Raw genomic sequence first — 72,089 nt, forward strand, 5'->3', positions numbered from 1 at the left:
TGCCATAAATGAATGATGTGTTTCATCTATGCTACATTTTATATTGGTTAATAGAATACATTAATTTCCATTTACAGTTCTTTTTATACTCTTATGTAAGAGTATAAACTAACTTTTAAATAATATTTTGGCTAATGAGAAATGGTACAGATTTTGGGACATTGGGTTTGATGGGACATTGGGTTTGATGCATGTCAAAATATTATTCTTGCAAAACAAGGAAACCAGATAAATTCAACAGATATTCATCTTGGTAGAAGACAAATGTTTTTTAGGGATGGATCAAGTATAAAATTTAAAAAAAAAAAAGCAGAAATATTTAATGTAATGGGGTTTTCAAAGGTTTTGTGTCACTTAAAATTAAGTATACTGAAGTATATGAAGACTTTACACACTACTGAAACAGTGGTTCATTAAAATTACCTTTGTATTTGCAACTGAGAAAATAGCTGTGAAAAACTGGAAGCAGCAAGGGAAATTTCTGAATGTATTTCAGCTCTTCTTTTGCGTGTGAGTTTCCACTTTTTAGCCTTATGAATCAAATAAAGAAAAAACAACAAATTTTTTTTAGTTTGTTTCCCTTTTAGAAGGTTCTTGTAGGCTTTTATAAAACTAGCTATGTAAGCTTCATTGCTCCTATAAATTACCTTAGTTGTACACAATGGTATAAAGTCTCGTTTATCCAGCAGAATAATTTTGGATTGTCACAAGTGGACAGAATGCAGGCTTCAAACTGTTGCTAAAATGTAACATACTTTATGACACTGTTCAGTACTGTCTGGCTGGAACATGGTTAATTTTCCTCGTAGGGGCCCATGTGGTTCTGTGTTTTGTGTCGGTGCCTGGAACAGTGTTTGTCAAGAAGGAATGAAGGAAGGAAGGAGAGGAAAGAGAGGAAGGAGAGGAAGGAGAGGAAGGAGAGGAAGGAAGGAAGGATTAGGAGCTAATAATGTTTGTCAGCCCAAGCAATTCCTATGCATGATGAGGCCCTGCTGCTTGAGAAGTGGCTGGAAATCTGCCTGATGATGATAAGTTGAGACTAAATTTCCTGGGTTTGCTTTAATTCCATGTGTAGCTTTTGCTTTCACTATTAAATTGCCTTTGTCTCAGCCAATGAGCTTGTCCATCCTAGTGTCTCTTTAGTGTTGAGGAGAGTGAGTGAGAAAGAATCTGGGTCGGGGTCTGAAAGTCACCCAAGATCAACCCACTACAAACAGTTACAACTATAGCCAGCTTTTGGAGAGTTTGAACACATGGTGGGAGTGTACAGTGTATGTATGTATGCACCTCTCATTTTCTGGTTAAAGCTATTGGAGCAAAATTAGGTGCTGCTTAATTCAGCCATAACCTTTATTAAATAAAAAAAAATGGCTTAAAAGAAAGACGTGACCAATAAAATGTTTCATTAACTGCTATAAATTTCTTTGACATATTCAAGGCATGAGGCCAGGGGAGGAAATTCTTAAAATTTTTATTTTGATGTAATTTTTTAATGCAATGTAGGTCTCACTGTATCTTACATTAGAATTCTGTGAAGCTGTGAAATAACAGCAGCAGGGGATGGGGCAGAAATTATTGTAAAACATTCTTGTCTCTCCAGTGTAAGTTTCTGCAGTGGTAAATTAGCATGCTAAAATGAAAGGAATTCAGCAATTTTAGACGATGGTGGAGTTTGTCTGTATGTTGTGGAAGAATTATTTAGTGGAGTTTTGTGCTTTAATGTGTTTAATGGTAGTACAAAAGGTGAAAGGGACCTTGTTTTTCTGCTTATGCTGTAAACAAGGTTTCAGGGGAAATTCTTTGAAGTGCTGAGATCTAAGCTGTCTGGTTTTGAATTCCCCCTGAGGTACTACAGAGGAACAGTAGGTATCTGATAATGTTTTAACTTCAAGTAAATATTTTTGGGCATCAAACAGTACTGACAAAAAAATATAAAAAGTGGATTATTTAAAAGTGCTGCTTAAGATAAATAGGATACTCATATGATTTATGGTGTTGAAGATTTTAGTCTCTCTAGAGTTACAAAAGAGAATGTAAAGCAGTAAAGGAGTGGAATCTGGAGGTGTACTGATGATGTCACCACAGGGACTTAATCCCTAGTGTACTCATCCCTTTGTAGAAACGGAGTGGTTTGTTTTCTCAGAAAATGAGAAGCACAGTGACATTCCCCATATCTTGACTATTTCCAAAGATCTGGTCTAAATGCAAGATTTTCTTTCAACAATCCTGACAGCTGCCTTTGTTGGATTAGGTCTGCCTGTCTATTTAAATGTGCAGAGAAATATATGAGCTACAACAATGTGGTGTGGAGTCAAAATGATATTCAAAGATGTAAGCAGTGCTGACAACAGCCAGCAGGAAGCACCACAGTTTAAATATGGCATCCCAGGACTTCATAAGATGTTACGAATTGTGCCACAAACAGATAGGGATAACTTGCATAATGGTCGTAAGACCATTATCTTTTTTTGTGTACAAATATGATTTTATTTTCTTTCTCTTTACCTCTGAAAAAGAGAACAATAATAAAACATTTCCATAAACAGCTTTGAAGTTTTAAGTTTGGTTTTAGTTATTGTTATACAGCTTATGAATATATCTGAATTCAGTCTATTTTCAGGATCACACTGGTAGCCATATATGATGCAGGAATAAAGTTCCCTTTCTGTAGTGTTTAAAAATTGTCTCCAAAGTTGACCTGCTTGCTGACAGGACTACGAAATTCTCATTAGATTTTCAACAAATTTTTCCTGAGAAGATGCATTTAACCTGTTATACTAGGAGCATTAGTAGTGACCGGAGATGCTGAAAATTGTGGCAATTGAAACTTCAGAAAAATAAAACCCTAACAAAGGTTTACAATATTGTTCAAAAAAATAACTACTGGCTTTATCATAACAACTGACAGAGACAATGGCCAAGCAGTGTGCCCAGCAGAATGCACTGTTTCAGTGAAACAAGATGTCTGGGTTTTTTCAGTTTTGTTTGTTTGTTTGTTTGTGGTTGTTGTTTTTTTTTTTTTAAGTATCAGCGGTGCCACTTTGTCCACAAAATAAGCTTGTGAAACATGGGAATTTTTTCTCAGCTTCCTTTGAATACAGCAAGACACAGGACCCCATGTGCAACGACACAACTGGTGGGTGTGCTAGGACCAAATTTTCATTGTTTTTTTCTGCTAAAGTGTACAGGATCTGGAAGGGGCTGGTGGGTGAGGTCTGGATTTAAGTCTTGCCCCTTCCTTGGAAATGATAGAGAAGCTCCAAAATGGAGGTGGCAGTGGCAAGCTAGGTGGGACACAGCTGCGGATAGTTGGTTGAGTTGGGGATAATTCTCAGCTTTCAAGGATTCACATGAGCTTCCTGAGAAGGAAGAGGATTTCTAAAGAAAGAAGATAATTTTTCTTCAAGTGCATGAGCAATGTCTTGTGTAGCAGGCCTGACCACCCTTTGCAGAAAAATCTTCATAATGCCATGAGCAAAGCCTCAGTTGCATCTATCAGCCACCTAAAAGTAAAGACAGAAGAGTCTTCATGAAATGGTTAGAACCCTGAAGAGCTACTAAGTGCCTACTGTCTTCAGCAGCTCCTGTTCTTCAGACCCTTCAACAAACACAGAGATATTAAGTTACTTTCCAAACGCAAAAAACGCCTAAATGACAGAGATTTGTAACTTCTAATGGTATTTAGAGCCCCATGTGAACTATATTCCCGGGTCTTGGGAAACACAATCTCACAGCACAGTGAACTCATTAAGTTTTCCCACTCCATCACTGGTGTTGGGAAAAAAAGCCCAGATACAAGCAGTGACCAGTGCAGTCCTGGCCTTAGTGATTTGTCCTATCACACCTAGAAAAGAAAGAGAATCTCCGCCTGGACTGGTGATGTATGCTGTCTGTAGTAGTTTGGACTAAACTGTTTCTACACACTTCCCCAGAGATGAAGCTGAAAGAATCATGTTTGCACTCCTTCTACACGATCCAGCTTTACTGAAGTTGTTAATTTACAAATTGTGTATGACTACCCACAGCCTAGCTAACTCTGCTCTGTGGCTTTTATCAGACTGGGAAGACTTTCAGGAAAAAGTGGTCGTGACCTTCTGTTCTGTTCTGCTTGGTATCTGTGAGCACCAGACCACAGAACTTGAGCTGGCCTGTAGGTTGTTCATGTTGTCAAAAGGAATGAAATGTATTTGGACTGCTTTGTTACTTTTTTTCTCTTGTACTTTTTATTTTCTCTTTTTTTTTTTTTTTTTGAGATTTTTCTGCTTGGACCAGTTTATGCTTTGTTGATGTGAACTGAATGTGCGAATGCCCCTCATCAAATACCACATGCTTGATGATGAAGAAAAGTTCTTAGACCGAGGTGTTTTAATACTAACAATAAGATTTGAGTGTAGTCCTGTGTTACCCAAAGTATAATGAGGACATTTTGAATACATCAAGAGTGGTAAAATGTGGTTGTTTTAAAAGCTGGAGAACAAAAATCCCCATAATACTTTCATTTTGGGAAAGGATCATAGCCTTTCTGATTTCATCACATTTTGCAGAATTCTAAGAAAACTTAGATTCTGGGAGGATGGGCATTTTGACCATTTATTTGCAAACCTTGGACCACGTGTACCACAGCTGTTGAACTACACACTACATGTGTTGTAGTTCAGTGGGGTACCATGTCAGAACGGGAGAAAGAGGTAGCCTTTTTGCAATGACAACCAATCTATTATACATATCTGATTCTGGTAGAGTTAGGCTTCTTTATACACCTGAAGATGTGTCCCCCAGAATATAAATCTTACTGTCCAGACAGATATAGTCACAGAAATGAAAAATACTCTATCTTGGAAGAGAGCCTGTGTAAAATGCATCCTTTGAGAAATACAACCTGTTTTTTAAAACAAAGACAAGTGCAATTAACAAATAGGAGTTATCTGCTCTAAATAGTGGGTCAACAGGATGCAGTATACTTGCAGAAAACACACAATTCCCATTTGTGACTGTAAACACTGTGGGGTCCACATCTCTATAGGTAAAAACCAAACTCTGTTAGCATACAGATGTGCAATACCTTTTAAAATCCCTGCAGTATCTTCCTACCTGCTGTGCTTAATTTCAGATTCAACTGCAGTCATTAAAGGAAAAAAAAAACCCAACAAACAAACCACAAAACTGTTTTTGCCTTTGTCTGTGCCCTACATTGCACTGGCTTTTCCTCAGATATTTTCCTGGTGCTCCAGCTCCCCAAACATATTTTAAATACTTAAGATTTTAGAGCCTCAGTTCTCACTTTCCTTTTTCAAGTGTCTCTGTCTTAAAGTGATTTTACATGCCTGTCTAACATGTAAAATCACAACTTTTTGTTTTCTTACAAAAACTTTCTTGCAAGCCTATCTTTGTGACATTCCATAGGAAAAAAGGTTTTGCTTAGAATTGTAAAAAACTCTTATGATCTGGAAGCCGTAAACTCCCTTCAAAGACTGGTTGCACTAAGCCTCATTCTCATTTTGATTTATTTTGCTTTGAATATAAAGGTATTAAATTAGCAAAGACAAGCAACGAACAAAACTCTGGAGAGGAATTAGCCATTGTATCCAGTCCATTAATCTCTTCTTCAGTTCTTGAGAATTGTGGCTCACCCAGACCCAGAGATCAAATAAAATGCCTAATTGGGAAAATCCTAAACAAGAGTATCCTGGGGAGCTTGAATTTATTTGTCAACTGTTCAAACAACTATGTTGTTTATAAGTCTTTAAAACCCTGATACTTTTCTGCCACTATAACTTAATCCAGATACTTTAAACACAGGAGGGTGATTGAGAATTGCTTTCAATTAACTGGAATAGGGAGAAACACTTACTCTGAAAACAGATAGCTTTGTTGTGAACATTCTGCTGAACATGCTGAGAATTTTAGAACTAAACATCAGGTTTGAGGGATGCTCTGAATACTCTTGGAGAGTCATAGTAAACACAGCTAATGGATATTCTCTTGTGATAGCATTTGTTTTAAGCACTGTGACTCAGTAAGAGAAAGAAATACAGTATAAATGAATGATGCTTTCTAAAAAAGAAGCTCAATAACATTTTCCAGATATGTGAAAGGCAACAACTACTTGAGTCTTTTCTGCTTGTGATTACCCTGAATTACATTTTGATTTTCCTGGAGGTCAGGGAAAACGACCAACAAGACTGATCTCTACCCGCTATTTCAGCAAAAATGCAGAGAACAGTTAAAAGCCTATACCTGTTTTTGAGTCTGATAACATCCTATATTCCCATCAGTGCTAAAAAACCAGGTAAAATTTAGTCATCTAACATGAAATAAATTTTCTGACAGCACAGTGACTCACCAATAACCTGACTGCTCTCTCTTTTTGAAAAAAACTAGGCTATGGAAAAATCTCTGGTCAGGAAACACATGATGAGGTGGTTGGTTGCCCCTCCCCACCTTCCCCCTTTAGTTATGTTTTGTGGTCCTAATCACTAGTTTAGATTTGATATGGCATCTTATCACAAGTGCCACATGAACTGATGCCTCCTTCTTGCTATAAGGGATTTCTTGTTCTCAGTTGTAATAACAGTGATCATGAGATTACATTAAATGGCTTACAGGGTGAACAAATTAGCTCCAGCATCACAAATGTTGCTTATTTTCATGGTATCCAGAGGGGTGTCGCTGTCAAACCTAAAGATGCTTTTGTTTATGTTGCTACGGAGGTCAGTGTATGACAACCTTCTTGTTCAAGCCTATAAAGTTTCAGAGAGGTTACTTTGAAAGGATCATGTTAATGACAATGTGTACTGCAGGGCAAAAGAAAGTCTGCCAGGGACTGCTTAAGTGCAAGTGGAGAACAGATCAGATGACTTCTTGAAGCCTCTTCTTCTATGCCTATTCATCTTTGCCTCCTACAAGCATCAGTCAAACAAGGAAACTAATAGGAACGTGCCAGAATGGAAACTAGGACATCTGGACCACATAAGACTGATAAAATACATTTTGTTCACAGATTTATCCTCTTTTTCTTTCAGAGGTCTAAGAAATAACAACTCTTTGAAGGAGATCAGAGGGAGAAAGCCAGATTGATTACGGTTGTAGAAACCTTGCCCTGAAAAGACCGTAGTGTATAAATAAAAATTCTGATTTTGCTCTTATTGCTGTATCTCAACAACAGCTAACTGGCAACAACAAGCACAAGCTGTTTAATATAACAGAATAACTATTTGGGCAGCTAGATACAATAACTGAGATGTCAATGAACAATCATCTTTATTGCTCTCTTCTTTAGCAATCACAGAACTGAGAATTTAAGCCAAACTGTTCTATGATTCTAGGAAAATTAAATGCTAGCCTTTTTTACGAATACAGCTTTTAACCAAACTCCTAAACTCCTCTCAAAACTACTCATCACTGCAACACACCCTGAAGATTGGTGCCTCAGTCATCTGTATCTGTGATCTAATGTCATGGAACACTGTTGTTTTTCATCCCATGTGTCAGAACTTCTTTTCTTCTGAAACCCAGTTGTGTGATCTGGCATTGCTTGTGGAGCCAGGATATGGCAAAGACATATATCCTTGAAGCTTGGCTGTCTCTTTGGGCTGTCCATTTAGGTACCTGGGATTCTTCTCATGAAAATATTTCTTACATGGATTGAAATTTTAGCCTGACATTTATAAATCTAACAAGATCACTAGCTAGCTACACTTGAATGAATGAATTATAACAGTGTTATCTTGAGACAGACTCATGCTTTAGAGGAGAAAAAAAAGAAAATTAACTTATCCTACCTTGCATGCATTTATCCCTTTCCTATTTTAATGGTATTCTTTTGGCTTTTCACACTGTCTAGCTGTTTGTGAAGTTCATAGTAATTATATCTTTTCTGAGAAAATCAGATGGAGGAAGGTCATAGAATGATTATCCATGAAGACAAATCTAAGTTTTACAGATTTCTCGTTGCCTAGCATTTTCTCATTTAAAATTCTATGGAAAGTCACAATTACACATTGAATAATTGTGTTCTTTTCCTTGATGCTGTGTTCACAGCATAGATGCCCTGTAAGAACAACAAGCATGACTAGCACAAGAATACAGAAGCCTGGCTTCAGATCACTCATATGGTATGAACACAGTTCCATTTGACATGGTATCTCACAGACCCAATATTTCTAATACATATTATAAGTGCAACAACATGACTGCGTTGTCTTTCAGATGTCTCCCAGAATAATCTTCTCCGTAACTCCACCAGGCACTGAAGTGAGACTGACACACCTGTAGTTACTGGGGTCCTTCTTCTTGCTCTTCTTGAAAACTGGGACAACGTTTGCCAGCTTCCGGTCATCTGGGACCTCTCCGGATTCCCAAGACTGCTCAAAAATCATTGAGAGGTTTTGCAATGACATCAGCCACCTCTTTGAGGATTCTTGGGTGAATCCCATGAGGCCCTATAGATTTGTAGGGATCCAGTTCTAGCAGCAGATCCCGGACAATTTCAGGTTCAACTGGGAGTTGATCATTCTCGCAGTCATGGTCCTCCAGCTCAGGGCACTGAGACCCCCTTGGTCTGTAGTCTGTGCTGAAGACAAGGGCAAAGAATGCATTGAACACCTCTGCCTTGTCCCTGTCCCTGTTTGTGAGGTGACCGTTCTCATCCTGTAATGGGCCAATGTAATTTTAACACTTCCTATTGCCATTAATATATTTGAAAAAACTGTTTTTACTGTCCCCCACAGTTCTGGCTGGCTTCAACTCCAGCTGAGCTTTGGTTGCCCAAATTTTCTCCCTACAGTGGCAGCAGCATCTCTGTAGTCCCATGTCACCTGACCTTGCTTCCACTGGGCTTACACCTTCTTTTTTCACCTTCCTTATTTCCAAGAGAAGATTCCTGTTCAGCCAATCCAGCCCTCTGCCCCTCCTGCTTGACTTCTGTGCCCTTTGGATGTGATGTTCAAAAAGTGGCCAGAACTGATGGACCCCAGCACCTGCAAAAACATTTTCCCAGGAGACATTGTTTACTTACTCCATGAGCCACCTGAAGTCTGCTCTCCTCACGTCCAGAGTTGAGGTTTTGCTGTCACTTTTCCTTCTTTCAACAGAGATTTTAAACTTGATCACTTCATAATCACTGCGGCCAAGACACTAGTGGCTGTGGCAAATCTCCACTTTGCTCACAACATCCACTCTTACCAGCAGTAGATCAAAGAGGGCACCTTTCTGAGTCGGCTCCCTAAGGATCTGTTGCATAAAGTTGTCATCCAAGTTTTTCAGGAATCTTCTGGCCTGAGTTGTACCAGCTGTGTGATGCTCCCAGTTAACTTCTGGCAAGTTGAAGTCCCCCATAAGGACTTCTTGTCCATAAGGACAAGAGCAGTTGACTTGGAAGCGTCCCTTAGTTCCTCAAGGAGTAATTTGAAAGCTTCATTGTCCTGACCAGGAGGTCTGTATTAGACTTACGTGATGACACCACTTTATTTATTTCATCTAGCAAATACTAATGATGTTTCATGATCTTTCTTCACAAACATTTGTCCCATGTATCTGCTTCACAGACTATAAAAAGGCAAGTAAAAAGTCAGTTGTGGGATATATAAAGAGATGCCTGAAAGTTACATATTTTAAATCTGATAATAAATAAATAAATAAATAAATAAATAAGAATCCTTTTCAGCATACACATATTTTAATGAGAGGAATTGCACTAAGCAGGTCACATTGTAATGAAGGATATTGCATCATTAACTATTATAAGAGGTCTCTATATTTTCTTTCTCTACAAAAGGAAAGGTCTGGATTTCACTAACAGCAATTGCTTCAGTTTAATTTTTTGATCTTGCTTGGAGCATAAGAACCCTGTAAGTACTTTGTCCACTTCTACATCCCATCTAGGCTATTTGAAGTTGTACATTGTCAATTAGAACTTGAATCAACTTTGAAATGAGACAAGCCTAGTAATTACAACTAGACTTATTTTACATAAAGAAAGCAAACTTTAAAATCACATCATTAAGTTTCTAAGACTATTGCTTCCCTAGGAAATTTGTCTGTGCATATTTGAACATGGTGAAATGTGACTCTCAGGACACTGAGAGTGAGGGCCAGGGCAAAGAGCAAGAGGCTTGTTTTAAAAGTGGCACACAGAGCATGAGAAGACAGTCCTTGGCCTTTTGCAAGGTCTATCCCAGCCTCTTCATCTCTGATGCTTTCATCAGCTTTTGTTGAGACATCTGGTGAGGTCCATGTCTGATGATCCAATTGTCTATCCTCAGGAAACACATACGTGGGACTGGTGTTCCCATATTTTTAGACAGAAAAGTCCAATCTTTTTAAAAACCCAAAATATTTAAAGTGTGTTTACTTATACTTTACAAGTTCTGAGGTAGCTTTCATGATGAATTTTGTGTCAGAATTTCACACCCATTTTTTGGAACAGAGATGTACCATACAAAAATCTTCTAGGGCAGGCTCACAGCATTTCACCATAATAGTAACATGCAATACACTTAGCTGCTCCCTTGGCAAGAATCATATTGTTTAATTGGAAACACCAGCCCAAACAGATTCAGAGCAATGTTTTCCAGTGTCTCTAAACAATAGTTAAATAGCTCAACAAATCTGTCTAGATGGCACACCTGTATTACCTTACAGCTCTCTACAGTGCTTTTCACATTAAGTTTTTTAAAACACACTTCCTACTGAATGCTTTTTGCTCACTTCTTGACGTGTACTTTTTCTGATTGCTAAAAGAGATTTTTCTTAATATAGTTTAGTGTAAGTCCTCCATTCAACTCTTGCTTCTTCCATGACTTTCCCAAACAACAAAATCCAGTGATTCACTGTTTTAGATTGTTTATATTCAAGAATTACTTTTTAAGTCAAGAATTAAAAGTTTGTGATAATCTACCTGTTTACTTCCTGAACACATTTGTTTTTAGTACATTGTATTAAGCAGAGCTAATACGGTGGTTATAGACCCAGATAAACCTCAAAACTATAACAAATGAGGAGCTGTCTATCTGATATTCATCAGAGAATCCTCAAGGAGCTAGTTACTGCTGTCATCACAAAGCCTCTCTCATTGATTTTTGAGCAATCTTGGGCTTCTGGAGAGGTCCCAGCTGACTGGAAGCTGTCTAATGTCATCCCAATTTTCACGAAGGTCAAAAATGAGGAACATGTAAACTACAGTCTCACTTCAATGCAATGGCAAAGATTATTCTTGGAAGTCTTGAAAAACACCTGGAGGACACAGTCATCAGTCACAGCCAGCACTTCATGAGGAGGAAGTCCTGCTTGTCCAACCTGATTTCCTTCTTCAAGAGGTGTCGTGGGTAACCCAAAATGTTATTGTATTCCATATCTCTCTGTGCCCAAAATTTTTACTATCACTTTAAGACCCTGCAGCCACAAAATGGAGCTTGGTGTGGGGGACATGGGGGGAGGATGGCATGGTTGCTTTTAAAGTTGGCACTTCCAGGCAGCTCGCTCTCTTCTGCCGTGTCGCTTTTGGCTCTCTGGCTGCTTGGTTTGTTTCTTGTTGTTTTCTTGCCTCTACTCGCAACAGTACCAACTCTAGAAGCTGCATTTCACAACCAAAACTTGTTTCAAGAGAGAATTTTTCAACACTTGTCTGCATCTGCGGGACCACACTGGGAGAAGCGGAGCAGCCCCGGTCAGTGTGGTCACTGCAGCCGCTGGGAGCGGCCGGCCCAGGTGAACGGGAGTGGAGGCTGGACACCCCAGCCGGACACTTGCTCTCTGCTGCCAAGAGGAAAGGCAACATCCTGCCAAGAGTTCCAGCCCCTGACTGAGCACCAGCTGCCACAGTTGCCAGCTGCTTTCTCAGACAGAGCTGCTGCTGCTGGAAACATAAGTAGTAGGGGGAGAGGCTGATCCCATTTTCCTTTTGTCTCCCTACATGAGGTTGCCCATGTCAGCCACCATGTTGGAAAGGGGAGGGCAGGGTTGCCCCACCATTCTGGGTTTCTCTTTGCTCAGGAGGAGTTAATAAGATTTAGCAATTTTTTATCTGCTGTTTGTATTTGCTGTTATTGTTTGCCTGTTACAGTTTCACTTGTTAGTAAACTGTTAGTTTTTCACTTACATTGACTTGTATTTGCTCCTTATGGGTGGAAAGGGATTGGTTAATACCATAAGGAGAGGCAACTCATTTAAGAGTGCCTCTTAAATTATCTTAAACCAAGAAAACAGGGTAAACCACATAGCTGATCTTGGGAAACCAGATGATGTAGTCTTCTTTAGACTTCAGCAAAGCCTTTGATACTGTTTCACACAGGATCCTTCTGGACAAAATGTCCAGGATACAGCTGGATAACCATGTTATGTGATAGGTGAAAAATTGGCTCACAGGTCCTGCAGAAAGCAGGAAAAGTGAATGGAGTGACATCAGTCTGTTGTCTGGTCGTTAGTGGGTTTCTGCAGGGCTCAAAGGAATGCTTGGCAAGTTTGAAGATGATATAAAATTGGGAGGAACTTTTGACTCCCTTGAGTGCAAGAGGCCCTTCAGAGAGACTTTGATGAATTAGAGGGCTAGACGATGGCCAACTGTATGAAGATTAACAAGGGCCCATGACAGATTCTGCACCTGGGACATGGCAACCCTGGTTGTACATACCGACTGGGGAGTGAGACGCTGGAAAGGAGTGCCATGGAAAGGGACCTGGGGGCCATGGTCGATGGCAAGTTGAATATGAGTCGGCAGTGTCCTGGCAGCCAGGAAGGCCAAGCGTGTCCTGGGAGGCATCAGGCACAGCATCGCCAGCCGGAAAGGAGAGGGTTGAGTTGAAAAGGACACCCAAGGATCATTGAGTCTGATTTGTGGCCCTCCACAGGAAAACTCCAAGAATCACACTAAGTGTCTGAGAGCATTGTCCAAATGCTTCTGGAATGTTGACAGACTTGATCCTGTGACTAGCTCTCTGGGGAACCTGTTCTCATGCCTAACTACCCTCTAAGTGAAGAATCTTTTCCTAATGTCTAACCTAAATATCCCCCGACACAACTTCAGGCCATTCCCTTGGGTCCTGTCATTGGCCACCATAGAAGGGATCAGCGCCTGCCCCTCTGCTTCCCCTGATGAGGAAGCTGTAACCATGATCAGTGTCCTCTTCTCCAGGCTGAATAAACCAAGTGACATTAGCCTGAGGCTCAAATGGCTTCCCTTCCAGCCCCTCCACCATCATTATAGTCCTCCTAATAGCTTTATATCTTTCTTATATTGTGGCACCCAAACCACCCCCAGCACTCGAGGTGAGGCCGTCCAGTGCAGAGCAGAGCAGGACAATCCCCTCCCTTGCCCAGCTGGTGATGCTGGGTCTGATGCCCCTCAGGACATGGGTAGCCCTCCTGGCTGCCAGGGCACTGCTGACTCATATTCAACTTGCCACTGACCAGGACTCCCAGGTCCCTTTCTCTGTCCCTGCTTTCCAGCATCTCATTCCCCAGTCTGTCCATGCATCCAGGGTTGCCCCATCCCAGGTACAGAATCCAGAACTTTCCATTGTGGAACTTCATATTGTTGCTGATTGCACATCTGTCTAATTTGTTGAGGTCTCTCTGCTGGGCCTCCCTGCCTCTGAGGAAGTCAATAGCTTCTCCCAGTTTAGTGTTGATAGCAAACTTACTCCATATACCTTTGAGTTCTGCGTCCAAGTTGTTAATGAAGATGCTGAAGAGCACAGGGACAAGGATGGAACCCTGGCAAATCCCACTAATGACCAGTTGCCAGCCTGATGTCACCCCATTCACTGTAATGCTTTGCGCCCAACCCATGACCAGTTTCTTATCCATCCCACAATGTGTATATCCAGCTGTGTGCTGAACATTTTGTCCATAAGGACACTATGAAGGACAGTATCAATACCTTACTGAAATTCAAAAAGAGTACATAACTTCCCTCGATCAGCTGGGTGGGTTACTAGGTTGTAAAAGGAAATTAAGTTTGTAAAGCAGAATATCCCCTCATGAACCTGAAGTCTTTGTAGACCTGCATTTTGCTGTCCTTTTATCTGATGTTTGTGGTTCAAGATGAGCTGCTCCAGAGAGTTTTGTAGTGCTAGCCAGTCGTTCTAGCTAGTTTTAAAGAACCTTTCAATCGGGGGAATGGAAAACTCTCTTTGATCATCCCTACAACCAACATATCCTTTTCCCTCTAAAGCCACAGCAGTAATCGCTGAGCATCTGACTTTACTTACAACAGTGATCATGCTCAATGACTTAGTTTATCATGTATTTCAGCTTTATGTTTTCTTCTATCATAAAAGAAACTATATTAAACCACAATTTTCAGTTACATTACACAAACAAGAAAACCCAACCCAAAAAACTGGGTGGAGGATTATATTTCATCCTTAGCCTTTTCTATCATGTTTGAATATTTATATAGCCTGTTTCTGTACTGTCTAGTATTGGCAACACAACAATTTTATTTAGAGACAAAGTCTTTTTATGGTTGTGTTTACATTGTGCTTTTGGAGTGTCTTCATTATTTAGTGCATGCTCTAAATAATGCTGATTGAGAGGGGTTTTGGAGGCAGAGGGAAGTCTTATCCTATGCACTGGAAATTTATACCATATTCTTGGGACCTTTCATCTTGTTGAATATATTTCGTTAATTTTGTTTACTTCATCTCTTCCACTGTGTGTCCTCAGAAAAAGAAGGAAAGAGGAATCTACAGAGACAGAGCAGATCAGACACTACTGGAGCCGTGATGCAATCCTCTTGTATTTTGAATATCTGCATTTCCTTTCCACCTTGTCCCTCTCACACAAAGAATGCAGAGCAGCTTGAAAGAAACAATCTGGGTTTTATTATCATAGAATTGTAAAATCATAGAATATTCTGAGTTGGAAGTGACCCACAAAGATCATAAAGTTGAGCTCCTGGACCTGCACAGGACAGCTCTCACAAACCTGAGAGTATTGTCCAAACACTTCTGGAGCTCTGGTAGGCTTGATGGTGTGACCCCCTTCCTGGGGAGCCTGTTGCAGTGCCCAACCACCATCTGGGTGAAGAATTTTTTCCCAATATCCAACCTAAGCTTCCTGTCATCCAGTTTCAGGCCACTCCCTCAGGTTCTGATACTGTCACCACAGAGAAGAGATCAGTGCCTGGACCTCTGCTTCCCCTTATGAGGAAGTTGTAGAATCTGAAGAGTAAAATCAGATACTGATATTCCATGGTCAGAATTTTTTGCCATTGCACTGTATTTACATTCAGAAAAATGTCAAAATACAAGGGGAATATAAGTTTTTACTTAAGGGAAAGCTTCTGAAATCTTTCTTGAATAAGGGGGAGTGGCAGAAAATTGGAATGTTGCAGGCAGTGGTTGTTACCCAATCTGGCAGATTTTTAAAAGTTGCATGTATAAAGAGGAAAAATCACATTAAGTCAGATTAACAAGATTCAAAGTTTCTTCTGAAAGGAAACTAGTTAAAATACATTATGTTATATAATGAAGTAATTAAAAAGGCTACCCATTGTAAAGCCAGAAAAACTTGCATGTTCCTGGGATACCGTAGTCTAATTATGCTACACATGTTCTGTGAATCTCATGTAAGTGCAGCCTTCAACTATGGTTGAAACAAAATCTACAGTAAATGTACTGAACTGTGACTGAAGCAGCACTAAGAGGAGAAAGGAACATAGGTACATAAACATTATGTTGCTTGTGCCTTAATTGTAGGGCTGGATGAAGGAATCATTTGTTCATTTCCCTGCCTAGTGTTGGATCAACTACACTAGGCACAGTTCTGAAAGGTATCTGTGTGCTATTCCCTATCCCACAGTTTCTGTTGAAATCATAAAATTTCCTTAGGCTAATTTCTATTTCCCGTTAAGTTTGACTTCAAATACCATGTGGTCATTGCTACCACAAGGGGTTTTTTTTTCATCTAGTCCACCATATCTACAGAGAGATTACTCTCAGTCTGATTTGGTATTTTTACTTGTATGTTGATGCCTACTCAGATGATACTTAACATCCTCAGAGCCTGAGGAAATAAAGGTTAACAATGGATTGGAAATATAACCAATAACTTTTACTCATCTACTGTCCTGAGGACTGGGAATTTGGGCAATGACTCAATTCGCTTTGCAGCTCAGTCCATTCCGGTGCAACCTGTTACTGAAACCACCTCTAGTCCCTTAAAGGGCTGCTTTCAGCAAGTTTTGCCCTAAGCTGGTCCCAGTCTCCTGCATAGCTCTTTCTTATGTGCACAGGTTAAGAGGCCTCAGCCTTTAGAAACCTTCCCTTCTGTTCTATCCAAACATATTTACTAGCATTGATGTTATTAAGGAGCTTTTCTCTGTCTTCACCTGTGTCACACTGTATAAATACAAAGAATTTTTCAGAGTGTCATAGATAGTCAGTAGATACAGGTGCAATGACTGTCATGATGGGCAAAAGAGGTAGAGAGTGAGAAGGTGTTCTGGTTTGGCCAAATCTAGAAATATATCCTCTGAGAGAAGGCAGGCTACAACCATCCCTCCCCCACCAGGTTCAGGAAAAAATAAATTTTCCTCGAAGGAAAGTGAAAGACATAAAAACTATTTATTTAACAAACACACAGGAAAAGGGAAAATGATGCTAAATAATGAAACCTCTAGATCTGCTGAGAGGAACCTGGGAAAATTTCAGAGTCCTTCCATAGATCTCTCTCTCCCCCTCCTTGGAGCTGGGACAGGGTGGTGGGCCCACCTCCAGGGCCAAGGCCTTGGTGGAAATTCCTCCCAATGTATTCTGATGTTGAAACAGTCCAGCAGAGAGATAAGGAAAAAAAATGTAATCCAAGGAAAACAAAAGTTCAACTCTCTGAAGGAAAAAGAGCTGGGGAAATAAAAACTGCCAAAAGCTGGCTGGAAAGAAAAGCAAGCCGGGTGCTTCCCTTCCCTCTTGCTCTCCTGCCGCAGCTGAAAAAAAAGTCTCTATCTCTGTGTGACCTTGAACAAGCTGCAAACTGCTTTGAAAAAGTTTTGCTCAGTTTTTCCTTCCTCCTCTCAGACTCAGTTTAAAAGCATAGAAAGGCACAAATTTAATTTCTGGGCTTAGGGCAGCGATATGGGATACACATCATAAAGTCACCCCAAGACAGAAGGACAGATTTGCTGTGGCAGACAGAGGGAGACTTCTAGAGAGAAAATACTCCACAAACTAAGAGAGAAGCTCAATATTTTCAACTCTAAAATGGTTTCTCTTTTTTTGAATTTGGAGGAAGTACTGTGTCAGTTATCTTGTGTAACACATTTTTATTAAAACTGTTTTTCTTCTTCCTTAATTTTTCTCACTACTTTTATTTTTCTTCTAGTTCTCTCATTTTGCTAACCTTCCATATGTTTTTTCTTTTCCCCCATTTATTTCCAGGTATAACTTAACTTTTTTAGTCTCCTAGTGACCTTTACACATTATTCATGATATTTCCCTGACCTCTTCCCTGTTCTACTTACTTGGATGTTATCTCCCTAGTTCTCCTGATAGCTCCCCTTGGACAATCCTTCCTCCAGCCTTTGCTATTGAACTTAGGGATAAGTGCTGTGGTTTTTTGGTGCTACCTCTCTTTCCAGAAATTTAAGGAAGAGACCAGTTTATCAGCAGCAGGGAAGAAGAATGTATTTTAAATGGAGTCTATGGTCAATTTATTGTTTAGCTTCAGCTCATTAGCAGTGCCTGTACAATCAGAGATGGAAAAAAGCTTGGTTAATCTTAATTATTTTTCTCCTACTACTTATCCCACATCCCACACCCACTTCATGTCTTATACTAAAGGCAGTGGAGACCAAGAGGAAATGGAGACAAAAAAGTTGGTAATATCTATTAATTTAATTAATTTTGAGCAGGATAACTAGGGCAATAACCCCTCTGGAAAGACTTTTTCAGATTTGACTTGGTCTTTGTCACATTACAGGAACATTTAGGGATTCTGATACCTCTACAGCCATGCAAACACATACAAGAAACAGAGACACTTGTATTTCTTTGAAGAAATATATGGAAATATAACTTGTGCTCTACTCTCATTCCACAAATATTTCCTTTTTCTTTTTTTTTTTTCTTTCTCCTATTTTCTTCTGTAATTCTTGAATTAGAAAGTGATTCTTAAAGCCTAGAAGTACAATGTGTTTAGTTGGTCATGATTTATATTAAGGTCTGGACTTAACTTCCCACATGTGCCAAAACAGTGATTTAAAAAATAATGAATCAATTATTATATAAATAAATACTTTTTTCATTTGGTTTTCCTTGGAATATTATGCCAGTCATTATTGATTCTAGTTGGCCTGAGCTTACATTTAAATGTCCCTGTCTTGGAGCCAATATTATGCCATTTGATATAAACTGGTGCAAATAAATTGGAAGGTTCCCAGTAAATGAGTTTAAAATGCCATGCTATTATATAGAATATAATTATTTTCTGTGTTGTTTTAATTATTTCTAATGCCACATGCAGCCAGCATTTTAGTTTACTGAAAGAGATCTGAAAACAAATATTGGTCTCTGACAGATTTGGCTGTAGAGGTGGTTTTATGGGAATCTGGTCTGGAAAATCAGTAATTTTTCTGTACATGATAAAGTGATTAAATAAAACAACTTGGTAAGCTTAATGCAAAGGAATGGATGGAACCAAAGTATTTTTTTGATAAGGTGTGACATGGGGAGAGGAAAAGATAACTAAAGAGAAAGAGGGAATAAGAAAAAGAAAAGAACCTAAAGATTATTGAGGAGATGTAAAATCAAGGTCTGTTAATATGCTGCAAATAATAAAATGAAGTATACAATAAATTACATAATAGTTTATGTTACTTTATTATAGAAAATAACCTTGTTTTCTGTGAATTACTGCTTTCAAAATAACCAGCAGTATATTAAATACATATATTTGTTCAGATGAATATGATGTGAATTTCCAGAATTATGGAAGTTTAGGAGATTTCAGTGGGGTTAATATTTTCTTGCTGGCTTTGGTATATGAGAGATCAGCAGTGCGCAAAGGGGAAGATTTTGTGCATTTATATAGAAGCCTCTTGGATATTCTGGGAAGGGCCAATTCTCAGTGAAGGAAACCAGGCGGGTCCAGGATTTTCATATTTATGTCAGAATCTGCAACATATAATCAGTTTCTAGTGCTAGGCAGACACAGCCACAGAATAGACCAACATTTACCTGAGGGATGCTTTGCTTCTGAGATGGATAAACCATCCAAGTGTATTTGTCTTATAAATTCTGCAATTGGCTTTATTGTCACAGTTGTTCACTGTGGACATACCTTAACCAGTATTAATGATAGTGAATGTAAGCACTGGAATAAATGTTCTGGAGCAGACAAATCCCTTCACGCTGAAGGAAAAGCAACAGTGCAATGTTTCCATGGTGTAATGCAGGATTGCATGACCTATATCCAGTAGGAAGCAAACAGACTGCAGGAGCCCTGAGCTATATCCCCCAAAAGCCAACTAACAAGCTAACACTTGCAGCACAGTACCTCACTCAGTGTTAAATTGGGGATTCTTATATTATGCTGAGTTTTAGAGGTTAGATGTGTCAGCTTAAAGTTTGGCATCTCCATTTAGCTATGGCAGGTCAGAAAGAGGCTGTACAAATCAAACCAAACTCACTCTCAATATTTCTATCAGTGACTGTAATTTCCAAAACCACCACAGAAATCTTGCCACTCACTGGAGAATCTACGAATACTGGAGTTGTGATAAAGTTATTCAGACTCCATATGGCATGAAATCAGACCTTTGTTGCTGTGCCAGCAATGAAAAGAATAGTACTTGCAGCAGCTCCAGAAAGTTGTACAAAGTTGAAGTGTCAATCATGTCTTAAGAGGTCTAGAAGATATCTAATACAAAGTTAGAAATTTTTATAGTTGGTTTGGGGTTTTCGATGGTGGTTTTTTATTGTTGTTGCTTGCTTGTTGGGTTTTTTTCCAGCATTATTAGTCTTCAGGCATAAAATTAAAGTCATCACTCTATGAGGTTGTAGGAAGCCATCAAAGTTGTCAATGCTCTCATAGATGATTTGTGATTTTTAGTTTGCAGAATGATTCTGCTTTTAATAAAGTGCCATCAAACTGATCAATTTGTGTTTTGACATATAATGAAGTTATTACCCCAAGTTTGCTCCCCCCTAGCCCCCTTCTGTTTACATTTCTCGGGGCCTGAGACAGTAAGGTGTCCTTGAGTTTCAGGCCTAGATAGGATGTGTTTTGTCTTACCAAAACGGGAGAAGAGTAGCTGTATGTCAGTTCTAAGCCCGTTCAAAATCAGAGGCATGTATTGAATGGATGGTTAAGAAATTATGTTTGTGGTAACCTTTTCAAAAAGGCACTGTAAGTGCTGAATTGTTTATCTGCTGATTTAAGAGTTAATTTAGTTACTTCAATAGTGTCCTTTTTAGCTTTGGAAGCACCTATTTATTGAAATTACTAAACCCATTATGATGAATAATCACAGCATTACAGAATGGGTCAGGTTGGAAGGGACCACAGTGGGTCATCTGGTCCAACCTCCCTGCTCAACCAGGGTCACCCTAGAGCACACGGCTTGGGATTGTGTGCGTATGGAACTTGGATATCTCCAGTGAAGGATAACCCATAACCTCTCTGGGAAATCTGTTCCACTGCATGGTCACCCACAAAATATAGAAGTTCTTCTTCATATTCGGAGGAGACTTCCTGTGCGCATATGATATAATGCATAATGAAAACATTGAAAGTTTTTAAAATATAAAAACATATATATATATCTCTATATATATATCTATATATATATATCTTTATCCCTTTTTCTTTAAAGGCTTCATCCTTTCAGAAGGAATGCTAAAAACTATCCTGATTTGAACAGTTTGATTTCTTTTGATTGAGAGTATATGAAAGTGAGCTGGACTCTATTTAATAATAAAGTCTATCATTAGTGAAGTACAGTGTAGGAAGTGGGAAAGAAGGAAGGGGAACCCAAAGCAAGGTTATGTTTTGATCATATCTTGAATTTTCTTTGAGAAGAGGTGTGAACTAAATAAACTTTGTATTCATTAAGTGTAGAGTGGTCATTCTGAAAAAATTCCAAATTAATGAACTTTTTTCAGTTTATTCCATTTTGTGAGCATGGTGAGAGTTGTCTCTATTTCAATTATATGATAAAGATTTGTAGGCATGTCTTCCTTTGTTGTTAATTCCTTCTGGTTTCAGATAACTGGTAGGTTATACTGAAGCTTAAACAAAAATACTTCTAAAATATATCTCTGAATATTTCTCTAATGCTTCTAAAATATGTCTCTAAATTCTAAAATTTGTACTTCAGCTAATGGTTTCCTTCTGCTTTGGCTTCCAAAGCTTAAATAAATATACTGCTGGTCAAAATATTTGGTTTTCTCTATGGTTATTCTCACATTAGTTCTGTATCTTTCTCTAACATTTTATCCGAAGTCTGTTTCCCACTACAATTTCCAAATTAAAAAAAATATGTTGTTTCAGTTTAGATACAAAAGAATTCATTCAAAAGACAAAAAACAACAAGCAACTTAATTTTCTTATCTTTAAGAAAAGATAAGAAAGAAAATCTGCTTTATTAAAATCTGTAGGGATCACAACTATGTTGCTAAGAGGAAAGCACAAGATAGAGATGTGTGCATTAGAAGGGATAGAAAATACAGAGTCTGCTTGGACTTTACAGTTGAATGGGTGGATAGGAAGGTATGCAACCCAACAGTTTTAGTTCAGAAAGCAAGAAAGATTTAGATAAACCCTGGATGTGACATCTGGCTGACCAGCTCTAAGAAAAACCTAAAAACTATCAAACCACAAACAAACCAACAAACAACACAAGAAAAAACTTCAAATTTAATTAAATGTGTCCCATTTCCACTGGGAACAGTGAAGACCTTATGGCAACATGTATAATGAGAAATGAGAGAACTAAATGAGCATGAGCTCTTTATATAAGTAAAATTAGTAGATAATTTTTCAGTATTTGCAAGAATAAGGATGAAAAATGATTAAAAGTTTTAATATTATTTCCTAAAATATTTCCTTTACCACTATTTTGATCACCTCAGAATTCTCCGAGGCTGTCCTGTTTAGCTACTAATATGAAAAAGATTCCTGCCTTTCTACTAAATCATGTCTGTTTTTCTATGAAAATGCTGACTGACTGACAAGTTGGTCAGTTTGCATTGCTTCTACATCTCTAAAGCTATACCTACAATGAAATTTGATTAAGGGTTTCATTTTATCATCACTCAGCTTGTTGTCTTTTCCCTTCTTTGCAACATTAGTGAGTTGTTCTGTATAAGTTTTGCAAGGTGATGCAAAGGAAATTTTAGTGTAAAACATGGTGTAATAAGGGAGTTAAAAATATAGTACAGCTAAGTAAATTTATCCTGTCTATAAATACCAGTAAAATCTTGTTATCAATCGGTTAAGAAAGAATAACTTTATTTAATGAGTACGAATCCCTGCCTAAGAGCTCATCAGCTCTAAGTGAATATTTCATTTCTTGTCTAAAATTAACAGGGAATCCTAGTTTCCCTTTTATTCTGTGCTCTCCTACTGCACAAAGGAGTACAAAATGGAGATATATGGTAATTGGAAATTCTCAGATGTGTTTTGAAGAGGTAGTTCTCCTCCATTCCAATTTCAAAATCCCAAGGTTGTTAGAATGTACATAAGCTACCAAAACTACATGGAAGAAACACAAAGCAATGGGTCCCCAAATCATTATTAATGTCTAGATATACTAATTTTATTTGTATGGAGTGGTAAGTAAGAGGTAATCTAGCAGACACTGCTGTACTATATCTTTGCCTAAACTCTACAAATAATTTTTAATTTCCTTGATGATTTGATTAACAATCCCTGGATTTTTAATGCCATTGAAAATCAAACCACAAGAACCACGGAAATCAATTACAGAGTTTTCAGTTCTGCTTGTAATTACCCATGGTCTTGGATCCCATAGTGAATCTTGTATTCTAATTCAGCAAGAACATAAGTGAACATAATGTTGACAACAAAAGATAAACACAGAAAACTGGTATTAAAAGGTTTCAGAACTCTAATGAACTCTGTAATGACTTAGGAAAACTGCCCAGTTTGCTCTGCCCTTTCTTTCCCCATATTCCAAAATGATGTTCAGTTTTCAGCTGGGATAGAGTTAGTTTTCTTCACAGCAGCTAGGATGGGGCTGTGTTTTGGATTTGCGGTGAAAACAGTGTTGATAATTCAGGGATGCTTTCATTATTGCTGAGCAGGGCTTACAAAGAGCCAAGGAATTTTCTGGTTTTTACCCTTATAATAACAGTGATGAGGGGTGGTACAAGGGGTTTGGGAGCAGACAAAGCTGTGACAGGTGACCCCAAATCATCCAAGGGATATTGCATAAGACTGTATGATGTAATGCAAAGAGGGACTGGACTTTTTTACTCCAGTCTCTGCCCTGAGATTGAAGGTCCCAAGAGATACAAGAAGAGCAATTTCCAGTGAAAAATGAAAAAAATGTTGTTGACTACTTCAGCCTTCCCCATGTCAGCTGTCATCAGATCCCCTGTCTTATGGAGGTGCAATTTCTTTTGTCTTCCCTTTCTCACTCATGTACCTGTATGAAACCCTTATTACTTTTCTCATCCCCTGCTAAATTTAGTTATAGCTAAATTTGTCCCTTATCTTTCCCAATCTCATGCCTACACTCCCAACCCATATCCCCATAATCTTCAAAGGAGGTCCCTGCTTCTACTGCCTATCCTTTTTCCTCTTGTGTTTCAGCTCAACCAAAAGATCTTTATTCATCTATGCTGGTCTCCAATCGTCCTTGCCTGATTTCTTGCATAGGTTTGTGCTCTAAGAAAAATGTCATTAAGTATCTGACAGATCTCTTCCGCTCCTTTATTCCTGAGGGCAGTTTTGAAGAAGGTCTGTCCCATCCACCAGTTCCTTAAGCAACTACTTTCCCAAGGCTTAAGGTCTGGACTCTACTTTTTGCTTGGCTTTACCTTGAAATAGTGAATTTCACGAAGGCACAATCACTGCAGCCCAGGCTTCTACCAATATTGACCTCTCCAATAAATACATGACAGCAAACTTCCAGAATAGCTAGAATTGTAAAAATCTTCCTTGCAGGAAACTTTTGTCTGTATCAATTTACACGGATGGAACAATAAAATTAAATTGAACCTGACAAATACCCAAAACGTTTCGGTTAATTTTTTTCAGTCTTTGGAATTTCAGCACCTTAATGCTAGATATTACAAAGAAAAAGCACCTGCTAACTGATTGTGAGTATATGATATTTTCATTATCTTGAAGTAATAGTGGGATAACTGTATACAACATTTTATTGTGAGAAGTGTAATGTAAAACAGAAGAAACATCAATGCATAATGCCCTGCAGGTGCCATCAAGATCTGTGTGTGTAAGGCTCCTGTAAGCCACAGAACTTTCCTACCTCTGTGAGCGTAAGCACAGGCACGTTTGGAACTGTTTGCAGAAGTCATTTCCAAAACATCTTGATTTGATTAACCAAACATCAGTGTTCACAGATGTTGAATGCCATTTCAGGGGAAGTAAGTGGGAGCAGTGTCAGCATCAGGGGTCTTTTACAAATAAGTGGTGGTCTCTTCACAACAGAAAGGGGAGGCAACCTTTGTTTTCAAATCCTACTGTCAAAGGGAAAAGGCAAAGTGAATAATACATGAGGCTATTTTAATGTCTGACTACTACGGTATTTCAAGTAACAATATTTTTCACTTTTGCTTGAAATCAACTCATGAGAAGGAATTTATTCCCTTTGCAGCTCAGCATCACTCCTGAGCATCCAATATGACTTTCAGAAGTAAGTAAGAGATGATATATTATTTGCTACCTTATGCAGTGCATTCATTTCAGGATGGAATTACAAATAACTTTTGGGAAGGCCATTCTTGTCATAACCTGGAAGTAAAACAGTCTCAAATAGAGATTACATTTGAGATAATCTCAAAAGTTTCAAAGTGGTATTTGCTACATTAGAGGTTGGAGAAAGACTAAAATGGATTACAGAATATGCTAAGTTGAAAGAGACCCACACAGATCATCGAGTCCAACACCTAGACCTGCACAGCACCATTCCCAAGAGTCACACTATGTACCTGAGAGCATCATCCAAATGCTTTTTGAACCCTGTCAGGCTTTGTGCTGGGACCACTTCCCTGGGCAGCCTGTTCCAGTGGCCAAACACAAGCAGAACCTTTTCCTCATATCCAGCCTAAATCTCTCCTGACACAACTTCAAGCCATTCCCTTGGGTTCTGTCACTGGTCACCAAAGAGAAGAGATCAGCGTCTGCTCCTCCTCTTCCCCTCACAAGAAAGTTCCAGACTGTAATGAAGTCTCCCGTCAGTCTTCTCTTCTCCAGGCTGAACAAACCAAGTGACCTCAGCCCCTCTTCATATGGCTTCCCCCTAAGGCCCTTCACCATCTTTATGATCCTCTTTTGGACACTCTCTAATAGTTTCATGTCTTCCTTATATTGTGGTACCCAAAACAGGACTTGAGGTGAGGCTGCCCCAGCTCAGAGCACAGCAGGACAATCCCCTCCCTTGCCCAGCTGGTGATGCTGTCCCTGATGTCCCCCAGGACACGCGTGGCCCTCCCGGCTGCCAGGGCACTGCTGACTCGTGTTCAACTTTCCCTCAACCAGGACCCCCAGGTCCCTTTCCACAGCACCATTTTTCAACTTGTCTTTTCCCAGGCTGTACATATACCCATGGTTGGCCCATCCCAGATTCTTAGATATGCTGTCCCATAAAATGGATTGGACTGATGGGTAATTGTATGAATTGGTGTTGTGTATTGAAATTCTTCCTTACTTTGAGGAAGTCACATAGCACTCTCTATACCCAGACTTTTTCCTACTCTTGCAGTACAAGCACTTTTTACTTTACACTGAAGATTTTTATGTGACTTATAAATCTCCTCCAGGGGGTGTGGTTATCATAAGATAATCACACCCTTGGGGGATTAAAACCACTTATCTCTGGATCATGACTTCTAATACCCCAGGGGTGTGATTATCTCAGGAAACCCACACTCTCTGTCATGCCTAATTGCTTAATTATTACAGTGGCAAGTTCACACTACTATGTAGGAGTGAAGGTTGTGTCAGCAGTTCTCTTAGAAATTTCTGTTTTCGGAAATCTGCCATGAAAACTCTGCTTCAGGCTGAAGCAAAAAAATATTCTGCCTGGGAGCAAATACCTCTACCAGATTTCTAAAAAATATCTTGATTATATTTTAGCAGTATCAGTGAGAAATACAAGTTAAATTTATATGCTTATGTTACAATTGACATTCAGCCAAGGTTCTGATGGGGAATTAAATGGAGTCAGAGATAACTACATTTATTTAAAAATATTTATAATTATGTAATTATTCAAATTCACAAAGTCTTTGGGGCAACAGTATACAGGGTTCAAGTATCTCTCTGAAAGTTTACTATGGCTTCAATAAGAGTCAAGAAGGAATCAAACTTACGGAATTATAACACTAATGAATCCAACCCAGCTGGATTGCACTCAGCGAGCACATAAGTACAAACTGAATTTCTTAACCAGGTACCAAGAAACACTGATAACGTGGATCTACAACCAGAAATGCTTGTTTGTACAAGTTTTAATATTTAGACATATCTTCTAATTGTAGTTAAAAAACTTGCCAATTTATATTTGTAGAGCTAGGAATTGCTGTTCTTTTTAATTTTTAATCGAAGTGAAAATGGAAGGTTAGCACAAAATATACTGGTGTTCTTGACCTTCACCTTAAGTATAGCTAAAATAATGGTAGTAATGGTAACTCTGCAATGTATTCCATACCTTCAGCAGTTTAAAATATTCTACCTATTTTGCACAAAAAATTTGATTTTCAAATGTTTAATGTTCAAATAGGCTCGTGTGAGTTTATGGCCACATATCTATTTTTTCCAAATAAAATTTAACAAACACACAATATATATCATTGCCTTTTATTTTTACTTCAAGCGAATGCAAAAATACATGAAAATATCTATATTTTGAAGTATTTTATTAAGACCCTGTGTGGAAAAGGACAGTCTACAGAGAATTTGAAAAGAAATTAATGCTATAATTTCTTTTTTTCTCATAAAATATAAAATATAAAATCGATCACTGGCTTATGCATTTTATGGAAAGTTATTTATGATTCAAAAATGATGCAGAAAACCCATTATACTTCTGTCTTTATATTTCCTAACAGAACAAGACCTGAACTGACTGGAATGGCAAGATAAAACCTGTAATTTAAAGGATTTTTAAATACTATTTGTCCATGTGTTATTTGCTGCTTTTCTTAAATTTAAAGATGAGAGTATGTTATTTTTTTCTCTGAACTGGATATGGCTGGAGTGACCATACCATCCACATGTATGAATAATGTGAGCAGCACAGAATTTCATAACACTTACTTCTGTGTTAAAGAATGTTACTCACAGAACCTGACACAGATAAGGAAAAAGAAAAAGCCTGAGAGTAGCTTATGTGTAACTGTAGTAGCTCATCTGGCCAACCGTATAGCCAGAAAGGAAGATTATTCCTCAGTGGGAAACTTGAGGAAGAGGAAGGTGGATTACATTGAGGGACTACATATTGCCCTGGTCTTCTGTAGGTCATCAGTTCACAGTGAATAGCTAGCAACAGATAAATAGCAAACTTTCTTTGAAACCTAAAAGATACTCTAAAAAGCAGAAAGAAGTAGATGGAGGTCCAAAGAACATTATTACTTAATAAGAAGTTGAATTTTCTTTTTTTTAGATTATTTAAAACATTAATTTCATTAATATAGCTCAGACAAATTCAAAGGGTCTGTGTGCCATAATAAAGAGGACTGTTTAGCTCAGTAGAAAAAATTCTTAATGTCACAAAGTCTTGCAATAAGGCTGGTCCATAGATCTGTGCTGAATTTTCTACTTCAGTTCTGCATTCATTTTCAAATGACAAGTTTTAATCTAACCATGTGAAATACTGGCATACTTTGATTCAAAGAATTAATGCATTTTGTATGGTTTCTACCACATATTAAGACTTTAATCCTGCTTTCCTGCAGATAAGCAGTCCTGGAAAGATGACTGAATGCTGTGGATCACTGACAATGCAATACTCATTTGATACTGTCAGAAAAGGCAGTTTAATCTGATACTTTTTTTTTTTTGTGCTTTATTCCTCTTTTCTGCTCTATTGCTGTCCACATGGCATGCTTTTTTTTTTTACAATGTCTTCCACCTCACAGTATGACAGTAACTACACAGATACATTGACCACCAACAGACAAACAGTGGGTAAAATCAGCTGGTGTTTTCGGTCATGGACTCCAAGATGGTTCATAGGGAAAAAACCCCTTTTTTCAATATGACTAGTTGTGAAGTGATATGATAATGATGCCTTTAGGGCTGCCTAAAAACAGAGGCTAGACAAAATTAAGAGAATAAAAGTGGTTATATTTACTGAAAGACCTTCAGGTACCTTAGGACAGTCAAAGCCCACCAGGGGCTACACCCAAAATGGACAGTGGGGTCACAGGTTTTCACACTTCTATAAATTTGGTTCATTTGCAGATTAGGGGTCAATCCTCCAATTACAGCTTCAGATAATGAAGTTATTACCCCAAGTTTGCTCCCCCCTAGCCCCCTTCTGTTTACATTTCTCGGGGCCTGAGACAGTAAGGTGTCCTTGAGTTTCAGGCCTAGATAGGATGTGTTTTGTCTTACCAAAATGGGAGAAGAGTAGCTAAGAGGCTATATGGAGTTTAGAGTTATACAGTAAAGAATTACAGGATATGAAAAATATAAAAGCTAAAATCCTAAGGCATCAATAGGAGCTGTAAACCCAGGATATAATTTTGCTATAATGAAGGCTTTTTGTTATGTACCGTCATATATACAGAGGAAAAAAAATATATCTTGTATAAATTAAAGCATGGTTCATATACAGATTAGTGAATTACATAATTAGAGATGAATAAAGGGGCTTGGTGTTTCCTACTAGGTACATTAGTGGAGAGAGATATACCATATGATGCCACTGTCGAATAAACAATAAAGATTTCTTGCCCACTGGCTCACAGTTAAGAGTCAAAGCATGTTTGGATTATGTTATTTCAAGAAGAAATTCCTTTTAAAATTACTTACCACGAGTGCTTCCACTCTGGATATAATAAAAGATAACATGACGACTTCTGACAACAATCCAGAAACGTCTATGTGGGTATTTGTGTGTGCATAACAAGGTAGTAAAAACTGTTAGAGGGCAAGGGAAGGGCAGATATGTGAAACAAGAGGAATGCAAAGAGTGAGAGAATCAGTGAAGGGACGAAAGGTATGGAAAGCAAGAGAAAAAGAAGAAATTCTTTCTTTTGAGTAGAAAGAGTAGAGAAAAAGGACAAAACCTCAATTAAATTAATGAGAAATAAGAGTGACAAAGCATGAATGAATGAAATGAAGAGAAATAAGGACAAGTGGTGATGGCTTGCCAATGGCATTTCTGATATAAAAGGTGAAATTCCAGGTTATTCCCTTGCATTGTTGTGATTTTGCTGACTGGTATGTTTCACTGGAGTACTTTTATAAGTACTTATTCAAAGATAAAAATACCATGATACTTCTGGGGATTTTCTGTTCACACTACTTTGAACTACTGCTACCAATCAAAATCAAATAATTTTTCTTACATATTTTATTTTATAGCTTTTACAGCTACAACAGTATTAAAAATGCTTAACAGCAATAAAATAAAACCTGAAATTTTGTTCTCAGTGCAATACTTAGCCTTTCTTTGCATAAATAATAACCTTCAGAGACTAAATTTATGACAACACTGACAATATGGTACCCATTGAGGGCTGTACAACATTAAAGCTAAGCACAAGTTTAACTACCTTATTTTCTCTTAAGTCTTTTGGTTTCAGACAGAAAAGTTTGAGTTGTGCTGTTCCCTTTAATAACTGAAGAAGACAGTATATGCCTCTCTCATACTACTTTTATGTGAGCAAAAAGAAATAGCTTTAAACCTGTCAGTTTAAAAATAGAATATCTTATTAATTTCTGTATTTTTCTCAATTCAAAATGAACTTTTTTAGTTACAGAAAATTATAAATTTTATACAAAAGCAACTGTCCAGGAAAGTAAAGAACACATGTCAGTAGCTCATGTTTTATCACTCATCCATAGCACGTGCTGTACAAAAGAAAGCAATCAACAACTATGGATAACAACTAGAATTATTCTGACCATAATTTTTAGAACAGCTTCCTTTCCTCTAAGTACTGGAAAATTAATTTCTAATTTTATCAAAATTATATATACATATTACATATTATATAATACATAATACATACAATGACTATATATTATATACAAATTTCAGCTAAAATGGTGACATTAATTAAATTGTTTGCAATTTTATATAATTCTGCTGCTGCTGAAAGAGCTTGTGAAGACAAAGCATATTTCAAAGAATATTTTCTACATTATCAATGTAATTTTATTAAACAAGAGCAACAGATAAATCACATTTTATTGAATGCAGATAAGCCATTACAAACTTTTTTGCTTCTCTCTTGTATAACAAGTCTGACCTTTTGTCAGACATCAGCTACGCAGTATCTTATTCTTAATGAATTTGGAAAATTACATTACAGAATGACTGTAATGAATGCTCTGTCACTATGATGTGAACATATGTGACCAGGAGTTGCTATAACAATGTAAAGGTCAGGTAGGAATTTTCAGTTCAGTACAACTCCTAAGAAATCTTACAGAGGTATCAAGTATGCAATTCCTTATTCTTTCTTTAATTAAGATAATATTTAACTGAGAAAATACTAAAGACTGATTAATATTTGTCTGTGTTGTAGTCTTCCTGCAAAATAGAATGGGATGGGGTTGATGGTGGGGTAGGAGGGGAAAATTGGGAATGAGTGAGCTGAAACATTGGTGGATACAGCCTCTGAATTTTGTTCCATTCTTCAAGACTCTGTTAGAAAATACACAATAAATGTGTTGACATTTTTTAAATGTTGCTGAATTCAAGGATTTGTCATCTAGATTATACCATCTCCTTCACTTTTGTCAGTGATGAGAAATGGACCAACATCTTAGTGTTAACCTAGTCCTCTTTATGACATTTTAGTAAGCAGAATGAATCAAATCTTGCCAGGACTTTTCCACTTAACTGTAGAACGGCTTTTCTTTCATGACTTTTGGTGTCAAATGGATGTTCACATCACCAATGGCAAATATGACAAAGAGGATTGGACTCATAGAGAGCCTCAGAACTAATTTCCATTATGCCAAATAGTTCTATGTCTTTTTCATGTATTTTTAGGGAAGTGTTCTTTGTTGATTTGGTGGGTTTTTTTCCCAAATGGCAGCTGCAGTAAGAACTCAAAAAATTTGTAGATGATGTATCGCCTGTGACAGCCTTTATATAATAATTTATCCTTCATGGCAGGAAGGAATTCCACAAGTGCCACCACTTATTACAATTTTCACAGTTCATAGAGCTTATAGTTGGAGGGAGCTTCTGGGTCATTTGGTGCAAGATTCAACCTATGCATTAAGTTTCCTCACGTAACATCTACCATCTCTTTGAACACGGCTGATGGAGCTTTAGTGACTTCCCTGTTGATGACTGCATTAACCCATTGAGACCTAAGGTGAATTTCTTCTGCCAACCTATCATTTCTTGGGATGATTTCAAGTTTAAGCCTCCAGCTTCCTGAGCACACCAACACCCCTCGTCACCACCCTTGTTTCTTTGGGGTATTTTAAATGAACATTTATGGTAAAATTAGTGAGCACCAATCTAAGCTTCCTAAAACAGAAATATTAAGCCTAGCTGAACGTAATTAGATAACTTCATAGTAAATGGGATAGTAGAGCCATTTGATACTATAGCTTCTTGAAAATCAGTATTTTGCCTATTACTTTCATTGGCAGTATCTGTAAAAAAAAAAATGGCAGTTAGCAACAAACCCAAGTTTCATAAAGTTCTTCTACAATTTAAGATAAAAGAGACCAGAAAGTTTTGTTTAATAAACTGGAGTTCATTGTGAGAATTACTTCTACCTTGGAGAACTGGTGCTCAGGAAACCGCTAAGAATTTTGTTTGGAAGAGCCTTTTTTTGGCAATAGGTAAGAAACGGTCTGGTTGTCTGATAGCACCTAAGGATTTTCCAGTTTTAAAATCCATTGTGACAAGATCTTCTAAGGCAAAAAAATGCTCAGTTGACCAGTTCACCATCACATTTCCTTGGCACTTAATTTTGATATATTTTCCTCATATCTCTTTTTCAAGATTTTTCTGCAGTTACATTTTTTGGAGTACACCATGTTAACCTCTCTTAATTTTTGCATGCTTTCTGGCTCATTTGCATCCTTTTGTAGAAGAAAGTCAAATGTGAATATATTCCTGTGTTAATGCTGCATAAAAAAATTATTGCATCCCTTCTTTTACTAAATTTTACTAAGATAGTAGTACTTTCATTGCATGTTTTGAATTTCCTGATATCAGTTCAATGTAATAGTAGTTATTTTGTCAAGCTATTGATGGCTTTAACCACTGCATATGGAGTATTTTGAATTGCTGAGTTACTTTCTACACTTTTTAATATTTATTTATAACAGAATTTCCTGGTATATTAATTGACAGATATTTCAACATTTTGGGATTTTCCTTTACTTAGTGTAAATTGTACCTATACCTTGAGATAAGGCAAGAGATTCCTGAAGAGGGATCCCAGAAAATTTCGTCACCTCATGGAATGTATTTGCAACAGAGAAATACAAGAAATTTTCACTATTACTGGCAACTCTTAAGAATACAATTCGTCAGTGTAAAACCCTATGTTGAAACGGAAAGTGCTACCCACCAGGGAACTGATGAAGACTTTCTCAGTATAACCTACCACCAGCCATGCATGTACTTTTTTCCTAATTTCTTAAATGAAGGATTTCAACTGTACATGACTGGACTCAATTCCAACTAGGAGACCAAATTTTGAGGAAGATATTTTCTTATTCTTACCTGTTTAATAGAGATAAAAATTGGTGTGTGCTAGAGTTGTGGTCCTGTGACCCTTTGAAGGATAGCTGAGTCCTTTCCAAAGCATATCTCTATTTTTGTTTCAAAACTGTCTGAACTGGAGAAACAGCTTCCTAATTTTGTTTTGAGAAATGACTCATCTGGTTTTGCAGACACTGAAAAAAGGTCAGCCTAAGGCAAACAGTCTTTTTTAACCCCAAACCCTGAAGTCTGACCAAGATATGTAAATCATGAGGTTTAAATGGAAAGCATTGGACAGCCTTAATTATACCAGATTATGCTTCCTATAACATGAATTAATCCATGGTCATTACTGGCTGTGTTTTGACATCTATGCTATCAGTATAAACATTTACCCTTCCAGAATAGCCTTGAAAATCCATCAACAAACCAATAGCAGAATGCTCCTGTAAGTGAAATATTTTAATCATAATTTCAAAGTAGATGAAAACTCTTTAGAAATTCTGCTGCAAGATACCATATGAGAAAATGATATGTTAATATAAGGAAAATCAAATGACTCTTGATTGATTCATAACATTTCTGTCAGAAGAAGAGCTGATTTAATTAATTTACTTATTAAACACAGTGAAGCTGGGTTAGTATATTGAGACAGCATTAGGAAAATGTGCACAGGGTAAGCACAAAGTTTCAAGCATCGAGGTTAGATTATTTCTCTGCCAAGATAATATATTAATGATCAAAGCTGACACTGACAAGCATGGGAAAGAGATAACAAACATCTTACTGTGCAAGATGTGAACAAAAGGATCCTGTGTCTCCCATACCTGCCAGTTTCAGCTGAAGGACATTTAATTTTTCCCTATTGCTTTTCCAGCTACTTACTGGTGAAAGATAAATTCCAAACACAGAGTCTGTGGTCTTTCCTCCCTCTCTCCCCCCATGGCTTCCCACCCCCTTTCCGAGAACTGTAAAGGAAAGCTTCATTCAGTCTTCTTATTCATTGTACATTTGTTTGAAAATCAGTCAAAGTACTAGTCTACTATCAGGTGTAAATCCCAGAGGATTTCTTTGGTTAGGCTGGTCGTATATTGAATTTGAAAGTAGGACATTTGGCTGGAGAAAGTCAGGCACATAAATACAGATTAGTCTCCCTGAAATACCCTTCTGCAGTATCAGGGCAGAAAGTGATAAAAGCACATTTTACACAGAGTTAAAATTGTGGTTGCCATGCAGCTTCCTCAGAAAAAAATGTATAACAGATAATACATGTCATATGTGTATTATGCATATATATTTTTTTTTTCCCCTGTTTAAAAAATGTTCATACCTTTACACCCTTTTTACAACAAAACAAAAAAATGCTAAATACTGAGGTAACCCTTTCCCCCTTGGTTAATTTTGCCACACTGTGAAAATAATTTAATTGTCACCAATTCAAGAGGTTAATTTGGGGACATTTTTATGCATGCTTTATTTAAGATGCAGCCATGAAAATTTCATTGCAAAAATGTATGTCTCTGTGTCCATTTATGTCTGTAAATATGTGTGTATTGTGGTTCAAATAAATAAATAAATAAATAAAATATGTTGGGGTTTATTTTTACCTCAAATAAGAAGTGAAGTTCTACAGGACAAGATTAGTAACGTACTAAACAATGTAAAGACTTGTTTGCTGACAGAAATGTAGTTAAGGGCATATTTTCTGTTGAGAGGGGAATTAAATGGGAAAAGATTATGAAAAGATAAGTACTGTATACAAAAATGGAAATGAAATCTACTACTTAAGCAGTAGTCAGAAAAGGTTCAACAAAGTTGACATGAGGTGGGAGATCAAAGTGGAAATTCACTGTAATTCAGAGCAGGATTTCAGACCTCTGTTAGTTTGAGCAAATGCCATCTCCCTTGGACTGCTGAGTATCCTCAGAGAGAAATTCTGTAAACTTTGCTATCAAGTGAAACACATTTGTGGACCCTGAGCAAGAGAAAGAGGGCTAGAAGGTTTTTGGCTTTATTGTTGGGAGTGATCTAGGAGTGGAAATCATCAGAGTCAGAGGTTCTGATCATCTTTATAGTGCTATTTTACAGAGAAAGTGTATACTAGAAGCATCTATGCCAGAATAGCTAGGACTCCTGAGAAATAATGCTCTAAATAATTTATCAGTTAGAAGATGTCAAACACCAGTTGTATTTCATATCTCTGTGTATTCAAATAGCTATATTGCGGCTGAAGCTGCAGTCAAATTCAGATCTCTTTTCAATAGGAAACCAGAGCATTGTTTTTCAAAATATACCAAACCAATATAAACAAAAATATGATGTGATTTCATGTTCCAAAGGGAAAACAAAGAAACAAACAAGCAAAACCCCCAAACCCCAAAATCCAAGCCCAAACCCCATCACACTCTCATTTTGAAGAAGACAAATGCCCCTGCCTTCTGGTACAGATTTAGTTAAGCCTGTGGAGAGAGTCAGAGTTGTCCTGCAAGATCTTCAAACTAGTCCCTGATCTGATAAAGAAAGATGTCAGATGATTCTTTTCATGAGAGATTGGAAAACAAAAGAAGATTTAACAATGTTAAGAATGGGGAATTTTCCAAGTGAAGCTAGCAAGTATAGATACGTGTGAAGAGTGCAGTTACTAAATTGCCATGGGGACCTAAGCAGTTGCTTTTTAATGTTTGCTTGTTTGAATATGTACTATTCTCTTGGAACACAGGCAGATCTCAGGTACTGTGTGCACAGTTCCCCTGCTGATATGCAGACGAAGAGCCTAGGAAAGGAGCCCAGTGATACCCATCCTTACTGAGACAGTGGCTGTATCTCGTTGCAGAACTTCTCCATCACGGTGGAGGTTCTGTTTCTTTATGGTTTTCACTGCAGGATCTGAGGTGCAGGGCTGGCAGAAGCTCTGCAGGTCCATCAAGACAGGGATTTACTTGTAGGTGTATCTGCGGGGCAAAAAAAAGTTTCCTGCCAAAGGTCTTCACATCTGTTCATCTTCCTTAAAAAGAGAAGACCTGGGCTTTGGGCAGCACAATGTGCTTAGCTGCAATCAGGTTTGCTTTGCCTCAGAAGAGTCCCTGTGCCAGCTCATGCATCATATAACCTGTGTCCTGGGAACCTGCAAAGTTTAACTTGTAGGGCTCCTTCCATTCAAGGCTGCTCCTTCCTTTGTGTTCCTCTTCTCTCAAAGGCAGCATTATCAGAAATGCATTTGTGAGAGCTGTCTCACACCAGTGACAGAGGTCCTAAGATGCAGTTAGACACCCTGGTGGAGTTGGTTTCAGTGCTCAGCTTCATGCTAATATCAGTTAAGTTTTGGCATACACTCAGTGTTTACTCCCACTGCCATAAGTGCGGAAAAGATGGCAGACCAGTGAAGAAAGGTAATAAGCAGCCCTCCTAGAGCAAACTTCTTGTCCGAGCAAGTCCTTGTATCATGGGCAGTCTGTACAGTTTACAGTGAGAAGATATGCCATGCTGCCTCCAAGAGCAAACTTCTTCCCTGTTATCTCAAAATGAGTGCCTGTGGGTTTTTTTGTTCACTTTTCATGTTTCCCCAGCTGACGAAGATGGCCATATAGCCAAGATACAGGTCTTGTAGACTGGAATGATGAGACACAAATCCTTTACATCCCAGCAAAAGTTACAATAAAGATTTATATTTCCCAGATACAATTTTTTCTGCCATAGCTCTTCAAAATATTTCACAAGAAATCTACTGACAGACACTGTGACCTTGGACATTCCTTGTCGACAACTCGAGATATTGCCATCTCAGACACGTCTTGCAGAGTCAAGATAGTTGTCCCCACAGTCAACTTCCCAGGAGATCAGGTGTGTTCTTGTGAATCTGATTGCTGAATCTGTGTGAACATCTTACCAGTTGCTTTTGACTAAAGCAAATTATCAAAGCTCTGGTCTTTTCAAGGCTTTGGTTTTGTAAGGATTTGTTTGGAGAGAATTCAAAGAATTCCAATGTTCAATATATTCAGTTTGGATCCTCACTTTGTGGTCCCTTCCCTCATACTGCTTCCATTGTGATTCATGGACTTCCAAGCATAAGCCTGCTATTACACAATGTCCTTAGCTTTGCCCTTTGATCCACTGCTTCCTTTGGCTAGCACAGGCTGTGTTTTCTGACCTCAGCCTGGCCTTAACAGCTGGGTATGACTTACTGTATCTTGATCACTGCCAATACCTGTAGCAATGAGATTTGAGGGAAATTGGGAGCATGAGAATTCATTTATTTCATTTATTTTTTATGAAGGCATGGAAATATTAAAAAAAAAAAAAAAAAAAAAAAAAAATCTCCAGGCTACGTCAATGCCAAGCTAAATGTTATCATCATACCTTTAATTTATAAATTTTTTCAAGAAATACACCTGTTTTAAAGTAAATCATTATATTTATACTAAACCATTAGCAGATGCTAAGAGCAGACAACTGCAAAGAGAGAAATTTAATATAATCCATATAAAAAGCAGAAGTAAAGACAGTAAATAAATTATGTTTTCAGAGCAGTTCAGTAGCATCTGGGAAAGTCTTTTCTCACATTTAATTAATCATGTAGAAACTGCTTACTCTCCTGTTGTGTTGCCCCTATGCAACAAAGAAGCAGGACGCTAAGAAGAGTTCCAATGTTACCGTGCTTCTGAAACTACTGAGGCTGCTGAAGTATTTAGTTAACTTACCAAGATCGAGGCTGGCAGCATTAAAACCTTTTATGAGTATTAATTTAGCAATTGCTTTATGGAGTTTAGCTTTAAAGTCAATATGCACTGTTAGTTGTAAATAACCTCTTTAAAAAACTTCAGGAACTCTTAATATGAGGGGAAATTGGCATTTTTCAGTCTGCGGAACATTGTGGTTTGCAATATCTGCCTTCTGTATAGGTCTACAAATTTCTGATTGGTTTAGTTCCAGGTGATTGGTGTTTTTTAATTTAAAAATCCAGGGGGGAAGGGGAGGGAGTATGATCTACTTTGTTAGAAATATATAAGCGTATTGAATGGAACAATGATGTAAGGTTTTATTTGTTTAGAAAAAGAAATTAAAAAATGCCACTGTGCTAAAATGTCAATCTGGCTTTGTTGGTCTTAATTTTACAGAGGTCACTTTACTTGTTTCTGCTTTTTTAAAAAATGGCTTAACATTGGCCTTGATTACAGATATTCATTGAAATAATTTTCAGTTCTAGTATTTTCTGTCACTTTTTGTAGAACTTTTGAATGAGTCATTATGAATTTACAAAAGCTTAATTTGCACTTGCTTAGCTCATTTATGATATGAAGAAAGAAGATTCAAGAATTTTCACTCATCTGTACTATAAAATTTCTATTTCTTGGGGTTCATAGATAATAAAAGCATTTTATATTTAAATAATTAGTTCATCTTATAATTTTTTAAAAGAATTTTTTTCATTATGTCTACAAAGGAGGTAAAATATATTTCTTTAATATCTGAATTTAGCTCTATAATCTTGTAACTACTTCATTAGTAGATACTAATTTAGTAATTTACTTTTGAAAATAAAATATAACGTCAGACCTTACATGTCAGAATTACCTTGCCAGCTTATCTGTGTATCTTGCTTACCCTCTATATACTTTCAGAACATGTGTCTGTGACAGCAAGGCATAAATGGCAAATGTCCTTTGCTATTTCAAGCTCAAATAGCTCAACGCTAAGGTGTGTTTCGTGGAAGTGCATCTCCTCAGTCTACACGTGTGCAATCTGCACCTACAGAACGCAGTTTATGCAGGTACAGACTGAAAGCGCTGCCTCTCAGCTGTGCCACCGACACCGAACCGCAGCATTGAATGTGGGAGGGTTTGCATGAAGGTGAATCCCTGCCATTCTCAGCGCAAAGAGAGGTGTCAGACTGCTGAATGATTTACGGCGGCATCAAGGGTAGTGTGTGCTGCAACGGGCGTTTGTTTTGTATCGATGGGAGATTTGCTGTGAGCCTACAGCCTGGGAAAAGGAATCAGTGGCGAGGCCAGGAGAGGCCACTAGGTGACACTACGACCCCACAGATGAGCCAGTCAAACATTATTTATACAGCAGGTTAAAAAATATGCCAGAGTAGTAGATTTCCCTATAGCGGATAGCATCCATCAGAGCCATTTTAAACCAAAAGGATTGTGTTTATTTCCTTTTTTCAAACCATGTAAACTATGTGGAGAATATTCAGATTCTAAAAAAATAAATCAAAAACCAAATCAAAATGTGTTTGGCCTTATTATAAATGGGTAGATGGGAATAACAAAGTTTCAGCTCAGAGTTGTAAACTCAGCCTCTTATTCTGAGGGTTTTTTTGCTGTTTGTTTGAAACATTAATCCAGAGTGGTTTTTATGAAGGTATTACAGACAGACTAAAATTTAAAGAAAGTAAAATCTTCAGAGAAATATAAATCACTGTTTAAAAATAGATATTTTTACTATTCCCAATATTATTAATGAAACTTTCATGGCAATAAATGAGAGATTCTCTTTTTTTTTTAATATACTTTTTAAAAATGTTGTTTTACAAATGGGCACAAAAATAAGCATGAATACACTCTGTCTGTAAAGTTTATCTTAAGTAAACTTCAACCTTGTGTGTGTGTATATATAAACACATAATCTAGTTAAGCCAAAATAATTGAAAATCATTACATATCATGCTAATGAATTCCGAGGATGTTTTCTACTGTTTTTCTCTTACCAGAAAATGTGCTTTGAAAGTTAGTGGGACAAGCACTATGACAAGAAATGGTAACTGAGCTCAGCTCTGTGTGAAAGGCACCGCAGAACAGATACAATTATAAACGATAAAATAATCTTGGCAGTGGTTCAGTCCAATTTGTACCACAACAGTTATTAATGCTAGCAGGTGAGGTTTTTCCCCTTCTTCTGGTGTGGGTTTTTTGGGGCAGCTTGTTTTGTTTTTTTCCTTTGGTTGTTTGGTTGGTTTGGTTTGCTTTGGTCTGATTTGGCTTGGTTTGATTTTTTAAATCGCTCATTTTCCTCATGAACTTTTCCCAGAAAAATTTGAGGCTAACAATTTTTGATGGAGGATAGTAATTTCATTGTCCAGTAGCCTTATTCTTCACATAGGAGCAAAATACTTTGTTAAGAAGGTTGAAGTGCAAATGAAGAACTGCAATTCCCAGGCAATGCCCAGCCTGCAACTCTAAACTGTAATATTGCACGGTCCTCAGTATGGTGTAGACAGAAATTCTGTTTTGCTTTTAAACTGCAAGTTTCGCATCCATTAGCTACATGGTTCATAATTAGTGTTTGGGCCAAACAAAGAGTCAATATGATGTCATGTCTAGACGACATGTAAATTAATATGAAAGCAATTGAGTTACAAATTCTATACTAATACAAATTAATCTGAATTAAGTTTAATCCACAGTTATTAACTGATTAAATGTGGCTGTTGGTAGCTACAGGGTGCTGACTTCCATCTGTGATTATTAGGGACACAGCTTAATCACTGATGCTGCACAGGGAAATATTTAAAGCAAATGTCATATACAGTGACTCTTAATGTTTGTTAATTGAATGTAACATCTAAGAATGAAAATTATAAATCTACATTTTTAAAATATGTAGAAAGTCTACCTTGATTTTCATAATTAGCTTCTGGTTTGAGTAAGCTTAGTTCCTGTTTTGATGATTCTGAGTGTGTTTCTCAATTGAGAAGTGCACATTTATGAGGCGAAATTCTAGGCCACTGTGAAAATCAATGCAGATTTCTAATATTTCCATTATTACTCAAAATATGTGAAACCTATTGCCAAAAATAAGCAGGTATGTGTATGACATTATCCCATGCCACCAAAGCTGCTTACATTTTAGAGCTGGATATGCACTAATGTAAGCAACACAGTGACAGATGCGTCCACAAAAATTGCAAAAATGTTGATGCAAATTGAGAAGGAACCAGAGTAAATTCTGTGTAGATTTACATTTTTTTTTTTTTTTTTTTAGAAAATATATTCCTTTTAGGCCATGCATATGGCATTTAAACTGTTTGTCATTCCTAGTAGATTTTCAGTACAGGCAATAAGTAAAATGAAAGTTAAAAATATATTATTGAGATGGAAATTACCTCATTACAGAAAGCCACAATGTCTGTGATTTACCCACAAAGCAAAATTGCAAACAATTACTAGCTGATATTTTCTGTGAGATTTTGTTTTGTTCTGTTTCGTTTTGTGGGTTTTGTTTCCTGTATTTACTAAAAAGCAGCTAAAGAGATTAGGGAAAATATTTTATACCTTCTTTCTTTGTGACTGAAGAACTAGTTCATCAGTAAATTGTCTCAAAGCTTTGGAATCTATTATTAATCTATCACATAGCGTATATATAGCTGATAATTGCGAACTATGTGATATCAAAACCAGGGTCATTCTTTTCTATAGACTCTTTTATAGACATCCTACTCATTGCCATAATAACTGAAGCTGTCATGACAGTAGTTTGTGCCTAGCATGAAGCCCTAAACAGTTCTGACAAGCTGCAGCTCATTAAGGGACAGTCGTTTTGTTGACATGTCTATCAGCTCTCAGGGATGTACCAAGATGAATAGACCCAAAACAATAGCTCCATTTGTTAGAGCAGTAGCTTCTCTAATACATGATGAGACAATCAAGCCAAGCCACCTTCAGCACAAAGACATAATTAATCAAATGGACAAATGGTTCAAATATTGCTCTAGTATATTCTGTAGTGGACAGAGGTTTCCATGGAAACATTGGCATTTCCATCACAGTTAATGACCATTCTGTTCAATGAGGCTCCAAAAAAGATAACTATGGAGAGGAAAAAAAACCAACACAACCAACCAAATAAATAAATAAATAGGGAACAACTGACAGGTAAAAGGACATGTTTGAGAGTGTAAGTCTATTATGACAGAGAAATTAATGACTTCATTTTCATCTGTTTGTAGAATGCAAGGCTCAAATAGGCCATCATGGTCATCCTGTTTGACCTGCTTAACATGGGCCTATAGCTCTGTCTGGAACTAGAACATATGATTTAGAAAGACATGTAGCTTTATTTAAAGTATTGCAGTTGCAGAATCTATCATGTTCCTTCTTAATTTATTCCAATATTTAAATACACTAACTGTGAAGAATTTGCACCGTATTTTCTATTTTGCTTCCATCCATCTAACTTCGCCTACCCAAGCAGTGCCTGCTGTTATGCTGAGAGATTCTGCCATGTAAAATCTGTTTCTTCTCTACTTTTTTCTGTTACAATTGACTCAACCTTAGTTCTATCAGTACAGGATGTATTTTCTAGGCTGTCTTAACCTTTGGTTAGCTCTTTCTGGTAATTTGAAACCCTTCCCTTCCCTTCCCTTCCCTTCCCTTCCCTTCCCTTCCCTTCCCTTCCCTTCCCTTCCCTTCCCTTCCCTTCCCTTCCCTTCCCTTCCCCTGAACATCAGTATAAAGCTATTTAGGAAAAAAAAGAATTGTTTTACAAAGAGATAGAGAGTGGTTGCAAGAATAAAGACTTTTTTTTCCAGTTAAGGATTTCGGAGCTCCCTTGTGTCACTCGTGGAGGAAGCTTTTGCTGTAGCTGCTGGGAGTCTCAGCACATGTATTTGTATTCTGACTCACAAAGATGCTTGTAAGAACATCCTGATCCACGAATGTCCTGAATGACACGGAACTCTCCTGCTTCTTTCTGAAATTGAAGACAACATAAATAATCTTTAAGGCTATCCTGAAGCCTGAAAATGGAAGCACAGGTGGGGCAGAGAGACATCTAATAACAAGGTTTGGTAATTTATGTGCCTGTACCAGACTGCTGGTAGATGGCTCAGACTCTGCCCAGGGGGACACATTTTGAAACTTCTGTGACAATGTTGGAAGAGGGCCCTAAAATGCTTAATTCATGGTAGCAATCTTCTTCAGGACTTTAAAAGGAATCAGTGAAACAGAGCTGAAACTCACAAAAAGTGTATTTTACTATGTCCTTGGATGCTACAGTATTTTCTCATCAGGATGTCTCTGGCATCTTTGTCCAGCAAAACCAGGGTCTGTAAGATGTCCCTTAGATGTCATTCACATGACCTCTCTGTCACTGCAAGCTGCTTTGTGAGTTCAGATCAGTGAACAGCTGCAGGTCTGTTATCCACTCAGTACTGACCCAACCAGCAGCAGCATCTGCCAGGAAGAAGTGCAACCACCACTGCTCCAGGAAAAAAAATTCTTTAAAACTGGGCAGCTTTGTGCTTCTTAATCATCTAGTGCTGTGAGATAGAGTAAATAAATGCTTTAAGAGTTGAAAAATATAACTGTTAATTTGAATAGAACAACAACTTTCTAATAGTATATAAAATAACATAAACATGAATATATAGTCTATTACGAAAAGAATATACAGATTGAGTTCCTACTGACTGAAAAGGATTGTTACTGACAAAGTGAAGTCCTGGTAAGAAACCTCATGGTTCTTCAGAGTAGGTTTTGCATTAATCATTTGAGTTTAGTGAATAAATACAAAACCTAAAATTTGCAAGTTCTTCTCATTGCAGAAACAGACATGCTCTGTCAAATGAAGGAAAACATCACTATACTTGCCTGGACAAATCCTGAAGCCTTTTACAAGTAACGATTCCCGTTTTCATTCTATTCTGTCTGAAAGTATAGCTGAGTATTTAATTGGCAGAGTTCTCTTTTTTTCTCATCCAGTGCTTTCAATAGTTACATAAATATACATTTGACATTGAAATCCTCAACCTTTCTAACTGCATTCTTTACAATGCTTAATACACATTAGGGATTTCATCTAATAGAGTGCCACAATGAAAATTACCACAGTAAATCCCTCTGTGATGACAAAAATGAAACCTTAAGCATATCAAGATTTTCTATTACACAAAGTTTAACAATTTTTACACTCATCATGCTTTACAAAACCACCGGATTCCACTTGCATTTTGTAGTAATTAAAAAAAAAACAATGAAAAAACCAACAAACAACAAAAACCGGAAACCAAACAAACCCAACCAAAACCTGTTCAGGTTTTTTGTTTGCAGAAAGTCACTGCAAGTAATTTATCCGGAGGTCTATATATTGCTGCTTTTTTAATAATAATGATTAATTTTTTTTTGTTTTATTCTATTTATATTCTAAACTTACTTCTAAAAAGAAGGTTTTTTTATCTTTTTCTTTAAATTGATGCAAATACTATATTGCTCTAACCACTTGGGATCAGCAATCTCTGCCTACATATTTGGTTTATAGATACTTTTCTCATTTTCACCTTAGAATTCTGTATTTAATATATTTTATCATGTCCCATGCCAGCTATTATAATTTCAATATTCATGATATTTATACTTCTGATATTCATGTGTGACCAGGCTATTAAGCTTTACGAGATAAGAATCTTTTACCTTCATCCACTACCCCTTTGACTGAATTTGTATTCATTTCAGAAGCTAATTTAAAATGGCTCTCATTCTTCAAAACAATGCATTTACTGCAACCTTCTGTATTTTCCTGACTTATTCTTTTTCCCTTTCTCTCCATTCCTTGTCTTGGTTCTGTGTTCTGTGGTTTTTCTGTCACTCTCCACAGCTAATTGCCACCTTTTACATTTCCCACACTGTTTGGAATAATCTTTTTTCCATCCTTCCTATTGAAAAGTTGTGTTCTGCTAACACTTTGCTACTCACTTTTGCTGAACATTTTTTTCTCAGAAAGACAGAAGTCAAAACTGTTAAGGAGTTATCCTAATAACATTGGATAAACCATTAAGTTACTGCTAATGACTAATCCTACTAATGACTCTAAAACACAGTCATGGCTGTGTTACTCACAGGCATCTGTAAGGATTAATACTTCTAATAATCCTGATCTTGAAGAATGGTACTTTCATTGTAGGGCAGATGGGTATCAGGAGTAAGAGGGGAAAGAAATTAGGAGTGAGGAAAGGGATAATAGAGAGAGAAAAAGAAAAATAATTCAAATAAAGTATAATATTTGTTGCAACATCTAATCGAGATTAAACCATTTAGACATAAAAAATATTTACTTTATTGGAGTGACAGTTTTATATTACTACCTCAGAATGACAGTTTGCTATACATCTTAGCACATTACTGCTGCTGTTGTCCTCTCACTTTTTCATTGAGGCTCTCAGTTCAAAACTTAAAGTTTTCCATCATGTATTTTAAATAATGACTATTAAGCATTTTCAGAAAGAATTATCCTAAAATTTTATTTATTGCACAACATGTAATGAGTTTCATCTGATAATAATACACTGGAAACAAGCAAACAAAAGTCTGTATTTCTCATAGTCTCCTATTTCTTCTACATCTATAGATGAAGAGACACAGAGCTACATGTACTCTTAGCATCCAGAGAGTCTCAGAGTTCCTGCAAATTAATGCAATGTTAGAAAAAATACCTGCTGAAAACCATTGCAAATGAAAAAGAGTACATGATGTGTGAGCTTTGGAATATCTCTCCAGCAATATGAAAATGCCAGCCTCTAAGTATGTATTAAGCAATTTATGGACTAGGAAAGACAATATCCACTGCACTTGCATTTTCAGGTTTTTCACTATAGCTCTGCCAACATAAGCATATAATTGGGATACACTTTCAGTGTAGACAGGGACATAATATTAAACCAGTCAACAAACTTCATTTGCATGTTGGTGCTGATGACACTCAAATCTGTTAAGGAGATGATAAACCTGTGTTTTATCATAACATAACATGCAATGCATACTCCTGAATAAAACAATGCATTTGCTTACATAATTTGATTCTTAGGACTAAAGCAAATGGGAGTGCTTTAATCCTTATATGTATTTATCAAAGTAAAGTGGTAAGCTTTCTAAAGGCTCAGGACTATAATACACTTTATATGGTTATTCCTTGTTTCTTGGTTGATTTTTTTATTTGGTATATGTCAAATTAATATTCCTTTAAAAACAGTATTTTTTTAAAAAAACTTCTTCATAAATTAAAATATGTGTATGATTTTCATGACCACCATATAATAAAAATTGGTACAGATTCATATGAAAATAATAATTTGTGGTCTATGTTTCTTCAGACTTTTTTTCCCCAAAACCCCTCTTTAGATAATGTTGACGTGAAAATCATGGCATTTACTTGCAATTAACCTCAGCTGACTATTTTTTATTTGATGACTTACATAATTCTTTCCTTGCTGTAGGGTTGTTGTAGTACATGGAATAGCTGAGGTACCTTGCTGGGAAATAGGAAATTTGACTGAGTAACTAATAAGCTTAAAGGATGCTTGGGATTCAAATGGTATCCTGGTGACTAGTGTCTTCTCCATTTGATGACAAAAAGCAAAGGAAATGAAAAAAAGTAAGAAAGACGTTAATAGCTCACTATGTGGGACTGCATGGTCTCTATTCTGCACCTAGATAAAAGTCCCTCACATCTGAAGCAAGGAAGTCTTTACACAGCATTAAAAATGTTAAAAAGTATTTTTTATCTTTAAAGAGGAGCTAGAAATCCAGAGCACTTAAAGTGGTGTTACTCAGCCAGGTAGACCGTCACAGGTCAGCAAACAGCAAGTGCCCAGGGAATCACTGCTAGAAGACCATAAGACCTTTTAAGAACCAGATGCCTTCCTTCATTTTCCAAAGGCTGCAAATACTGGTCAGAAAAAAAAAAACCCCACCAAAAAAACGAGAGATGAACAAGCAAAATCCTCTAAGCTCTTACCTTGCAAATTTTTATGAGATTTCTGCTTTACATGAGACTCACATTGACTTTATTGGTGGCATTCGGACTTTCTCCACTTGAATTTAGGTGGGTCAATATTTATAAATTAATGCTTGACTAAAATTAATTCAATAGTATAGAGCCTAGATGTTTTAAAATAAAATATTTGATATGAAGTCCTACAAAGAAAATGAAATTAAAATTGCTTTGAAAACAATCACAGACTAGATAAGCTACAGCCTATGAAATGACAACCGCAGGTCACAGACACAGTGTCCTCTCTGTTTTATGTTTTAGAGACAACACTCGTGTCACAGCATTTTGGCCGTGAGTGAAAATCTATCTGAGTATGCATGTAATTGTTTATAAACGGATGAAATGTTTTCAATGAAAATTTACAATCAGGAAATTCAGATCCTGATCAAAATCATACAAAAGTCAACCAGAAGGACTGCCGTATCTGGTTGAGTGAAATAGAAAATGCAGTATTTTCAGAAGACCAAAGGAGATCAAGAACACTCCCATGCAATATGTTTGAGGTACAAGAGCATATTCATTGCAGCTGCAAGGGTCAATTGATTATCCTTGGATGCCAATTTCAAACTACAGTCTGTAAAGTTTTGAAAGCTCTATATTCATATAGGCCTTTTAGAAGGTAGAATATGGAAAAGACTGTGGTGATGCCCTAAGTGGAGTAAAACGTGAATAGTATCAAAAGTATAACAATCAAAAATATTCGTTTTATCAGATCACCAGATGACACAGAGTTTTGCACATTTTCTCCACACATTACTGAAATGAATTATGATAAATTGCAGCAACTTATTGACTCATATGCTTATCATTGTCTTTTAAGAAAAGCACCAATTTCAGATATCTTGAAGGAAATTATATAAGTACCAGAGTTAGATTCTTGTAAAAAACCTTAAGTGTCAGAGAAATTATTTAGCATACACTGGATGTCAACCTTGTGAAGTTTTGTTACATGCTTAAAATTCTTGGAAACCATGGTACAAAATGACGATAATTTTGTCCATTAACCAGATTATAAGATTTATTTATTCACATATGACATATCCAGTGAGAATGTGTTACTGAGCTACTGTTTCATGTAGCTCAGTCCAAAAACTATCCCTAGGCACATCCTTGCAGTTATTCTGCTTTTATCACTGCCTAAATACAGGAATTTGTATGCTGGGATGTGAAAAAAATGCACTCTGCATGCTCTTTTGAAGAATTTTACATCATTTTCCTGAAAAATATTCCCTACATTGTTGCTTCAATAATCTGAGCTTGAGGGCCATATGAAAAAATGAGTACATTTAATGCCAATCATTAAATTAATTCCAAGTGGTTCTTTTACCTTTCATAGCATAATAAAATTAAGATGTTTTATTTGTTCTGAATGCATACCATTGGTTTTATGGTTTCCTTATCTCTCTTGTGTTTCTGTGAAGGTATAAAATCCCCACAGGTCAGTGTTTTCCATCTGTATGAATGCCAGCTACTCATGACTGACATTTGGAGGCTGTAACTCTGAACTTCTTAGTACTTTATAACCAAACAACAGAGAAAGTTCTATGTGAATGTAGAGCAGTTCCTGTATGATCACTGTTTGAAATAAATATGCTATTTGATTTTTCTAGTATACGAATGTTTCCTGATGTAGACTGTTCATGGGATGGCTCTTCTAGAGTGGAGGCAGCCAAGCTTTCACCAGGACTACAGAGGGGCCAGGTTTTGCAAGTGGATCAAGAATAATTTTGAGCTTCTTAACAGCTCCCAATTCCTCAGCAAAGTACCTTTTTATCCTTTGCTTTGCATCCTCCTTGACCCACCTTTACCTTCCTTTCCTCCTGCGTGTGAAGGAGTTAGAAATGAGAACTGCAATAGGTTGACATGCTCTCCAGGCACCTCTCTGATCTGTACAATACACTCAGCTGCTGTGCAGTATAGAAGTGGTCTGGGAACATTTTGAACCATAGTGCATGCATCCAAGTTCAGACATCAATCAAGTGCTTCCAAATCTAATTATGACTACAGGTTTATCGGTATAAATCTCTACATGACATCTCTCCTCCAGAAGCTAAATGCCGAGGAAAAGTATAAATTGATGAGTTTTAACATTGTGCAGATAGGAATTGTAAGCAGGAACGATTCAACTAGAAGGGCATGGAAGCTCACTGATGCTGTCCCATTAATATTGGTAGACTAATGTGGAACCCATACTAATCAGGAAAAAAACCCAAACAGACCCACCTACTCCCTTGCTCCCTCACATGATGAACATGTATAACTGGGGTTGTTCTTGGTATCTGAAAAGTGCGTTTCAAGAACACTTTTTTAAAAAGCCTTTTTGTAAGACCATGAAGATTCATATATGCCATATCTGCAATGTAATTTGGTTGCTTTTAGCAATGTCTAAATAATTACCAAATATTTACATTAGCAAATTCTGAAATTCTTGGTAAAAATTATAAAGCTAGATATCAAATATTGGAAGATATCAACATTTGACCTACAAAAAATATTTACAATATATACAAAAAATTATTTACAAGAAAATAATTTCTTGTAATTATTTCTTATGTACTTTATCAGCTCTATTAAATTTCCCTTCATTGCCATTCATGCAAGAAAATTGGAAGCCTGGTGAAGTAAGTTAGCAGGAATCAAACATGATGATAGAATGGCAATAATAGAGAAGAAATATTTAAGTAATTGCTGTCTTCTTTGATTAGGTCACTCTAGGTTAACCAGCCTCAAGTAACTAAACAACTGAACATGTTTGTTCTGTGACTTACGTTGTTACTTAGAAGTTGTCTTTTCTTGAGCCTTGACTTCATCCATCTGAAGAGCTTCAGGTTCCCCATGTCAGAGCCTTTTCCAGGTTCCCCTTCAAGTGTCCTCTCTCCCAGACTTTTTTTGCCAGGTAGAGGACTATGATATTCATAGCAATAACTACTTGGAGAAAATAATAGATTAGCAGTCACTGAAGATGAAAAATATGCATCGAGGAATGCTCCTTATCAGGGAGTGAGTAGTTGAAAGGACAGGAAAATGGAGCAGGAGTCTGAAATAACATTGGAAGATACATTTGTTTTGTGGGAAAGCACAAAGGCAGTGAATGACATATTGCAGGGCAAAGCCAGTGTAGATCACTAGATTTGCATGTGGTAAAACCAGTTGTCCATCTCACAAATTGTTTAGGATAGAGATGTGTTCCCTGTAGGAACCCAGAGTGCCGAGAATATTTCTCTGCCTGTTTTTAAGGGTCCTTACCCCCCTGAACAACACTGTTTTAGCTTCAAACCTTGGAAAAAATTACCAACAGTCAGACAAGAACTAGAAAATACAGTGGTGTGAATTAGGTGATAGACTACTATGTAAGATTGTCACAGGGTGAAAAATTTAGAGGTTTTAGGCTTCTCTTTATAGTAAATAGATAAGAGTAAAAAAAAATCAAAATGGAGGATTGTTGTTGTTCTCTAAACCTCATTCTTCTTCTTCTACTACTCCATGTTCTGCAGTAAAAGTAGTTTGGAATGACTGGATAGAGAATTCCGCAGTTCCTGGCTGTGTTACTGAATAATTGGTAAGAAAGTGAAAATAATGTACATTTTTAGTAACTATTGGTGAAAATATCTTTAAAAGGCTGTGTAAATCTTGATAATTGGCCTTACTCCTAATTTTCCTCCTTCTATGCTGTACCTGGGTCATGCTAGTGGCTCTGTTCCTCTGATAAGACTTAATAAACAACTATCTAGAAGCATTGAAACTAAAGAAGACGTCTCGCTTTCTCTCTCAAACTCCCTGCAAGGACTTTCAGCAAATTCTCTCCCATCAGGAGAGACTCGATTTATGGCATGGTAAAGTGTCAGTTCCCCTTTAATCAGAATGCAATATTGGCTTTAAGTTACTTTTGCATTGTTATACCATCCCAAGTGACCTGGGTTTGAAGTCTGTGCCTGTTTAAAGATTATGAAAATTAATATCAGTGATTTGTAGAGAACATTTTGTGTGGTTGGAAGAAATACAGCAATTAATCAGCAAATGAGACAGGAAAGAGGCTCAGCTTACTCTTATAACAGCCAGTCACAGTCACTGGAGAAAAGATACTATTTTTTATTCAAACCCATTAGCCATATGAAGTTAAGAAAAAATACTGAAACTTGAGATGCCAATCACAATCCAAACAAGGTCTGAGAAGAAAACAGACAAGATGGTTAAGTAAGGACTGGTTCTAACTAAAGAGATGTATATTCATACAATTGGATACAAGGAAATCATAGTGTACTATTTCCAAGGCCTGTGTTATATTTGTGTGGAGAAAAGGTGCAAGATAAAGGAGGTCCATCAGGAAAGAATTAGTTGGTCTTATATATCAAGGGGTAACTAGCTGGAAGATGTTGCTCATGCTCAGCCACTTATTAGATTTTACACTGTTTTTCAGTTTGAGAAATTCCTTTTTTTATTACCATGTGTTTTTGTTTGAGTAAGTAAACAAGGCACAAAAGGAAGCACCTAGAAATTAAGGAAATGCTGGGTATTTTTGCTAGACTTGTGAAGGAAGTTGCTAATCTACTTCAAAGTATATAATCAGGTAAGCTTTTCCAGGTACAGCAACCCTCTTCTGTGTAGGTCTAATAGAATACAAAAGGCTTTTATGACTTTATAATGACACAGCTCATTATTTTAACTAGCATCAATTAAACATTTGGCTAACTGAAGAAGGAAGTGAAACGTTTCCTGTAGTAGAGATATGTGTTTGGGACAAGATAGTTTAAAAGTCACAAAAAGTTTAGACAGTTCTGAAAGTTTCATTACCATATTAATTTCTGTATTTTGTCCAGTTCAATAATTTTTTCAAGCATACATCCTTCTTCATAGGGACAAATTAGACTTGACTCTGATAAAATACAGTGGAAGGAAAAAAGGCTAATCATGTCTATCTCCTGAATATACAAGTTTGCTTTTTTCAAGCAGAGGGAATCATGTCCACTTTACTCTCATATTGCAATTGGTTCTGTAAAAAGAGGAAAAATACACAGCTGAAAATAAATGCCAACAAAATCTTTCATGTTTGTTAAAAATAATGTCATTAATATAACTTAGATTATTCACTATTAAACTGATTTTTATGTCCCTTACCTAGCTATGTAAGTGCTAGGTAAGATCATTGTACTGATCTTACCTAGGACTTGAATAGCATATTTGAACATATTTACAAGCCAGGATGCTGCTGGAGAAGAGGCTCTTCTCCCCGTTTCTCTCATTGCTGTTTTACGTTGCACCAAACTGCTGAGATATTAGACACAGAGCAACTCAAATGAAATGCTGAGTTATTCCACAAGGTCTGACGTGCCTGCAACAGTTAAGGAGTACACAGTGCACTGTAGTGAAATTATATATAGCCACATATTGTAAAATGTAGCCCTGTTTTACTTGAAAACCTACTAAAGTAATAATAAAAACCCAAAACTTTCCTAAATAATAAATGAGCTCTGAAGATATATGGGTATAGTTTCACAGTTAATTCCTAGACTGAAAAGCAAAATTTTTCAACATTGCTTTTTTTCCTTCTCAGTCCCAATGTTATGGGAAATAAATGACTTAAACACATCAACTTAGGATGTTTTTGTCAAGGACAGAAACTATTCTTAATAGTAATGCTAATGGATTGACAAACTCAATACATTGTGAAATTCAGTGGCTGGGACTGGAGAATCATGTCTTATACCTCTTTACTACATTTTCAAAGCCATGATCTAGTTCTTAAGCTATGTGGTTTAGCTACTGTGATGGTACTTACTCCTGCAAGGTCATAGAGAACAGTATGCAATGTTAAATTTCACACAGCACATGTCAAGGCTATTAAAAGAGTTTTAATATTTGTTTCTGAAATTTTCATTTCAAAGGCAAATACAGAAAACAATATAAAATCTCCCTGGAAATAGTTGAGTTTTAAAAAACCTAGAACCCTTACTTTATTTTTTGTACGGTAGGATGAAAGGATAGCAAGGAATTATTTCCCCATCTTCCAAATTTTCTTGCTTTTTAGAAATTATGGTGAAGAAGAAAATTTTAAACATTATTCTTTGTCTTGAACACATTCACCATTGTACCCATCCATATTAATTTGAAAAAGGTCTTGTCTAGATCTGTTTTGATTAAAGCATGCATGATCTTATAAAGGACAAACAGCTGTTAGGATAGGGGATAAAAATTTGCGAGCTCTTTTTGAGAATTTTATTTCCCCAATTTAATATATATAACCTGTAATGCCAGTGGTTTGTGAATCCTTTATACACTGAATACTCCACATGAAATTTTATATCACATTATACTGGACAATCTAAGGTAACAGAAACAAAATCTACCCCAGATTCTTGGGAACTCTAAAAGCCAGATTTATGTTCTTGGCACCTTCATAAAAATTTACTACTGACTGACATCAAGATGTACAAGAAAACTTTAGTAGCTAGGGTTTTGATTTAAGAAATTGTCTGGCTTTTTTCATGACCTCAGTCTAGAATTCTTCCTACCCAAAGACACAAAATCCCAAATGTCCCCAGTAGTTTGGGGAAACATAATTGATGAAATGACTAGGACATTGTGCTGTTTTCAGTAGTCTACTTTCTCTGCATTTGCTGATGTCACACTGAGGTGTCAATTAAAGATGATATGTGCAAATCTTTTAGGTAGATAATGAGATGAAAGAAAAGGTTGCAAAACACAAGGTCATAGCTTCACAATTAAGGATGAAATAAATGAAGATGATTTATGGAGGAAAATCAGGGAAGATAGAAATGGAATGTCTTAATTAATTCATTCATTTAAACACACCCTGCTTAGACGTGACAGAGAAGCCCCTCTATAGAGTAGTACAGTATAATTTTATACACTTTATCTGATATATGACAAATTGTTTCACTGACAAGCCATGGATCTCATTCTGAGTTGGAGACATACATTGAAAAACAGATAACCGTGAGAGATTCACTCCTGAGTTAACTAAGGTACTCACATAAGGAAAAAGTCTGAGGTAACTCCCTCAGTCAAAGGGAGTAACCCACCCTGCAAAGTATATTGTCAAAGAGATAGTTACCAAGCAGTCATTCATACACATCACCTGCCAAATTGTGGAAAAGGAATGTGGGTGAGAAATACCATCCAATAATCAGAAACTGGAGAAAGTAAGTGGGATCAAGAAAAGGAGACAAATTTCTTTCTTCTACAGTCCAAGAGAACTTGGCTAAATAAGATAGTCTCAACTGATCCCTGTTTATTTTCAGTCAGGTCGACTGGGAGACAGGGCCTACTCCATACACACTAATTCTTATTCTAGACAAAGACTGATTCAGAAGAAAGAAATCTGGCTCAGATTTGGCTGGTCAATGCCTTCTCCAATGAATTTAGGTAAATCCTAAATTGGCTTGGGTTGAGAGGGAGACTCAATGGTCACCTGGTTCAAAACTCCGCAGTTAGCATCATTCAACATCTTCAAATAGCTCAGGTTGCTCAGAGCCCTGTCCTACCTGACCTTGAATATTTGCAGAGATGAGGCACCCGCCTCGTCTCTGGGCAACCTTAACAGCCCCAGCTCTTTCAGCCTTTGCTCACAGAGAGGTGGTACCACCCTCTGATCATATTTTCTGTCCTTTCCCCAGACATGTTCCAACAGACCAATGCCATCCCAGTGCTGAGAACTCCAGACCTGGATGCAGCACTCTGGGTGAGGTCTCATCAAGCTGGAGTGGAGGGGCAGAATCCCCTCCTTTCCCTGCTGCCCAAACTACTCTGGATGAATCCCAGGACAGGCTGGACTTTCTGGGCTGTGATCATTCACCAATACCTTCATGTCCTTCTTTAGCAGAGCTGCTCCCGATCTGTTAATCCCATGGCATTTACTGATACTGAGGATTCAATAAATTAGATTAACCGATAAAATTAGATGCCCTAACATCTTCAAAGTCTCTGCAGGCCCTCTGAAAAAGGTTTTGCCATCTTTTCTCAATAACCAAAGTGAAACTAGAGAGAACTAATTTCCTGCAGATGTTGCTGCAATACACTTTAAGCACTAGCTGATGAGGCTGGGAGAGGGCCCTGAAAAATGTTCTCTGCATCTTGTGCTTGAGCCTGCATTCCACCAGGGACTCTCTGAACTGCTTACCGCCTTTCTGTGGACAGGCCTACCTACCTGTCTGTGGACAGTTCACCTACCAAGAAAAGTCAGATTTGTCTTTGGTAAACAGTACACATAAACACAGATTCAGGCAAAATTTTTAGTTAGACTGGTTGAGAGAACTGATGAAAACAATAAAGCTTTTGGGTGCAGAACCTCTTCTTCACACCACAAATTTCTTTTTTCAGCTGATCCGAGGAAAACTGTTTTCCCTCTGAGTAAATTTTGCCTTGCTAACTTCTTTAGGCCACGCTGCCTGCAACAACATAATTAACCAAAAGCCCAAACCCCTACTTCTGGGTAAAAAAGACAGCCTGACTGAAAATTAGGGATACTGTAAACTTACAGCTTTAAACTTTACAATTCCTTTAGTGTCTATCTATTTAGGGAGCATGGTGGGCATAGAAGTGTGAATTCAGAGATTAGGGCAATCATTTTTTCCCCCTTCCTCTCAAGCATGTTTTGTGTGAGATATCCTCAATTTTTTATTTTGCTTAAGTAAACACCGGGCTCCAAGACATGTTTGATTGCCGGTAGGAAACTTCACCATCCTACATATAAACACATCAATAAACTTTTAGTTTAAATTCTACATGAAGTCATAATTATACACTAACCCTAGAACTTTCCAGTCAGTTTAATACCTCCTTAATGGAGGTGGGTGAAATAATGGATGCTTGTCAGCGGTGGGATATGTACAGAAAATACGTACAGAAATCATCCTAACACTTATAAGGGACATGCAAGGTGATATGACTTAAGAAAAAAAAAACCCAGATGAATAGTCACATTAAAACATCTGCATAGTGTATCTATATCTGTAAAAAATATGTGTATATACATATTTAGAGATATATGTATGTGTATATTCATGTATACCCCTGTGTCTTTATATATACTTTTATTATGTGTATACATTCCAATATAGGGCAGATATTTCTGCTTTTCCTCATAAAATCGAGTTCTTCTATTCAATAGCAGTCAAGGAAGGAAAGATTTTCAGAGAAGTTTTTAATCCTGAATCTGAACCTTTTTTCTCCTTCCTCCAGCTCTTCTACCATAGATAACAAGACATGTACATGTCTTTAAGAACTCTCCAGGTAGCTGATAGTCAGAGCTTTCAAGCTGCTCTCTTCGTGTCCTAGAGTTGGTGTGTGACTTTTCCTGTCTCTCTTGTCACCTGAACACCAATTTTTCTTTTTTGTTCTGATGAATTTCAACCACTTGTGAAGAGGATTTTGCCCTTCTGTGATCTTCTCAATTACCCCTCCCTCCCTCTGCCCCTCCCATTTTATAGCAAACCTCACCGCAGTATTTGAAGCCATTGACACACTCTTTCAGCACATATTCACTTCTCTGCACAGAAAATCCCTTTGGGTCAAGAGTAAGATCCACTCTTTCTTTTTTATACCAAAGGGAATTTTTAAACTCTACAGAAACTCTGCAATTTCTGAAGCAAGGGCATTAAAAAAAAAAATGTTCACTGCTTTCTGCGGAAAGTCAAAATGTGAAAGAATATGACTCTTGGATGTTCTGAATGTGGTTTCCCTACATGTTTCAAAACTCTTCATACATAATAAAGCAAAATACAAGATGTGTCTATTCACCATTATTCCTAAGGAACTTCTATTTTTACAAGGCTGGGATGAAACACTGAAGAATTTGGAATCTGCAATAGAAGACCATGTAAAGTTATGTTACCACTTCAGTTTGTATAGTTATTGTTTTCTTTTTGTGATTGAGAGTGACTCTAAAGGAAAATTCTATCTCTGTTGTGCTCACAGTTTATGGTTCACATATACCTGTCAGGAGAAGAACAGCAACAAAATGTTTGTTGGTACTAATAATAAACGATAGTATCAGTTTTATAGCAAATGCACATATAAAATGCATCTTTGTGTGGAATATAAAATGACAAAAATAAGGTTTATCGGATTGCCCTTTCTTTGTATTTAAGTGGATGGTAAACTATGCATCAAACTGTGAACTCTTTACTTGTAATTACTGAGGCACATAGCACTGTCAAAGCCAGTTCAGTTACTCTCACGAGTAATGACTTACTGAATCTAGTTCATAAATAATTGACATCTACTACCTTGAAGCTTCTCTCTGCACTTGGTAAAAATTGTCATATTTCAGGCAAAATAAATGGGGATAGGAATGCTTTTGGCAAAGATGATGATGCCCTTCACACGTCAGGATAGCTACACCTGGTACATACCGTGGAATTCTGGGGAAGGCCAGGCAGGAGTTAGTTTTATTTGCATTTTGATCCATTTCTACCCTACATAAAGAAAATAACATTTCTTTCTGATTCTAACTTTGTTGTTAAAGGCATTGGCTAACATTTTCAATCTGATATTCTTAGCACAACTTGAACTCTAGCCAATTGTTTGACAAAGGAGTAAAGCAATAAACAGCAGTTACCCTACGTTCTCGTATTACACAAGAGAGAACCTTCAGTTAAGCAAACATTTACAAGGTATTTGTATGATCTACAAATTATGGATCCAGTAAGATGGGGTTTCTTGAGATACAAAACACCACACAAGAATAAGAATGAAATGGCTCACCAAATAAATGAGCTTTGATTGATTTTTCTGATCTTGCAACTCCTAAACAAGGACTTGGAAATTCTGAATTAATTCCTGGAATATTCTGTGACTCTAGCTCATCAACAGTATTTCCAGTCTTATGCTTGCAAGTATAGATTAAGGACCTTTTCTCTGAGTTCTGTCTCATGCTGTTGAAAATCCTGCCAGGCAAATGAAATACCTTTAAATAAATTTACCTCCAATAATAAGTGTATCTTTAATTTCTATCAGATTTGCAACCTAAGCTGATTTTGCAGATGAGTAAATATCTTCCCATGACAATAAATATTTTCTATATAAGGCATGTTTACATCTTTTGGATTAGATTTCTCATTGAAGGATTATTTTCCAGGAATCATGAAACATAGTTTTATAGGATATATACAATGTATATTTTGAATTAAATAGGTGTGAAAAGAAAGGATCTAATATTCTACTGAAACTCATGAGTCATTCTCTATTGAGCTAGAAGCTGAGAATTTAAATGAAAGCACAGGGATGTTCATCTTCTTTTTACCAGAGATGATCTTGGTCTTTCCTTTAGTTTGTCCACATCTCTGATAAAAGAGCCAGCAGGAGTTTTACTATTTCTAGGCTAACAGCAAAGGAAATAGAAATATCATAACTGCTGCCCTGTATGTGATAGTTAATCTGAAATGCTGCAATTCAGATCCCCACACTGATCTTTAAATTGCTATCTCCACTGTATAAGACAATAAAAATATCTGTAGAAGAAAGGAAGGAGAGAAAGGAGAGAAAGGAGAGAAAGGAGAGAAAGGAGAGAAAGGAAGGAATTTGGAAGGAATTTGGAAGGAATTTGGAAGGAAGGGAGGAAGGGAGGAAGGGAGGAAGGGAGGAAGGAAGGAAGGAAGGAAGGAAGGAAGGCAGGGAGGAAGGGAGGAAGGGAGGAAGGAAGGAAGGCAGGCAGGGAGGAAGGGAGGAAGGGAGGAAGGAAGGAAGGAAGGAAGGAAGGACGGAAGGGAAAATTCATGCAGACAATATGAAGGTATAGACTTACAGAAATAAAGGCTTTTGCTCACTTCTTTGTTTTAACTCTGTGAAATTGATGGGATTTTTATTTATCAAGCAGAAACTTTTCTTGCTTATTTGATGTATTAATCTGTTTTCTAATTTTGTTCATCTGAGAGCCTTGCCTGTGTCTGAGAAGTCTTCTTCCTTCCATATTTCAGTAGGACACAAATCATGAAAAGCTGTCTTAATAAAGAGGTGATTTTCCACGTCCTTGGCAAAAAATTCATCCTTTAGATGTGCTGTTGGGCTGACAGTTGTTTCTTTCTTCTTGTAGTAGTTATTTTTACAAGCAACTCCTGTGTAGCTACACCTTAATATACATTATTGCATTGCTAGTATTTTCACAGTGAAGACTTATGATATGCTGCTACAAGTTAATGTTTTTCTGGGGTTTTCAGTCCGTTGTCTTCTCAAGTCAACTTATTAATAACTGGAAACTGATTCTGTAGGAGAAGAGGCACTGTGCAGATTTGGAAATACATGAGTTACTTGTAGAGTTACAGCAGCAGGGAGGGCAACAGTGATGTAAAATGATGAGCTGATACTTCCTCTGGCACTTTCCTTCACCAAAACATATCCTTTCCCAGTTGTTACGTTGCATGGTTTTCCACGCTGTCTTGGTAGTTCCTGTGCATTTTGACAGAGCTCATCATGATGTTATCAGAAAACTTTTTATATAGTAATATGTTTTAAATGTACAAGTAATAATATCTAATCATGACAAAAGTATGGCTCAAGAAAACATTAAATATAGGAGTGACATGGATGGTTTGACACAACTACAGTCACAGGAGTCTAAGAGGTCTGTCACATGGTGCTACAGTAAGTTTGAAGGTCATGGTACTTATTTTGCATACTTAGTGCATATTTAGAATATATATTATGAAGATGCTTTCTTTGGATATTTAGCACATATTTATGATATATTTAATATATTTCTGAGAATTACTGCTACAGGTTGATTGGACTCATTAAGGAAGAGAGATTGGGCACATGAAAGTTGCAAAATTTAGTAGAAAGAATTGATAGTGACTTGGGAAAGGAATAGTGTATGTGGGGGAGCATGACTAAATAAGAGAGGAAAAAATGTAACACACATCTGAATTCACATCAAGAAAGAGGAAATTTTTTTTGTTTGGTTGGGGTTTTTTGTTTGTTTGTTTTTATCATGGTGGTGGTGGTGGTATTCTTTTCCTGCAGGAGCTGGTTTGCGTTTTTTGAAGAAAACTTCGTTCCAAGAAAAATTTGAAAAGTGTATTTGGTTTTGCCATAAACAAGGGGTGTGAAAACTTTACAATCAGAAGCTTGAAGCTCGGGTAAGAAATAAAGGAAGAAGTGAGAGTAATTGAAATTTCATGCCATGAAGAGAGTCAATCTGTACAGTAGATACCTTGGAGATGTATTGGAAGTAGTGCTTTCTAGTGGAGAAACCAGACCTAAACAAAAGCAGTGTAATAGGGAGGACCTACATGTGATGAATGTGCTTTCTAGCTTAGACCATGATTTAAAATCCTGCTCACAGGAAATTGCCTAAATGGTAGTTGCATCTCATGCAAATCTGCCAGAAAATCTGTGAGAAGCACTCCCCAGGTCTGAGCTTGATGAAGCAGCCAGAGATGTTTTTTTAAAAAAATGTAGTGCCCATTGCATGAAGGATTTAAGGACTCGCACAATGAGAACAGCAATAAAAAGATGTCTGATTGGAAGTATTCACAGAACATGTTTAGGTTATGTGCTGTGAGGGTTTCAGCTAGCTTGGATGTGTGGGGACTCAATGAATGATCTACTTTAGCAGGCCATATACCCTTCATAACCACGCAAAGCAATCTAAAAGTCCTCCTGGAAGCAATGTTGCAACCATGTACTTGAGCAGAGGATAATTTCTTTCTGTTATTCTTAATCTGTGCTTTCATTCCAAATAATCTCCTAATAAAATTAAGAAATTTTTTAAGTTGTCTCATCAAAATACCACATTTTAAATACTGTTGTTTAAATGGCAAAAGCAAGAAACAAAATTTGGAGAAAAGACCATTTAGAGAATGTGGCTGCAAACTTAATTTGGCTCCTTTCTGACTAAATAAAAATTCATACGTTATTTTTGTGATCCTCTGTCCTATCCTGCAATTTTGAACTTCTCAGCATGGAGAGGTTGTTATTGTGGAAAGGAACTCAGTTTAGTTCCTTGAAATTCTTTCCATAATAAGAATTTTAGAAAGATTATTTAATATTTTTATCCCTATCTCCAGCTTTCCAAGAAAATATCTGGAAGCAGATTGACCACCTTCATCTATGAATATAAAAGTATACTTTTGTTTGTAGGAGAATTTGAAAGAATATTTAAATATTTTATATATCTTAAAAATTTAAATGACGTTATGGACTTTACATGTGAGAGATGACAAGTTCTCATGGCTCTGATGGGGGAATAAGTGTTGGTGCCATCATTTGTACAGATATTTATTGACTGCAGGGGAGAAGTTGGGATTAATTTAGTGTTATTTGCTCTGAAGAATTCATGGAAATCATAATCCGAGGTAATATGGTTATTGATAGATTATTGTCCATGTAAATTTCTGAACAGGCTAAAATGTTCAGTGTTAAGTAGCATATTTATTTGCAGCAAATTTATCTTTACAAAGAATTGCAAAGACTTCTTAAAAAGTGACAGAAATGTCATGCGTGAACGTGAAATTGCCTTACAGTATACTGTATGGTTTCTGTAGTCAGTACATTTTGACATGGAAAGCTCAGCAGGAGCTGACTTGTACAAGTTATTTGATACAATACTATTTCTTTTCCTGTGTGTGCTCTGTTCTCTCAATCTGGTGAATATATTTGAATAATATGTTTCTGAGATACTTTGGTAGAAGCTAAATGTATTTCATAAAAGAAAGGCTTTTGCAGATGCTTAGATCACCTAGGCATCAAAGTACAGTGAAACAATAGGACTAAGATGAAACAAAGTTTTCTCAGATATCAAGATATATAACAGGACACTTGTGATTCCGAACAAAGTTAATTGGGAATTTGCCTTTCTCTTTAATGAGATCAGAATTCAGCTTAAAAATGTAAATGTTGTACAAGACAGAAGTATTGCATCTATAAATGCAGTTCCTCAATACCTCCTTCCTTCAACCTGTTTGTCATATTTTTAAGGAAAAAGCAGCAATAAATAGCAAGTTGTCTTTTAAAGACCAACAGAGTAATTTAAACTATTTTTCCTGGTAACAGTGCTCAAAATAGAATATCAGGATCAGAATATCAAGGCCACATAAAAACAAAAGACATAATATAATAGAAATGTTTATTTCTCTTAAAGCCCCCAACAGCTCTATAACTTTTCTGAAGATCAATTACACACCATTTTAAGAGAGTGTTTTTGTTTTCTCCTAAATTTTATTCTTGAAACAAGAGGTAGGGTTTTAAACAGTCTACTATTGATGTCAGCCAGAGCTATCAACTGTTAGTAAAGAGTTTTTAGTTACCATCTCTGACCTCCTTTTCTTTTTTGATGCATTGTCTTTGAAAGGATGACAAACTTCAAAATACACACTTAATACTGATCATTATTTTACCAGTGGACAGTGGTTGTAACTGGATATGAGGACTCTCTTGTATCCAGCCTGTTTCGCAAAGAACTTCGTACTCATCTACTGTAATTAGAATATCTTGTAGCATTTTCTTGCCGTTGTGATTAGAGTGACTAGGGTAAGATATTTCAATTTTCTGCATGCTGCTTGGTTCAAGAAAGCACATCCGTAAATATTTTCATCTTCTCTAGCTGAAGAATAAAGTGTCATTCAAGACTTGAGATTCAGATGTGGGCTCTTTAAGCATGGTGTTAGGGACTTAGATTTAAAATTTGAGGGACCAGTAATTGAGGTAGCATTTAACTTAATGGAGTTGATGAAGAATAAGGCAAAGAGAATCTTTAATAAGTGTAAAACTTTACGGCACTGTTTTATAGTTGACAGGAGAATGTTTTTCTGAGAGCCCTGATAATGAAGTTACTTTCAGCATTGATGTTTACAGTCCCTGTTTTATTATTTATGTGATAACTCACAAGATAATTATTCATCACAAAATCCCTATTAATTCTTAATGCTTTGTGCTGTGGGTACAATAAATATGGTGTATCTATTAGGCTGATTTTAAATCCATGCAAGAGTAATGAAGAGAGCATTTAATAACCATAAGTAGGTTAGCAATAGCATTTACTCATCAGAAGGACTTCCATCACCTCAAGTTGTTATAAGCTGTGAAAAAGAAAAGATGGAGTTGGATATAGTATTTCAAGTCTGAGTTAATTCCACTGACTTTAATGGTCCCTTGGGCCAAATTAATTATTAGTGAGGTTAAGAGCAAATGAAAAAGGTCCAGAACACTACAAAAGTTGCCCCACTTGAGATAATATATTATCTTTCCTTCACTTGGAGGTGATTATGCTGTGGAGACAAGCAACTGGTTATGCACATCCATTTTCTCTTCCCTTTCTCATGAGTGTTTTGGGACAGAATACTTCTGCTTTGCTTCTGTTGACAGCCTGTTTTTATTTTCTTTTGATGATCATAATAATTTTATTACATTTCATTAGTCCAAGTCAAGCCCTTAAGAATATACAGCTTTGTGTGTTCATACAAGAATGGGATGCAAAACTCTGCCTTAAAACATCTTTTTCAAGTTGTCATTCTGCTCTTCTCTGATGTAGATGGGAAAACCCGTTCTGAAACTTTTTGAAAAGTAATTTTGGACTGTATGATATGAAATAAACACACCTATGGACCATAACGTTCTACGAACAATATTTAGTGGTTTCAGAGCTACAACGATAGTGCTGAGTCGATTGATGATCTTAAATGTCTCTTTTCCAACCTTGTTGGTTCTATGATTTTTTATCTCATAAACATAGCCATCTGTCCTAACAAGGTGTTTTTCCATTCTTTGCATGAGATGCCGTGGTGCTGTGCCAGCTAGCACAGTGTCCCGGGCACCGGGCAATCTTCTGCCTGCTCCAAACAGGGGTGGATGGAGCCAACCGCGGCGCAGGAGGGCAGACGAAGCTTTGGGTCAGGTTCGCCTTGCCCACCGGTGGCAAAGGTGCAAGAAAGAGGTAGGAAACAGGCGGAGGGACTTCTTCATGGAGGAAGGGGTTTATTGAAGAAACGGGAAATCCACACAGAAAGCCAAAGCCACGTGGCTTGCAGGGAGTCTTGTACTCCCCCGATCTGGGCGTGGAAAACACACAGTAACGAATGGAACATCAGCCAGGGGGTGTTACTGAGGTGGGGAGAAGGAATTACAGCAAATGTGAGAAGGGGTAGGCGGGGAGGAGTAACAAGGGCCAATTAACAACTGAAGAACATAGAACTCTCTAATACAACCAAATATGAGAAATAAGGGGCGGGGAGGGCTGCGGCCAATGGTAAGGCACAGAGTTATGTATTTTTCACAGCCTTTTGAATGCTCAGGGCTTTTGGGCTGGGGCAGCATCAAACCAAAGGACCTTTGGGTCCACTTGATCCAGCTGACCCTGGCTTTGGCCCGGTTTCACTGTAACAGTGAGACTCACATCTCTTCTAATGATTGATTGTTGAATAGTCTACCAGAATAATTTTCTGACCATATTTGATACACATGAGGATGATTACTTAAATTAAATATTTTAAAATTTGCTGCAATAGAGCTGACAGTTGTTTTTTTTTTTAGTTGTAATCCTCTGCTTATTTTCTTTTTTCCTTTCTCTGCAGATGTATTAGCTTGGTCAAGGGTTATTACAATTACCATATTCCTGTCAAAAAATTAGTATTTAGCATTTCCTCTTGTGTTGTCCTCACAAACCTGGAGTACAATACTATAGGATACCAGTAGTACCCAAATTATATTAAATATATCAAAACAAAACAAAAAAACCTCCTGCAACTGATGCAATGTGTCTTCTGACTAAAAATAAGAAAATTTTTCATCAAGAGAAATATCCAGAATAGAATTCTACTACAGCCTGTGGCCTGGTGAGCTTGGATTGTTGCATTTACTGTGTCATCCCAGAGTAAAAGCTTTTCTCTGAAGCTCTAATCATAGTGTGGCCTCTTACTCCTGCACCCTGTACAGTGACCATCGTTCAACATTGGCATCAAATGACTCTTTCAATCCAAAAAAACATTCTATAGCCTCTCCATCTACTTTGTTCTCCTGGAGCAGGTAGATCAACAGCTCAGGCAGGCAGGAGAAAACAGTTTATCTTCACTTATCCCATTCCCTTTCTGGCCCAAGAGGCCTCTGCAAAAAATGCATGCTGAAATTTTCAGAATGGTGGTAAGTCTACAAAAGTTCCACTGCCATGTGTCCTTTGATGCATCCCTTCTTTGGTCTCCACACAACTCCTCCATGCTGCCTTTTGCTTGGTCCTAGGGGGCAGGTCCTGTGAAATGTGGAATAGTCTTACAGGAGACGTAAATGGAAACATGAAGTGTGTCCCTCTTCAGTATGTAATCTTCTCAGAAAACAGGAGAGCCATTTTCTCCTGTCAGAAATTGGAGTCTAACAGTTCTTTTTGTCCAGTATTAAAAACCTATTTATCATCCTTATTGTTTAAAAACTCCTCTGTGTAATAAAGTTTATTTCCTTGACCCTGGCATTCATTTTTCTTCTCATGATATAGATGTGTCATAAAAGGAAATATATTGATTTCTCTACTTTTTTTTAAATGGAGTTTTCATTATGGTTTTTAAAAATAATTTTTACTTTAATGCAAATATTTGCTATCTATTACAATGTCCTGTCTTCAGAAATGAGTGTTCTACAATACTTGGTTCTTTTTACCATGGAAACTCTAAAGCACTATCTTTTCCCAGACCTGTTATTTTTTCAGTTTCCCCTCATGAAATCTAACATTTCAAGTACTCCTTTGATCTTCTTACATCTTAGTCCTGGCAAAGAAAAAAATGCCAGTGTTCAGGTGATTGGAATTTTCATTTGCATTTTAATGGTCTCTTTTCTAGTGGGTCTGCTTATATATCCCTGAAGAGGTACAAAATAGAGCAATTGTTGTTCAAATGTGACCATTAAAACAAAAAAAATTGTAATAATAATTCAGATTTGTTGCTGTATGATTTTAAATAGGCAGGTTTCAGATCCTCTCCAAGTTTACTCTTATTTTATGACTGCTAATGAATTATATATATATGCATACCAAGAATAAGATTATTTTAAAATGTCCCCTTTCTTCCCTCAATGATTTGATGACTTTGCAGGAGCATTTTTTATTTTGTGAGTTCTTTATAAATGAATTTAAACTGATTGTGCTTGGTTATTCCTAATCTTTTTGTTAGTAATATCTTGACCAGTTAAGTAGGATGAAAGGCTTTCCACCTCTTCATGTGCTGACAAAACATTTTATGAACAGGAAATAAGCACTTCTGGAATCAGTTGGAAAGCTGCATTATTTTTTCTTTCTTGGAGATGACAATTTTTTACTTAGATCTTGAGAGGAATAACCAGATGGCAAATTTGCACCAGATCCCATCCTACAGAAAAAGTTGTGAATAGAGATGGGTGGAAAAGAGGGAATGGAAAACTTCAGAACCTGAATAGTTTTTAATACTAATTACTGAGCCTTAGCTGTTGATTTCCCTATACACATTGTATTAAGAGTTATCTACTGAGGGAAGTTATTCGGTGGTAAACTGGGGTGCAAATTTACAGTACATTGGTTACTCTGCATTAACTCCCTGTGAGGAAACAGCATGAGGCAACTTGTTTTACCTTAAAAGTGCCTTGCTTAAAGGTGCTCTTTGTATGGAGGAGTTAGTGGACTGTAAATTCTAACCCAAGCTTATTAACATTAAACTGTCTGAATAGATAAAGCCTTATTTGTCTGACATTAATTTTCAAGCATCTCTTTACTAAAGACTTGTCATTGTTGGTCTTCCACAGTCACAATTACAAACTCCTTGAGTTCATGCCTGTGTTTATACAGCAACTGATGTTGCTGTATAAATGATGGTCATCCTCCCTGCTCATAATGTTCCTCACTAGTTAAGAAGTACCAAGGGTGAGTCTCATATATAACAGAAGTAGTAAGTGCTACACTTTTAGATGTGTTCTTTCAGACAGCAAAACCTTGGTACCAAACACCTGTGATGTTATCTGCCTGGAAGTCTGAGAGTGATCTGCGTCACAAACTAAGCACCCAAACTCCTTCAGATTGAGAAAGCTGGCATTGCAACTTGTCCCTGTGTCAAAATGTAGATCACGAAGAGCACCCATACACTTCTAAAAGGCCATGATTGTTATTGTCTACTTTTATTTCCAAAGGAGATTTGGAGTCTTAGTAGGCAGTGAGTCCATCGAGAATGATTAGGTAACATTTGTCACTGATTATCAAGACTATTTTTTGAGCAGATAATGAGCTGAGTGAATGATACACAGTTGTACAGCAGGTATAGTTTCCAGAACTGACATTTTTGAGCACTTGATACTTTTTGCTCTTCAGAGTTGAACAGTTTACACATCGCCACAAAGTTTGTCAGTACATGGAAGTAAAAATAAATAAGCTAGAGATGGTCTAAAAATTATTTCAGTGTCAAGGTCTTTTGACAAAGAACTAGTAAAAAGGGAAACAAAACTTTTTTCCCTTTTCTCTCAAAGGAATGGAGATGGGGTTTTCTGCAAAACAGGACTGGTTTTAGTTTTGCTAAAAATCCCATGTTCAGTAAAAGTAGTTTGGATGAGTGAAAGAAAACAGAACCAGGTGGTGTTTCATGATTGGTTCTGAATTTAAAGAATATTAATGCTTCTCAGAAAGTAATAGAACAAAATTTTTTTTGCTTAAAGTTATGTATTTTTTTTCTTGAGGTGTAATGCTAAATGTCAGCTACCAAAAGCTATTCAAATATTAATTGACTAACCAGAATATTTTTGCTTTGTTTCTGATTGACTGTTCTATAAAACTTCCTACATAAAATAGGAAGTGTTTCAAAAAAAAGATTAAAAACTCTATTCCAGGCCATTGCATTGAAATCCAGGAATGACACATGCTTCAAGCCAGCATGGATCCTGACTCATTGTTTGTAGCTGAAAAGAAGCACATAGGCTTTGTGTCTTAGCAATATCCTAAGAAGATAACTAATAAGAAATAACATATATTGGTAACCTCTCTAGAATCACTTTCATTTTCAGAGAATGCTCTGGGCTTGACAGCTCCAGGAAAGGGCAGGAGCAGACAAAGAGTGTAATATAAGTCTGAACACTGCTTTGCTGGCTCTTTTTTTTCCTTCTCTGTATCTGTTATAAGTAAAAATAGATTACCATAGATCTTTTAAACCCAGACCAGACATTTGAACTGTCATTTTCACCTCTGATTTCCATCAAGGTATTTTACAGACACTCAGTAATGTATCCTGTATATTAAGACACCAAAAAAAAAAAAAAAAAAAAAAAAAAAAAAAAAAAAAAAGACAGCGCTCAGTGCTTCTGTTCTGTGGTGGTGAGAGGCAGCGCGCTGCACTCTTTGTAGTCCACAACTAGGGAGTTCAAAAGCTCTAAAGCTCTAACAAAGCACTTCTATGCAGCCCACGCTTTCTTCTGCTACTTTTATTCTGAGTAAAATGTATTCAGTTAACAAAGAAATGGGAAATAGTGATCTTAAAACAATTTTCATGCCAGAAACTGGATTTTTGGTGGTATAATGAACTGATGTCCTGTAAAAGGTCGAAAAAAATTAGATCAGTGAAAGTATTTGATAGCCAGGAGGAATGTAACTTGTCTGTATTTATACAAACTTTTTCCTCTAATAGGACTGCCCAGTTACTTTAATATAATCAATAGGAAGAGTCAGACACATGATGAAAACTTGTTCCAATTCTACCCATGTGTATGACATGAAAATGGAGAATTACAGTTTAGATGGACCATTAGAAAACTGCAATGAAACTATCTATTGAATGAACAAGGACATGAAAATGCTGAAGTTATTACTTTAGTATTTGCACAAAAGATTCTTAGAAGAGGGTTGAAGTTAGGCTTCAGAACTAGCAGGTCTCCTGATGATTTATGCTCCAATTTAAGTCCAAGACTGGGTGGCAAGTGAAAGATAATAACAATAGGTAATTGACAATAAAATAAAAATCACCTGCTGGTGAGATACATACAATTTATTATTAGCAAATCTGTCGGTCCATAGAGACTCCAAGCTGTGTTCTCCTCATCAGAACACAGACATGGAACTATGGAAATGTTCTACACTCTGCCCTGACATGGGTCATGTCTTGATGAAAGGCAGTGGTCATTTCCTCAAAATTTGTTCAAAAAGCCTTAATTCTCTGGCCCTTTGCTACTCTGTGCTTTCTCTGTTATTGCAGGATGCCTGGTAGAGATATTTAAAAAACAGCTTGCAATTTGTGATCTCTGCCCTATCACCCTTGAAAGCTAACTGTATCTCTTTGTTACTTGGCTATGCACTTGCTAGGATCATCCTCATGCTAAAATGTGGAGAAACCTTATTACTGGAAGTTTGGAGTTTCAAGGATTTGTGGACCTCTCTTTCTAGGGAAAAAAAAAGAAGGAGATTAAGAATCACATGAAAGCGAAACACTGAAAGGGGAAAAAGGAAATGAGACTGAAACAACAATCATGATTTAACTTCGGTTTTCTTTGTTACTATTAATGCTTATTGCCATCTGAGAAGGAAGCATGCATTGGTTAGAGAGCCAGTGCGTATATTTATATTGAAAATAATAAATTTTTTTCATCTTCACAAAAGCTTTTCATGCTCTATTGACCTGTCCATGGACACCTGTCATTGAAGATACAATTCTTGAGTATTCTATTCCAAAATCACAACCAGTAGAGGACAGTGTTTTCAAAAAATATCAGAAAATCCCACAAGACCCACCATAGATTGTTGAATGGCTGAGGATACCATTATAGATGACACTGCTTTCAGGTCAGCATTTCTGAAAATGGTAAAACTTTCCAGGGAGTGCATTAGTCACAGAGAGCACAGGTAAGCACTGTTGGCAAAGTGTAGCGTTTTGTAAATTCTCTAAAGTCTGTCTTGTTAAAATGCTTCCTCTGCTCACCTTTAGACAAACAAAAATATGTGCAACAAGTGATCCGGTTACTAATAAAAGTATTCAATTTCTAGTTTTGTATTATCAAACTTTGGGGGGTCTTTTTGCATTGTGAAGTTAGTCTTGCTTCAGAACATTCTCTAGAAAGTCACAATGTGAACTTTTCAAACTGTATTTTTCTCCATTTTGCATATTTTTATATGGCTTTGCCCAGCTCTACAAGAAAATGAATATGTACAGTAAATGTTGTGTTTTTTCAGAAGAATAAGAGCTCTCTCTTAAAAAAAAAAAATGAATGGCATCAACAACAGAAACAAATGATGAAATCTGACAACAAAAATAAGTAGCATTGATCTGCCATGCTTTTTAGTAGATATACTAGATAGATATAGCTAGCAGATTAGAATTACAATTTACATGAAGGATCAAAGATATAACTGTTATGTACCACTGTTTTGCTAAAGCAAAACTAAATTAAACAGAAAACCTAGTAACATGCAATAAAATGATCTACAGAAGGAGTTCTTCTACAAAAATAATGTTACTAACAATAAGCTGACACAACAGATATCTATTCAAAAAAAGGGAATTACTTCTAGGGAGTTACCAAAAGATTCTCGGAATGTGATGCTGTCAATTCATCATTGAATTTATGCAGAGTATAAAAAAGATATTTGAACTACATGACCTTCATGAATTTTGATTTGGTTTTCATGTTTGAAATTTAATTTTATTAATTTATTTTGTTAGGTGTAAAACTGAGTGGAAAGAGCATGGGGTGATCATCTTTAATTCTTTTCACTAGAGGCATTAGAATAATTTGCAGAAAAGCCTTTCCCTTCAGTATTTGAGAGCTAAATACAGATGCATATTTGTGGAAACCAGACTATTCTTACCTGCAAACTATTTTATTCCTCAAATTAGTGCTAACTTCTTCAACCATGGAAATTCAGGATGTTTAGAAATAATTTCTTACAAGCTTTTTAGTAGCAGCATATTATCTCCTCACTTCAGTCTGTCCATTAGAAGCAAGCTCAAAATAGCTAGAACTATCTTTTCAGTCACGCTACATGGGATGTAAAAATTATTCCACTTCTTTCTGATCCTTGAAAGGAAACTCAGTTCATATTGACATGTTGTTAAAAAGGTTCATTTTTGTTTTCAAGCAAAGCAGTGGAGAGATGCAAGGTTCATTAGGAAATAGAATTAGTCCTCCACTCATTTTACAACAATCGTGAAACTAGGATCACAAGTCCCAGGCAATGTAATGTTACTGTCATAATCATAAGAGAAATTCTGTAAGTCTTTGTTGCCTTAAGAACAGAGTGAAGTAAGGAAGATGGCCATGAGAAATAAAAACATTTGGGTGTGCTGCATGTTAATTCTAGACAGTAGCAGTTTTCTTAATGAGATCCTCAAGCAATTTTATTTTTATTTCTATTTCTGTTTCTTATTTTATTTTACATTTATTATGCAGATATAAGAAGCATAACTCTTGCTAGATCTCAGATGCAGGTCTGATGTAAGAAGAGTAAGTTAGTACACAGCAATTAAATCACAAGCTAAACTCTCTTCTGTGACCTGAAGACATTTCCCCAATTAGATTTTTGTTGGATTCTTTTTCAGACTTTAGAAATAAGACTGATTTATGAGGAAAAGTTCTTATTTCATACCAAATAATTTGCAAGGTAGTTTTGTACTGGTAACTTACTGTAATTTTTTTTCTAAATAGGTTCAGAATTTCTGCCTTTTCAAATGTATTCTGAAGCACATTTATGACATGATTTATGACATCTGTCACTTCCACAAGTAGCCCCACGGATTTAGGGGGGATTATATCTACGAGCAAATGCCACCTAAAGTGCAAGATGCCTATAGAAATTAGAAATAAGCCTCCCTAGTGTATAACTGGTCCTTAAAAACATTTCCTATATGAAATTTCCAGGTTTACTTTAATTTTTCAACATATGTTTTTACATTGCAATTGCTGAAGGACCTTCTTTATTTTTTTTTTGTCCTCAAGATCAAAATGTTTCTGATATTCTCATTCCTATTTTATGAATGGCATAGCATTCCATAATAATGTATAAATAAGACACAGGTCTACGCACCCATGTTTAGTGCATCATTCAATTATTTTATTTCTTTCACGATAGTAACTCTTCATCACATATTCCTATTGTTCCTAAACACTTCAAAAATCACCATGGCTGTAGCCTTAGAAGATGGAACTACACAGCATTTAATAGTTTGTAATTTTATATGATTTGGGTAATGTTCTATACAATTTGCATTGGCATTTTGCACAGCAAGCTGACAATTATTAACAATATATTTTTCCCTGTCCTATTTGTGCAACTCAGTTATTCATAGAGGGTTACAAGTGAGTTAATTTTCAGAAAGAGTGGTTTGAAAGAGGTCTG

Source organism: Corvus cornix, chromosome Z, assembly GCF_000738735.6.
Source record: "Corvus cornix cornix isolate S_Up_H32 chromosome Z, ASM73873v5, whole genome shotgun sequence".
In the NCBI taxonomy this organism is placed as follows: Eukaryota; Metazoa; Chordata; class Aves; order Passeriformes; family Corvidae; genus Corvus; species Corvus cornix.